Genomic DNA, 72,089 nt, shown 5'->3' with positions numbered 1-72,089 from the left:
ACTAATAAAATTAGTAAGATTGTAATATACACATTCAATTGACTAGGTATCATTGTTCTTAAAATGTCTTGCTAAAATGTTTCCAATTAGAAGTATATAAGGAGGATTAACACATGACAAAACAGAATTATATTTGATTAATTTAACAAAGCTCTTTGCATTCCCAGAGAGAATGCCTATATATCCCCAATCAGCCCCCAATTTCCATATATAGGTTTGTCAGTTTTTATTTGAAGTCCTCCAAATGCCAGCACTAACAGATTTTTCTAAAACAAAGGATTTTGACTGCCTTTACCAAAAGCCAAGTTCTTAATACCCTTAACGATAGACCAGTTAAGTCCATAACTGTAAATGCAGTATCATTGTCCTAGGAGTAGATGGTGGGTGGTTCTCTGTTGCATCTTGTCCAAGGAACCATCAGTTGAGTACACGTGCATTGATCCCCTTTCTCACAGGGTGGCTAACTCATTGGACATGTAAGACTGTCATTCTTTTTTTTTTTTTTTAATGCAGTTTATTCAGGAACCTTGAACAATCCTCGGACCCTGGGGAAAGCCAGCCCACAGCTTAAATAGCCTCTGGGTAGCCAACCCAGGCGTGCTGCGTGGGCAATGCAGATAGGTCCACATACATGGAAGCAAGCCAGATCCTCAGCCAGCTCTAAAGAAAAGAGGTGTCTTCATTGACATCATTATTGTCAAGAGAAAACTCCTCATCCACTTGTTGCATCAGAAATTCCAGTAGCCACTGGGCTTCATCATTTTCCTGAAAAAAAAAAAAACAACAAAAAAATCCAAACAAACAAAACAAAACAAAACAAAACAAAACAAAAAACAGACAGATCCTCCTCTCCATATGAGTACAGGGTCAGGTCCATGCCATTGATTTCTTAAAGGATCCCTCCATTTTACTTTAGTAAAAGTTTTCTTGGTTTCGGTATGCCAAAATATATCTGCTGCAGATTTACCATGTTTATCCAAATTAGAATTTCAGAATGAAAAGAACATTAATAAGATGATTTTTAGATATCCATGAGCGTAGCTACCTTTTCTTTCCTTTCTTTCTTTCTTTCTTTTTTTTCTTTCTTTCTTTCTTTCTTTGCAAAGAAATCTTAATTGTTTGTGGGCATACTCTACCATGCCTTGTCCTTAAGGTATTTTACATTATATGAGAACCTTGAAACTGTTGACAAAATCTTATGAATGATTTCTTAGAATATCCTATTCCATTGTCAGTTTTAAATTCCTTAGGAACTCCTAGAACATTAAAAGCCTGTAGACAATGAGCAATGAAATCCTTTGCAGCTTTTCCTGGTTGAGGAGTGGCAAAAAGAAATCCAGAATAGGTATCTATGCAAACTTGTACATATTTTAATCATTTAAATTTAGAAATATGATTAATATTCTTTTACCAAATCTGATTTTGAACCAATTCTTTATGATTGACCCCCAATTGAGGAACAGGCTGAAATTGAGGACAAGTACTGCAAGCCTTGACTATACTATGGGCCTGTTCCTTAGTCAGTCCATATTTAAGCCTCAGGTTTGGCTTTTAATATGATGCATATTATGGGAATCCTGGGCTCCCTTTAATTGTGTACAATAAACTTTGGCGACTTTATCTGCCAATGCATTTCCTTTTGAGAGAGGTACTGGCAAATTGGAATGAGCCCTCAACTGTCCTATAAAAAAGGGAAAGATTTTTTTTGTATCAAATTTTGAATTTGTAAATATAAATTTCCAGCTGGAGAAGATGTCTAAATTTGACCTGCAGTCTCTAACCTAGGCAAAGACAGAGCTACATATGCACTATATGTAAAGATGTTCAAAGACTGCTTATTAGAACTTTGAAACAGCCAATACTTCAAATAACTCTGCTATTTGCGTAATGTGTTAGACACTTGAAAAGACACTGCTTTTCTTTGATAAGCGTAGGCAGTAAGGCCAGATAATGAACCATCACTAAATACCGTTAAAATATCAACAATTGGGCTATCTTTTGTTTTAAATGGAAAACATATATGGTGTGCCTATAAAAACTGAGTTAATTTGTTGTTTTGTGCCTCAATAGGTTGGACTTTGTCATAATAAACTTAAAATGTTAAAATGCCATATTTATCAGATCACTGACAAGTCTGAGGGCCATCATCTTTGAATTATTCTTTGTCTATATTCATCATCTTCTCTAAACTTCATCCCATAAAACAGGATTTTATAATCTCAATTTTGGCATATTTTTTAAATGTATGTCTTAGAACCAATTTTTTGGTAGATCTATCTACCAAGGTAAAATTTATGGTTACTCATTTTAGATTTAATCTCGAAAAAAAAGTCAACCTAAACAAAGACACTAAGTAAAACTCAAATTTGTACTCAATTATAATCTTTAGCATTACATTAAATCTGATATTTTAAAACCAAAATCAAAGTAAAACTTCTAATTAAGCATAATTTATGAAAGCCCTACCAAATCTTATTAATCCTATCATGTTGTATTAAAACTCAACAGCAAAATATTAAAGGACAAAAGTTTTATTTAACATTAAACAGAGAACTAAACGTATCCTCTAGCCCTCAGCAAAAGTGGACTATTCTGGCTATACCAAATCTATAGGCCAGAAAGAAAGTGCATTAATTCATTTATATAGGTACTGGCAGCCAGGCATATAATTTATAGAATTGTTAACAATCATCTAAATATACTCTCCATAACCCTGGGCTAACATGGAACTGCAGTCCTTTTTTCCTGTAAAAAACCATAAGCAAACATTTTGGACTGAAGAATCTCCAGCCTTTTCAAATGAAGAAAAGCATATTTTATATTTTATATGATATATTGTAATAACTGCAGTTTTTGTTTAATTGGCTTAAACAGCATGACTTGGTTTTACTTAGTAAACTTAATAAAATAAATACCAAGGTTTTTAATTTCCTCCAAAGGGTTGAGAAAAAGTTTAAGTTCTTTGTTAGACTGCCCAAGGGTTATTATTTTAAAATACCTGATAACCTTTAAATGTTTTATAGATTTTTAACTCTTTTGGTCCAGGACCAACTTCAGAGGTGTTGATTCAAATTGTCTCATGTCTAAATCATCCACATCTACAGATAAACTTACACACAGAGACAGATACTTTGAAATAAATTGATGTTCAAATACCAGGTTTTTACTAGCCCCTACTGGACAGAATTCCCACAGATTCCAGAAGGAGTGAACCTGCTCATGGGTCCCTTCCATACACATAGATTCTAGAAGTGGCAGAGCCCCCACAGCCCTTTCCAAAGTTTCCAGATGGAGTGGGTGCTCCAGCAGCCCTATTATCACATACAATAGGGTCCCAGTGACCCTCTCTCCTCATTCCTAAAGAATAGAACTTTTAGTGGCCATTTTCCCTGGAATAGGAGCATCTTCCAGATTCCCTCCACCAGATTGGAAACTCTCCAAATTTTTCAGACCTTGCAATCAAATCAAAACTAGAAACCAAAACAGAGGCCAGCAGAGAAAAAGAAAAAAAAAAAACAACCACACTACCTGCTTTTTAAACATTTAAATATTTTTAAAACCTGTTTTTATAATATTAAAACAATATTTCATCCTCTGTATGTCATCCTCTTGAACACAGTTTTTTCTTATGTATTTATTTATTATGATTTATTTACTTTGTATCCCCCCTGCTGCCCCCTCTCTCTTCTCCTTCCAATTCCACACAGCCTATGTCCTATGTCCTTTCTCTAGTACCCTGATAGGGGAGGGCATATTCCCCCTTCTATCTGACCCTAGCTTATCATCAAGGCTGGCTGTATCATCTTCCTCTGGGCCTGATTCTCTGGGCATTTTTCTCTTTGTGGCCTCAATTACCTCTAATTATGACAGTCTTCATGCCTCCTCTTCTGCAGGCTTCCTTGAGCTCTGAGGAGAGGGAGAATTTCATAGTGAAATACCATTAGGGCTGGGAAATTTAAAGTGTCTTTTCTCTGCATAATATCATTCAGTGCTGGTTGTTTTATGGTTTCTCTGTGTATAATATCAGACTGTGTGTATATGTATTGAATCCCAGTTGATGCAAAAGGAAGCATGTCTGTGGATACAAGAACATGCCACTCATCTATCAGTTGAGGGCAGAGAGTAACATTTTAATAACAAGTGCCTGGGTTGCTTAAAAATTTCCATAGCATATCATGGCCCTAAAACTCAATTCACTGTCACCCAGTTCCCATACTGGTTTGGTTACAGCAGATGCCGAATGGAACTTTATCCACCACTACTAGGAGACCTCCTAATAAGTGACTACATAGCATATTTTTCTTTGTGCAGTTTAGTTACTTCACATAGGATGATTTTTCTTGGATCTATCCATTTGCCTTAAAACATCATGATATCATTGCCTTAGTTGAAGAATACTCCCTTATGGAAATATTCCATATTTTCTCTGATGAATGTTGTCAGTCCTGTACTTTAGAACTTGGAATTTTCTGGGACTTTAATCACTCTATTGAATTACAACCTATCAGGATAACTAAGTTCTTTTAGCCTAGAAACCCCTCCATCTTCTTCTACTTCCTGGTAATTTGAATTGCAATGTTTATCTGAAGGTCATCTATTTATATGTATAGTCCACATTGAGGAAATATCTAGTAAGGGTTAGGATATATGGACTTTGAGAATATAATTGCTATTGGAGTTATATTATAGAAGGGTATGCTTTGAGAATGATATGCCAACAAAAGTGACCAGATTGAATGGAGTCTGTCTCTCAGTCTCTGTCAATGTGTATCTTTGTTTCTGGCAGTCTTTTTCTCTCTATTTACTAATCTGTTTCTCTATCTCTTTCTCTCTCTGTCACCCTCTCTCTGCCTAACAATTGTTGTTAAGTATGAAAAGCTTTCAGTTCTGCTGAAGGACTACAACATGATGATTGCTTCCGGATGTGACATCATGGATACCCTCCATAAAAATCTGAAGAAGGTCCCAATTAAACGCTTTTTGTTTAAAGAGTTTCCTTGATCTGGTAGCATTTTCCCAGTAAATACTTCACTGAATAAGGACATGTCTGTGTATTTAACAAATAATATGGAATCTGTGATAATGTGAAACTCACATGTTATGGGCACATGGCTTTATTAATGACCACTTGAAAGATATATATGACACTTTATATATGACCTGAAATGAGTCTTGGACACAGAAACTGTCATCCCTGTGTCCTGTGCTTTCATCTGCCCAGATTGAGGAATGTACAGCTGCTCAGTCTTTCTCTCCAGCAGGCTGTCCACCTGGCCCTTTCAATGACTGACTCCTGAAACACTTATTGGCTTTCCATGAGAGTCCAAAAGATGAAAATCAAAAGTTATTATTAAAGTTTAAGGCCTGAACTAAGGCTAGCTGGGTGGAGAAATCCAATAATGCCCTGAGTAGAAGAACCTGCCTTATTTCATTCTTTCCCCATGCCCTAGAGCAACAGTTGCTAGGGAAAGCTATCTAGCATCTAGGCCCATCCCCCTAGGGAGGGACACCTGATCATTAATGGTTTGGGGACCTTCCTATAGCCAATCAACTCAAAATGCAGCATTTTGACCAATAGATGATTGCCAGGCAGGAATAGCCCCGGCCTTGGGCATGCTGGGAGGGACCAGAATGTTTAAATCACCCAACTAACCTGAGTATGGGTCTCTTGGCTCTCACTGCTTCCTTGGTGAGGGATGTAAGCCCAAGCTGCAGCTTGTAATGATTTATAATAGAAAGCACCTCAGGTATTTACATCAGAGTCTATTCATTCCTGGTCTTTTGGGGTTTTGCAAACTAGACAGAACATTTTGGGAGCTTGTCACAGGTCCCCAAGACTCCAGGAACCTGACATGAATGTTTTTATGCCAGCAGTGTCTAAATGTCTCTGTGCAATGTCTATGTATGATGTAATTTATGTTCTGTATTCTGAAAATTCCTCAGGGCTCAGATAGTCAGTATCTGGGTAGCAAGATGTTATCAAGGCAGATATACTGGTGGTCACAGCTGTCAAAGTTCAGGGGGAAGTCCCTATCTTCATCAGTATTTTGGTGGGCTATCTATCTAACTGTTTTGTTTTCTTTTGTGTTTGTTGGGAGCGAAATTGTTAGACCTTTGCTATGTACACTTCCAACATAGCAGAGCACGAGACCTTGTACTCCTGGCTCTGGAAACCCTGCCACAGGGAATAGTCACCCTGCCACATTGTAAGCTCCAGAAGGCATGCTCTCACAGACCCAGATTTCCAGGTCCCAGTGAGTACCCCTCAGTGTCTCCTGAGGTGACAGCCCGCTCATGGTGTGTCCTGGTGCAGCAGGGCCTGTGCCTACTGCACCCATTGGGATATAGCAGCAGGAGAAATCAGTTTTAGCCTCTTTGAGGTGGATATTGTGCCTGCCTCAGAGGACTCAGTTTTAGCCTTTTTAAGGTGGGTGTTTTGCCCACCTAAGAGGATTCAGTTTTGATCCCTAGAAATTAGCCCTGATACAAGCCAGGTTTTTGGTTCGATTTTGCCATAGCTTTATTTCTGTGAGATTGATTTATTGTCTCTGGTGACTGTTATCATTTCTGACATAATCTTATAGGCTTGTTCTTTGATCACCTCCTCCTGAGAGGAGAGCAGCCTTACCAGGCCACAGAAAATGACAATGCAGCCATTCCTGATGTGATCTGATAGACTAAGATCAGAAGGAAGGAGAGGAGGACCTCCCCTATCAGTGGACTTGGGGAGGGGCATGCTCAAAGAAGGAGGAGGGAGGGTGGATTCGGGAGGGGAGGAGGGTGGGGCTTATGTGGGGATACAAAGTGAATAAACTGTAGTTAAGAAAAATAAAAAAAATAATAATAATAAAAGAAAAAGAAGGGACTTGGAGGGACAACATTATTGAATGGACTTACTGTTACTTTCCCTGTTTCTCCCAACTCCACATGCATGCCCCTCTTCTGCCAGCAGTGGACCAGTGACCACTATGTGCTCTGGGTTTAAAGAAAAAAAATGGAGACATGAATGAAATTGTCAAACTGCTTTTGTCCAGCTGGTGAATGTTTTTTGTTTTAGTGTCTCTGTGAAGTATTTGTGTCTAACTTCTGTTTTCTGTTCTGAAAGGCCTTGTGGTGTCTGGAGGAGCAGTGGGACTTGACTGAGTAGACACATTTGAGAGTCACAGCTGTGGGGCTCAAGAGGAAAAGTCCCTGGGCTTGGGGTGCATGAGGAATTCTACCTCTTAGTTTTGGTGGATGTGGAATCCCACCATTGGTTTTAGATGGAGTAAGAACAGTTTTGTCTGTTTACATATATGTATAGCCATCATATTTTTGTCTTTGACTGATTTGAAATGGTTATGGTTACTACACTCTGTAATCTTGGTTATAGATTAAGAGTTATTGGGTATGTGTAAAGGTTAAATTCAGACTCTTGTTCAAAAAGTATATGTGTGCACATGTGTTTTTAAGGTCTATAAACACATGCTTAAATATAAACAATGTGGTAGTCACATGGTTTGTTATGTGCCTCCCTACCATCTTAGATTATCATGGGGGTGTGATGTAACCGCCATCTTGAGAATGCCATGTGGGCTGTGATGTAACCGCCATCTTGAGACTGTCATGTGATGTTGGTCAGAAGAAAAAAAAAAGATTACAGAACCTCCTAGTCAAATAATTTTTTTTCCTTTCAGACTAAAAAAATAAATTTTATTTTAATTTGGTATTGGTTTTAGACATTAGATTGTTTTCACTGGTCAATTCTGGTTTTAAAATCTGGTTTTGATCTTTAAAATATGGTTATGCTTTGTGACTTCTCTCCTACAAAAGGGGTACTTTATTTTGATATTTCAAAAACAGGTTTTAAAAAATGTTTAAATAGTTAAGGCTATAAAACATTTAAAGTTTATCAGGCATTTTAAATAATGATCTTGGGTAATCTAACAAAAATTTTGAAATTTCTTGATCCTTTGGGGGAGAAAAAGAAAACTTTGGCATTTGTTTTATTGATTTTACTAAATGAAACCAAGCCATATGGTTTCAGCTAATTGAGAAAATTGCAGTTTTCACAGTGTTTCATGCAGAGAGCTGCTTGCTTGTTTAGCTGCATTGTTTATTGGAAAACATGTTTTCAACCCTGTTCTTTACCTTGAGACAAAAAAGAGGAAGTTTCACCAAGTTCCTTAAAACTTGATCTAAGTTCCTTATTGTTTGTTTATGTGACCATGGACCAACATATCTGCTAGAGGGAAGTAATTTTAGAAAAAAGAATTTGGCAATTTCAGAACTTCTTTTGTATTAATGTAACATTTTTGCTTTGCCTGTAAAAAACAAATCGTGGATTCTAGGCTCCAGCAGGATCATGTCAGGTTAAAAAGAATTTTGATGAGAGATTTTACTTTTCTAAAATTCAAGAAAGAAAGAGATATTAAAGAAAAGAATAGCTTGTCTAGGGTAAAAATGTCTGGTTAAGTCAGAAGAATGAAGCTAGGAACCTGAAGGTATATAGAATGCTGCAATAGGTAAGTGTATGGATGTATAAAAAGCCAGAGAGTTAATATGATTTGAGAAAGAACTGTATTTAAAATATCTTGTACTTCATTTAAAAGGCTGGTGATTCCTCATTGCAAAATGTTTTCTTATGCTATTTTAAGGGTGAAGAATGGCTGATAGGTTTGGTGTGGCCAGAGTAGTTTGTATAGTTTAAAATTGTTCTGTTCTGTTCTGTTATGCAATTGGTTCTAAAATTTATTTAATCATAATGTTAGAAATTTTAGTTATGGAAAAATTGTAAATGTTTCACAGAACTTGCTGTATCTTAGGAGGTAACATATGGTTAGCTGCCATAATAGTTCAGGGATAGAGAGGGTGGAGCTGTAGTTTTGTTGCCATCTTTGTTTAGGGCTTCCATCTGAGCTCAGTTACACATGGCCAGCCTCCATGCTGGTCCAGAAATAAAGAGGGTGGAGCCATAAGTTTTCAACCATCTTTGTTTAGGTTTCTCAGTCATGTTCAGTCCTCTGATTAGTGCTAAGTGCAAAGCTTTTTACTGTTCAATTTTAATTCAAGTGTTAGGATCAGCAAGATTTGCTATCTCCTCTATAAACTACCTGATTAAAAGGTTTCCTTTAATTTTATTTTAGAAAAAGCAGATTTACAGTATGCTAACAACTGCAGTTGGTTAAGATATTAAGCTTTATCTAGTGTCTTTGTTTAGGTTTTTTAATATTAAGCCTAAGAAAGGTAACTATAAAGTTTGCCTATGTAGATCTACTTAAAATATATAGTTCTAAAACATGCATCTAAGAAATATGCCAGAATAAGAGAGTATAGCATTCTGTTTTATAGGACACAGTTTAGAGCAGATGATAAAGGTAAACAAAGACTAATTCAGATATGCTGGCCCTCAAGCTTGTCAGAGATCTGATGAATATGACATTTTAACATGTGTAAGCTTATTGTGACAGAGAGTCTCAAAATCCCGGCATGTTGGTATAATGTTCTTTTAAAATGTATATGCCTTACCCTTGTTAATTCAAATGCTGATTTCCCCACCCCCAACTCTCTGGCTTCAATCTGGATATTGCATTGTGATGCTCATTATAAGCATCCTGTCTCAACTCTTGTGTAAACAGGACAAAATAAAGCAACTAGATACAATGTTGTGCATTGAGAGGAGCCAGAGGACAGAAAAGAGAGGAGGAGCCAGAAGGAAGGTGATGAGTGAGAGGATAAGGGGCGAGAGAGAGCGAGGAGAGCAGAGCTGGAGGAAAGATCTTGGAGGACGTGGAACATAAACCAGACCTAAGATTTCACAAAAAGCAAGTATAATGTGGGAAATAAAAATGTTAGGAAACTGAGGGCTTGAAGGTTTAGGAGGGAGTAAATATTGCCCAGCATTGTGTTCTAGGTTAACTAAAAACCCAGTCTCTGTGTGATGATTTGGTTTTACAGCTGCTGAGGATTAACAGCAGCATTACTAGAAGATAAACCAATAGTAAATTTTAACTGCTTACAACACCGGCAGTAGCTCCCCCAAGTTCTCCAAGAAGATTTGGGCACTATAGATGATGGTGACTCAGGATTGTGGTATGCTAACCACTGGGCCTTACTGCCTCAACTGGCCCTCTGCTAGGGCCCAGCAGAATTTGTGGACAAAGCCTTGAACACATGGAGAGCTATTGTCTCACATTGTGAGAGGCAAGGTGTAGTCAATCTCTCATGTTCCTCTTTCCACAAAAGCAGTCCTCCATCTTCTGTGCCTGGCTGGACTGCCTCTGTTCAGGATGCCATGAGACCACAGGAGCCAGTGACACTGTCTAGGTAATGGAGTGATACTCATCCCTGTCATTTTGATTGGCACATGGATTTGTATATTTATTTAGCTTATAATTTATTCTTCTTAGGTCTCTGATCACCTTGATGGCTATGCTAAGCTAATGGTAGCTTTGCAGCCAAAGAAAGGGCAATTAGATCTACTGTTAGCTCATTGATAAGTTCATTAGCTAGTTAAATCTACTAAGTACCAGATCTCTTAATTAGAAAGAAAAATAGGTTTGCCTTGTTCACAGGATTCATGTTAGTTGCCTGTGTCTTAAGATAAATAAATGGATAAAAAAATATGGAGCTTATGTAGGGTCTGAGGATATAGGGGTTTAGGATATAAATATCTAGAGAATGTTATTTGGTCTGGAAAAACGTTTCAGTGTTAATAAATGTAGAAAGATTAGAAAGTCTTAAGTAAATGTTTTAAGGTATATAAATGAGTTATAATGATATGAAAATGTTTTAAAACATACTAAAAATGGGAGACACTTTAGATTCCTCCCCCCCTTTGCTACTGTTGTGCTTATGTTATAAGATTTCAGAAGTTCAGAGTTTTGGCATTGATCAATAGAGTTCTGGTAATTTGATGGAGCAATGACTGCTTATTATTTACTCACCAGCTTGAGATTTTAATTTCATTTGTTTGTCTCCTGGAGGTATACTTAAAGGTGCTTCCCATCATGTTAAAAACATCTGTTTAACGTGTATATCTGATCCAAAAGCCATAGCCCTTTTTACTATAGTATTCTTAATATCTGCCATTTCTGAGGTAGACAGGATTTAGGAATATCTTAAATATATTTCTTCTAGTATCTTTGTTAAGGAAAGTCCAAGCATCCAGGGTTTAACAATAAGTGAATGTATTTTCACCTAACTTTCCAATGTGAACATGGAGATGGGGCTAAAAGTAAATGTTGAGTGTATGACAAATGACCAAGCTCCATTGGTGGCTGATTACCAACAGCTGTGCCCACAGAAAAACTGTTAGAGTTCCAGACCATGGACACACTTAAGTTGTTTATAAAGGTTATAAAACAAACAACGAACTGATACTCATTCAATGGGATGCAGTTTTACCTGTTAATCTCAGAATGTTGTTATATTATACTTGCTAATATGTTACTTTTCTGAGTTTTTAAATATATATGTCCTTCTATATACCAAAAATTCATATGAGTTTCAGGAAAACAAAAAAAGTTATATGATCTGGATCTGACATAGCTCAAACAGATCCTGGATGAGCTTTTCCCTGATCTTGGGATTTCTCACTTTTCCCATTTAATAGACCAATCTTAACTTCTGTCTCTAGTTTGAATTTGTCTCAGCATATTTTCACCTTTTTTACTCTATTCTGGAATCAGCTATGGACTACAAGCTGAAATCTAGACTTCCTTGGAACTGACAAGATTTCTCCCTGAGTCTGGGTGGATCAACTAACCAGATACTTGGGACTGCACCATTATCCAGCCTTTGACTGGCATTTCAGCCTCCCTAGCCCCTGATGCCAATGGTCCAATTGTGAGCACTGAAGAAGCTACAGAAGATTAATCTTCACCCAAATCCCACCTCGCATGCTGAAATGCTAAGTCAAATGGGGCTCCCTGACATTTGGTATTATCTTGGGCACCTACATAACTGAAATTGGGAACTAGTATTGCAACAATTGGACTACAAGCCTAGAGAGACACTAGAGACACAGGTTAACAGTTCTCCTTGGTATCTACTCATTTTGATTTAAATTTTTGGACCTTGTATTTTAAATTGCTTGACAGCTCTCAAGAAAAAAAAAATTTTTGGGAGTAATACACTGATAGTACTAAGATTCCATTGTAAAAAGGCAAATCTATAGTCTACAATGGGACATATCTGGAAGATCCAAGATTGGGTCTTCAAATGATCATAGGAAGGTAGAAATGAGAGACCAAAAGATTAAAAATCAGCAGTTATTATTTAACATTAAAGCCTGAACTAATGCTAGCTGGATGGAGAAATCCAGTAATGCCCTGGGTGGAAGAACCTGCATTACTGCCTTTTTTCCCTATACATTAGATATACAGTTGCTAGGAAACTGGCCAATCCCCATAGGGAGAAACACCAGATCATTAATGGTTTGGGGATCTTCTTATAGCAAATCAATTCAAAATGTAGCATTTTGACCAACAGATGCTTGCCAGGTAGGAATCACCCCCGCCTTAGGCATGCCTGGAGGGACCAGAACCATTAAATCACCCAACTAATCTGAGCACAGGGCTCTCTGCTCTCACTGTCTTGGAGGTGAGGGGTGTGATCCCAAGCTGCAGCTTGTAATGATTTATAACAAAAACAACTTCATGTATTTACTGTGGAGGCTATTTATTCCTGATCTTTTGGGGTTTCGAAATATGCAAAACACACCAGTTTCATGACATCATTCTCAATCTCAGCCAATTAACACCTGAGAGATTACTGAAGAGTCAATGGAGATGAGTAAACAAACTTTCCTCAGTGTCCAATAACTCTCATACTGTGTACACATGACTTTTTCTTGTGAAACCCAACAAGCCTTTATCTAATCTCTTTATCCAGACCCCACACACTTACTCATGTTTACCTCTATGACAAAGTCAGGAAATGAAACTTTTGTGCTTAATTAATTGGACAGATTCCTAAGAAGGGAAGCTTCAAAGTGATGTGGAATTAAGAAGAATGTACCAAATGACAAAGTGATCTCCTACTGAGGACTTGGATCTGAAATTTCCTAGGGTGATACTTTGAACTGAGTGGTTATTCATATAGTCACTAGATATACCTTCAGATTCTCATTGATATAATAAGGTGGCATGGTTTAGGGGTCCCTGGGGTATTGAGTCATTAAGAACAGTTAAAAAGAAAAGGAAACTAGACAATTCCTGGGACTGGTTTGGCTGAAAAATAGAAAGATCGGTGTATGTAAAAGAACTAAGGGGCAATAAACTTTGATAGCTGATGCTATTCCACACTGCTGCTGTCAACCCTCTTTGTGCAGGATTGCCTAGGCTAACCTGGCTGGATTTGCAAATATGACCTCTTCAGTGGTGAGTCTGGAACTCTCCTGGTCTTGGGGATTACACTTAACATTGAGCCTTCAGGACAGAGAAATGGGTTGGTGTTTATGCCTAGGACACAAGAGCAGCTGTGTTTTCTATTGTGGTCCTCCAGACAAAACATTTAAATATTGTGTTAGTGCCAGGACTGCTTGTTCAGAGGTGACACCTGAGCTCATTGGGTCTCAGGCAGCTGGGAAAACATTAGTTCATGGCTAGGATTCTCTGCTACAAAAGGAGATCCTGGAAAGCATGCCTTATAAAGTCAAACTCTGACCTCCTTTAGCAGAACCTATCTTCATATTAAAAGTCATTGTAAAAGTTGTCAACACATTATTTTTCTTATCTGGATACTTCATATAATATACATTACACCACTTTTTCATTTCTCCAGGTTCAAATTCCTACCAATGTGTCACACTAAATCTTTTTTTTTTCTTAGAATACATTAATTGAAGTATGTGTAGTTCACACACTCATTAAATCATGATCAGAGTCTCAGTGCAAAATTACTTAAAGAAAACTGAGTTCATCCTTGCCACATCCCAGCACCACCCCACAAGAAGAACATCAGTCCGGAAGAGCTTGATTCATCATAACCTTGATCAGTTTTTATTATGTATTAATTTATTAAAATTTGTTCACTTTGAATCCCCTATTTGACACCTCCATCTTCTTCCAGTCCCTCCCAGCCTCCTCTTCCTTCCCCTATGCCCTTTTTCTGTTTCCCTGACAGGGAGTTCCTTTCTCCAGCTTCTATATGACCCTAGCTTATCAGGTCTCATCAAGGCTGGCTGTATAATCTTCTGTGGCCTGATTCTCAGGGCATTTTTCTCCTTGTGTCCTCAATTCCTTCTAGTTATGACACTCTTCCTATCTCCTCTCCCGCAGGCTTCCCAGAGCTCTGAGTGGAGGAAGAATTTCATAGGGAATCCCTTTTAGAACTGTGCTTTTTAAGGTCTCTCTGTGCATAATATCGGACTGTGGGTTTCTGTATGCAATCACATTTGATACATAAAGAAGCATTTTTTTGGATCCAAGAACATCGCCCTAATTAATCATTTGAGGGCAGAGAACAACATATTTTAATAAAAATAGCCCGTGTTGCTTGAAAATTTCTGTAGGGTGACCTGGCCCAACAACTCAATTCACTGCCACCCTATTCCTTTAGGGGAAGTTTGGTTCCTTCACAATATATAGCCTATTGGAATTTTATCCCCCACTATTAGGAAGCATCCTAATTAGAGAATGCATACCATATTTGTCTTTCTGCATTTTAGTTACTCAATGCAGGATGACTTTTCCTGGTTTCATCCATTTGCCTGAAATAACTTGAAATAATACTTTAAGGAAATAATCTTTATTTTTCCTAAAGGAGATTGTCAGCTCTGTTCTTTAGAACTTGGAGGTTGCTGGGACTTTAATCATTATATTTAATAACAATCTCTGAAGATAACTATGTTCTTTTAGCCTAAAATTCCCTCCATCTTCTTGTACTTCCTGGTGATTTGAACTGCAATGTCTCCTTGAAGCTCATCTATTTACATGTGGAGTACCTTGTGAGGAAATTTTTGGGAAGGATTTGGAGGTATGGCCTTGTTAGGTAATATAATTTCTTTTGTATTCCTAATTTCTTTCTTAGCCTTTTTGTCTTTTGTATACAGGAGGGCTACTGATTTTTGTGAGTTAATTTTGTACCCAACCTCTTTTCTGAAGGTGTTTATCAGCTGTAGGATTTCCCATGTAAAATTTTTGGGTTCCTTCAGATATATTTTTATAAAATCTTCAAATAGTGATACATTGACTTCTTGCTTTCCAAATTGCATCCCCTTGATATCCTTCAATTTTCTTATTGTTCTTTTAAGGACTTTCAGAACTATGTTGAAGAGATATGGAAAGAGTTGCATTGTCTTGTCTTGTCTTGCCTTGCATTGTCTCTGATTTCAGTGGGATTACTTTAAGTTTCTCCCAATTGAGTTTGATGTTGGCTATAGGTTTGCTATATATTGCTACTACTATATTAAAGTATGTGCCTTGTATTCCTGATCTCTCCAATATTTTAAACATGAATGGTGTTTGGCTTTGTCAAATTCTTTTTTTTTTCCATCTAAGGAGCTTATTCTGTGGTATTTTTCTTTCAGTTTGCTAATATAGTGAATCATATTGATGGATTAACATATATTGATCTGACCCTGCATACCTGGGATGGAGCCTATTGGTAATAGTGGATGATATCTTTGAAGTGTTCTTGTATTAGGTCCAAGACAGAAAGTTACTCGTTGTCAACCTAACCAATTAAGTCAAAGACTTGTGTGTAAAAAATATCAAGAATCTAAAGAAAAAATTAGAAGAATATATCAGGTGTTTTAAAGATCTTCCGTCCACATGTCTTGGCAGGATTAACATAGTAAAAATAGACATCTTACCAAAAGCAATTTACACGTAAATTTCAATTCCCATAAAATTTCCACCAAGAGAACTCTTTACAGACTATGAAAGAAAAATTCTCTTTTTTTTGTTTTTTATTTTTAATTTTTTATTAATTAGACTTCATAAATTTTGTATCCACCCATAAGCCCCTCCCTCCTCCCCTCCTGATCCCATTCTTCCTCCCCTTTCTGCATCTATGCCACTCCCCAAGTCCACTGATAGGGGAGGTTCTCCTCTCCTTCCTGATCTTAGTCTATCAGTTCACACCAAAAGTGGCTGCATTGTCCTCTACTGTGGCCTGGTAAGGCTGCACCCCCCTCAGGGGGAGCAGGGGCAGGTGATTAAAGAGCAGGCCAATCAGATTATGTCAGAGGCAGTCCCTCTTCCCATTACTATGTAACCTACTTGGACACTGAACTGCCATGGGCTACATCTCTGCAGGGGTTCTAGGGTATCTCCATGGATAGTCCTTGGTTGGAGTATGAGTCTCTGGGAAGTTCCCTGTGTTCAAATTTTCTTGTTCTGTTGCTCTCCTTGTGGAGTTCCTGTCCTCTCCAGCTCTTACTATTTCCCAGTTCCTACATAAAATTCCATTCACTCTGCCCTACAGTTGGCCATCAGGCTCAGCATCTGCTTTGATAGTCTGTAGGGCAGAGGTTTTCAGAGGCCCTCTGTGGTAGGTTCCTAGTTTGTTTCTTGTTTTCTTCTTCTGGCTTTCAGAAGCCCTCTGTAGAAGGTTCCTAGGATGTTTCCTGTTTTCTTCTTCTTCTGATGTCCATCCTCTTTGCCTTTCAGGATGGGGATTGACAGTTTTAGTTAGGGTCCTCTCTCTTGCTTAGTTTCTTTAGATGCGCAGAAAAATTCTCAACTTCATATGGAAAAACAAGAAATCCTGAATTGCTAAAACAATCCTCTGCATTACAAAATCATTTGGAGCTATCTCCATCCCTGATCTCATGCTATACTATAGAGCAACAGCAATAAAAACTGCATTGTACTGGCAATGAAACTGAATGGTGGATCAATGGAACCAAATAGAAGCCCCAGAAATAAACCCACACACTACAGACATTTGATTTTTGAGAAAGATTCCAAAACCATACAATGGAAATACATAAATAAATAAAAGCATCTTCAACAAACTCTGCTGGTCTAACTGGATCTGAACATGTGGAATATGCAAATGAATCCATACTCTTTACCCTGCACAAAAGTAAAATCCAGGTGGATTAAAGACCTCAACATAAAACCAGAAACATTAAATCTGTTAGAAATAAAAATGGAGAAGAGCCTTAAACTCATTGGCATAGAAGACAACTTCCTGAAGAGAACAGGAAGAGCACAAGTTCTAAGAGCAACAATCAATACATGGGACCTCTTGAAATTGAAAATATTTTGTAAAGGAAAGGACACTGTCATGAAACAAAATGAATGCCTAAAGATGGAGCAAGACTCTTGACCAACCCCCTCTGTGACATAGAGCTATTATCCAGTTTATATAAATAACTAAAGAAGTTGAAAATCTTCAATTCAAGTAATCAAATTAAAAAATTGGAAACAGAGCTAAACAGAGAATTCTCAATAGAGGAATATCTAATGGCAGAGAAACAGTTATAGAAATGCTCAACATCATTAGCCATCAGGGAAATGCAAATCAAAACAAACCTGAGCTTTCACCTTACACCAGTCAGAATAGCCAAGATCAAAAACTCAACTGACAACACATGATGGAGACCTTGTGGAGAAAGGGAAACCGTTTGCCAATGCTAGTGTGAATGTACAACCACCATGGAAAGCAATCTGACACTTTCGAGGAAAACGAGGAATAGCGCTTCCTCAAGATCCAGCCATACAACTCCTAGGTATATATCCAAAAGAGTCTCAAGTGCACAATAAGGACATTTGCTCAACCATGTTTGTAGCAGCTTTATTTGTATCAGCCAGAACATGGAAACAACCCAGATGCCTCTCAAATGAAGAATGGATACAGAAATTGTGGTACATTTATACAATGGAATATTACTCAGCAATGAAAAGCAAGGAAATAATGAAATTTGCTGGTAATTGGTGGGAATTGAAAAGGATTATCCTGAGTGAGCTATCCCAGAATCTGAAAGACACACACTGTATCTACTCATTCATATGTACATATAATATAGGATAAACCTACTAAAATCTGTACACCTAAAGAAACTAATGTGGAGGGAGGACACTGGCTAAAATACTCAATCCCAATCCAGAAAGGCAAAGAGGATGGACACCAGAAGAAGAAGAATATCGGAAACAAGTTAGGAGCCTGCTTCTGAAAGGCACTGCCCTGCAGGCTATCAAAGCAGATGTTGAGACTTATGGCCAAACTTTGGACAGAATGCAAGGAATATTGCAAAATATGTGGAAAGTAGTAAGATAGTAAGATCTGGAGAAGACAGGAGCTCCATAAGGAGAGCAACAGAACCAAAAAATTTGAGTACAGGGGTCTTTCCTGACATTCATACTCCAACCAAGTACCATGCTTGGAGATAACCTAGAACCCTTGCCCAGATGTAGCACATGGAAGTTCAGTGTCCAAGTGGGTTCCAGAGTAATGTGAAGAGGCACTGCCTCTGACATGAACTGATTGGCCTGCTCTTTGATCACCTCACCCTGATGGGGGAGTAGCCTTACCAGGCCACAGAGGAAGACAATGTAGCCACTCCTGATGAGACCTAACAAACTAGTATCAGAAGAAAGTAAAAGAATCCCTCCCCTATCTTTGGACTTGGGGTGGGGCATGTGTGGAGAAGGGGAAGGAGGGAGGGGTTGGGAAGGGAAGAGGGAGGGAACTAGAGGGGAAACATAAAGTAAATAATTTGTAATTAAAAATAAAATTAAATTAAAATTAAAAAAGAATAAAAATAAACAGAAAATAATAAAAAGTAAAATGAAAAAATATTAAAAATATAATTTATTTTAGAGTCATATTATAGGAGGTTGAACTTGGAGGTTGATATGCCAATAAAAGTGACCAGAGAGAATGGAGACCTTGTCTCTGTCTCTGTCAATTTATATCTTTGTTTCTGTCAGTCTCTTAATGTTTCTGAATCTGTTTCTCTGGTTCTTTCTCTGTCTTAATCTCTCTGTCACCCTCTATCTGCCTGCCACTTGTGGTTAAGTAATAAAAGCTGTCAGTTCTGCTGAGGGGCTTCAACAAGTTGTATGCTTGCTTATGTGATATTGTGTATTGTCTCTATAAATAAATATAAGCATGGTCCCAATTAAAAATGACAGGTAGGAACTGAAACTTTAATGTTTATTGAATTGGACAGCTTCCTATGTAGGGAGCATTTGGGGTTATGGGAATGTACTGAATGATCAGGTAGTCTCCTACTGTGTTCTTGGATCTGAAATTTCCTAGGAAGTGTGTTTGAACTGAGCAGTTACTTGCATCCTAAAGAAATATAACTTCACATTCTTACTGATATAATAGGCTCCATTCCCAAGAACAAGCCATCAGTCCTGAAGAGCTCTATACTTCATCACATTATCACAATTTTCCTTATGTATATATTTATTACTATTTGTTCACTTTGTATCCCCTCTTCTGCCCCCCTCATTCTTCTTCTGGTCCCACCTACCCTCTTTCTTATACCACTATGCCATTTCTTTAGTTCCCTGATAGGGGAGGTCCTCCTCTCCCTTCTATCTGACTCTAGCTTATCAGATCTCATCATGGCTGGCTGTATCATCTTCCCCTGGGGCCTGATTCTCAAAGCATTGTTCTCCTTGTGTCCTCAATTCCCTGTAGTTATTTTCTCTCTTCCTGCCTCATCTCTTGCAGGCTTCCCAGAGCTCTGAGGGGAGGCAGAATTTCATAGGGCAATCCTATATAGAGCTTGGGTTTTTAAGTCTCTCTCTTCATAATATCAGACTGAGGTTTTCTGTATGCAATAACACTTGATGCATATATGTGGATGCAAGAACATGGCACTGATCTATTAGTTGAGGGTAGAGAGCAACATATTTTAATAACAACAGCTAGGGGTGCTTGAAAATTTCCATAGGATGTCCTGGACCCACATCTAAATTAAATGCCACCTGATTCCCCTAGTGGAACACTGGTTTGGTCACAACAGATGTCCTGTTGGTACTTCATGCCCCAATATTAGGAGACCCTCTAATAATTGATTGCATACTATATTTGTCTGTCTGCATTTCAGTTACATCACCCAGGATAATTTTTTCTGGTTCCATCCATTTGCCTAAAAATACCAGGATGTCATTTTCTACCTCAATTATACTTTGTTATGGAAATATTTCACATTTTCCCGAAAGGAGATTGCCAGTACTATTGTTTAGGCTTTGGAAGTTTCTGGAATTTATTCATTGTATTGAATGAGAAACTTTCAGAATAACTATGTTCTTTCAGGCTAGAAGACCCCCTGTCTTCTTCTACTTCCTGGTGATTTGAATTGCAATTTCCCCTTGAAGCTCGTATATATATATATGATCAGTCCACAGTGAGGAAATATCTAGGAAAGGTTAGATGGAATGGTCTTGTTAGATAATGTAATTCCTATTGGAGTTATATTATAGGATGGTTTGCTTTGAGGTTTATATGCCAATGAAAGGGACCAGACAGAATGGAGTCTCTGTCTCTCTATCTTTGTCACATTATATCTTTGTTTCTGTCTGTTCAGTCTCTCTATTTCTGAATATGTCTGTCTAGCTCTTACTCTCTCTGTCTCCCTCTCTCTGCCAGACAGTTATGGTTCAGTTCTCCATTCTGCTGAAGTACTACACAAGATGACTGCTTGCTGATGTGACATCCTGGAATGTCTCTGCAACAATGTGAACAAGGTCCCTATTTAATACATTTTGATCAAAGAGTTGCCTTGGTCAGAAAGCATTTTCACAATAAGTAATTCACTGACTGAGGACTTATCTGTGCATTTAACAAATAATAATGGAATCTGTGATAATGTGAAAGTCACATGTCAGGAAACCTGACCACTTGAAAGCAATATTTGACCTTTTTCCTGAAATAAGAGTCTTGGACACAGGAACTGTCATCTCCATGTTGTGTGCTCTCAGCTGCCCTGATTGAAGCATGTAGGGCTGCTCTGCCTTTCTCTAAAGCATGCTGTCCTCTTGGCTCCTTTTAATTACTGACTCCTGAAACTCTCACTGGCTTTCACCTGTTGCATGACATCATTCTGCCTCTCATCCAACCATACCTAGAAAATCTTGAGGTTTCCATGGAGATGAGTAAAATAAATAAATAAATAAAACCTTCCTCAGTGTCCAGTATCTCTGATCCTATGCACAGGTGACTTTTCTTGTGAAACCCAAAAAGCTTTTATCTCATCCCTTTATCTAGATCCTCCACTTTTACACCTGTTTACCTCTGTGACAATGTCAGGAAGGATATGAAACTGTAATGTTTATTTAATTGGACAGCTTCCTAAGTAGGGAAGCTTCCAAATAATGGTCGATTATGGGAATGTACCAAATGACAAGATGATCTCCTTTAGTGGTCTTGGATCTGAAATTTCCTAGGTAGTAACTTTGACCTGAGCAATTACAGATGTCCTCACTAAGTGTACCTTTACATTCTTATTGATATAGGCTGGCAGGGTCAAGGGTTCACTAGGGCATTGAGTCTTTAAGAGCAGGGAAAAGAAAAGGAAACTGGATAATTCCTTGGATTGATTTGGGTGAAACAGAAAAAGAATCATGAGTGTAACAGGAGAACTGACAGGCAATAAAATATTTTCCTGCTTGTGCTGTTCCACACTAATGTTACCAACCCTCTATGAGAATGGTTGCCTTGGCTGACCTGGCTGGATTTGCTGCTGTGTCCTCCTCAGTGGTTAGTAACCATCATGGTCCTGGGATTTACTTTTAAAATTGGCTCTTCAGGCCAAAGCAATGGGTCCGTGTTATGTGACTAGGACACAAGAGCAACTGTGTTTCCTGCTGTGGTCCTCCAGAAAAACCCTCTAAAAGTTGTTTAGTGGCAGGACTGTTTGTTCAAAGGTGCAACATGCATTCAAGGTGTCTGAGGTAGGGTGGGTAACTACTAGTTCATGGCTAGTATTCTCTGATACATAATGAGTTCCTAGAAAGCATGCCTTACAAAGTCAAAATCTGCCCTCCTTTTTGTGGAATCTTTTCTCCATGTTAAAAGTCATTGTAAAAGTGGTCATCTTATTATTTTTACTGATTATGTGTAAATTTTATATAATATACATTATATATTTTTTACAAAGGCTCAAGGTTAAAATTCCTACCCATAAAAATGTTTTTTCTTTACAATACCTCAATTGAAATATGTGTTGTTCATATACTCATTGGAACATGATCAGTGCCAAGTCCCTTAAAGACACTGAGTTCATCCTTGCCACACCCTGGCACCACCCTCAAGAAGAAGCCATCAGTCCTGATGAGCTACTTATTTCATCACCTTGATCACATTTATTTATGTAATTATTCATCACAATTTGTTCACTTTGTATTCCCTATGCTGCCTCCCTCCCTCTTCTCCTTCAAATCACACCCACCCCCTTTTAAACTCTCCTCCATCAAAACCTACGCCCTTCCTCTACTTCCCTCATAGGGGAGGTCCTTCGCTGTATATAATCCCATTTGATGCGGAAGGATGCATCTCTCTGGATACAAGAACATGGCACTAATCAATCATTTGTGGATAGAGAACAACATATTTTAATAACAAGGTCTTGGGTTGCTTGAAAATTTCTATAGGATGCCCTTGCTCAGCAACTAAATTAACTGCCACCCAATCCCTCATTTGGAATTCTGGATTAGTTACAGTAGATAGCCTATTAGAACTTTATACCCCACTAAAAGAAGTCCTCCTAATAAGTGAATACATGCCATATTTTCTTTCTGCATTTCAGTTTATTCACACAGGATTATTTTTCCTGGGTCCATCCATGTGCCTGAAAATATCATGATGTCATTTCCTTAGCTGATGAATAATCCGTTAAGAAAATATTCCCTCCACTCAGATGTAACCTGTGGTAGCTTAGTAACCAATTGGTTTCCCAAAGTGAGGGGAACAAGGACGATTTCTAACAGGAACTCATTGACTGGCTCTTTGGTCTCCTCACCCCCGAAGGGAGGAGCAGTCCTGTTAGGCCACAGGAGGGCTTTGCAGCCAGTCCTGAAGATACCTGATAAAACAGGATCAGATGAATGGGGAGGAGGCCCCCCCTATCACTGGACTTGGAAACGGGCACGGTGGAGATGAGGGAGGGAAGGAGAGACTGGGAGGGAATGAGGGATCGGGACACGGCTGGGATACAGAGCTAATAAAATGTAACTGATAAGAAATAATAATAAAATAAAAAAAGAAAATATTCCACAATTTCCCCACAGGGAATTGCCAGTCCTGTTCTTTAGAACTTGAAAGTTGCTGTGACTTTAATCATTATATTGAGTAACAAACTATCAGGATAACTATTTTCTTTTAGCCTAGAAGTCCCTTCATCTTCTTCTACTTCCTGATTATTTGAATTGCAATGTCTCCTAGAAGCCCATCTATTTATATGTGGAGTCCCCAGTGAAGAAATATCTGGTTTGGTTAGGAGGTATGGCCTTGATAGATAATATATTTCCTATTGGAGTAATATTATAGGAGAGTGTTCTTTCAGGTTGATATGCCAATGAAAATGACCAGACACAATGGAGGCTCTGTCTCTTAGTCTATGTCACTTTATGAATTTGCTTCTATTGTTCTCTGTCTCTCTATTTCTGAATCTGTCTCTCTAGCTTTTATCTCTCTGTGTCTCTCTCAGTCTCCCTCTTTTGTCCTGCTATTTGTGGGTTAGTATGAAAATCTCTCAGTTCTGCTGGAAGACTACAACAAGGTGACTGATTGTAGATATGACATCATGGATGGTCTATATTAAAAATATGAGCAAGGTCCCTGTTGCGAGCCGCGTGGTCGTCTCACCAGCAAGAATGCACACGAACAACAGGATCCTTCTGCAGCAAGCTTTATTGCAGTCAAACGATGAAAGGAGGAAGACCCCGAGTCCCCGAAGTGGTGCTGTTTATATAAGCCCTGCTCACACCAAAGTGGTGTGAGATGACGTATCATCCCCTGATTGGCTGCTCACCCATCACCCCATATGACGCCCCGGGCTGGGCTCATGACGACGGTTGCCCAATGATCATAATGGTCATAACAGTCATGCGCTCTAGGACTTGTTTACCAGTTTAGAAGGGCGGAAGCCAGCACCATGGCAACCAAACCCCGGCTCTCCACATCTCCCCCTTTTTTTATTTTGTTTGAACAGTAAGCTTCCTACTGTCAATACAGCATTATGCCAGAAAGCCAACGTCTGAGCCTGGTGGAAGGCAATGCTTCAGCCTTTGCCCATCATTGGAGCAACCTCCTCACTGTGAGGCTGCCCTGTCTTAGGTCGGTGAAGACTTATTTGCACTCTTCCATCACTGACTTTCCAGATCGTTTGGCAAGAGAAAAATTGTGATTTACACCCATCCCCGTGCAATGGGAAACAGATCCCCAGGGAGTGCAAGGGCTGTAAATCCAGATTGTGGCATGTGCTTGCAAAGACAGAGGCAACCTTGTCAAACATTAATTTTTCAGCATGGATAACCAAATATCAGGGGAGGTGCCTTGCTCCAGAGCGGCTAGCGCCTGTACGATCACCACCCTGTCACATTTTTGTTGGGTTTTGAGTTTGCAGAACAACCAGAGGACAAATATTAAACCACAGCACAGGGCAGTGCCAAACATCCCAACACCCACCCATTCCTTAAAATAAGAAAAGGCGGAAGAAGCCCAAGATAAAAAGCCATCTGTGAGCGATAAATCCACTCGAGTAGAATGGTTGCCACCACCGCCCTTAGCTCTTCGTTTCTTCAAATCCTTCTGACCAATTTCCTGCAAGATATAGGGACAATTTCCTGGACAAATTAGCAGCTCGGGTAAGATTTTCATATTGTACACTAGTAATACAGAGTGCTCCTATTTTTCTTTCACACCCTAATTGAGCCAATTGAGATAAAATATCTATTCTTTCTTCCACAAGATCCAGACGCTGGTTAAGAACCATCAATCCGCCTTTTAATTGTGCACTAGCAGATGCATGAAGGTTTATGGCTTCAGCCACACCTGCTGACAATTGATTTATTGTTGTGCTTGTTTGGACTGAATTTGCCATTGCCAAGCCGACTACAGTCAGCGATGGCAGTAACAATGGCTGTGGTGATGCCAAAATCTTTCTTCTGTCTAAATAGGGAGAGGGTGGATGGAGTCTCCACAGGGATTGGTATCCACTGCGGGACTCTAACAACCAGGGCACGAGCGTAACGCCTGGCATTCCAACATTGCAACATCCAGCATGTCTCATTGGTACAATTTCTAAAAGAATTATTGGACAAAACAAGTAAAAAAGGGGAATAACCACAGACAGGACTAGGCGGAAAAACCTTCTGATTTGTATTGGAAGAGAAAAATTTAGGAAAAACCAATGAATTATGTCTGACCAGCATAGGCTTTGGGAATGCAGACAAAATGGCCCAACATTGTACCCTCACAATACTAGGAACCCGATTTAGAAGGATCCAAGCAAGAACTGGAATTAGTTGCAGGTATATTCGTTGAAAGATCATCTTCAGCTGACGCGAGCTTTCGCGTGAGGTGCTCCGGTACCCAGAATGGATTGTTTTCTTCCTGTGGGAAAACACAGACTGCTCCCCTGGATCTTATTAAAATAGGATCCGGGCCTTTCCATTGACTAGTCAAGACATCCTTCCATTTGACCATTTCCTTAGGCCTATCAGGCTCTAAGCAGTGGCGATCAGCCGCCAAGTGGCCCTGACTGTCCAAATTTAAAGAATTGAGAGTAAAGAGTGCCAAGGAAAAAGTCACTCATGGCACTGAGGGCAGAGCCTCCTCGACTCCCCCTTTTTGTTTTATTAAGTAGGATTTTAGAGTGCGATGAGCACGTTCAATAATACCCTGTCCCTGAGGGTTATATGGGAGACACGTTAGGTGGGTCACTCCCATTTGATGACAAAACTGTCCAAATTTCTGAGAAGTATAGGCTGGCCCAATGTCAGTTTTTAGAATTTTGGGCTTTCCCCAGGCACTCCATGCCTCCAAGCAATGTCGAATAACATGGGCTGCCTTTTCTCCAGTCAGGGGAGAAGCAAACATAACTCCAGAGCAAGTATCAATGGAAACATGTAAACATTGAAGTTTACCAAAAAATGAAATGTGAGTAACATCCATCTGCCACACTTGTAGCAGACAGATTCCTCTGGGATTAATCCCAACATGAGACATAGGTAAGAACTGACAACAATTTTGACATTGGGTTACAATATCTCTAGCTTCCTTTCTAGTTATGTCAAATCGATGACGCAGTGTTTCAGCTGTCACATGAAATTTCTTATGAAACTCTTTAGCCAATTCCAAATTTGAGAAGAGGGCAAATGCAATCATCTTTGTGGCTCAATCATCTTTCTGCCAGGTCATTTCCATGGGACATGGGTCCCGGTAGACCTGAGTGAGTCCTAATATGTGTAATAAAAACAGGGGATTTTCTGATAATTAAGACAAACTGAATTTTTTTGAAAAATTTTTGCAAGCTTGCTAGATGCCTTGATCAATCCAGCAGCCTCTAAAATTTTGGTTGCATTTACCACATAACTAGAATCAGAAACAATATTTAAAGGACCTGGAAATTTTGTCAAAACTTCTAACACTACTAAACATTCCACAATTTGAAGCGAAGTCTCATGATATTGCTTAGAAACAACTTTATTATTAACCACATAAGCTCCTACTCCTGTTTTTGACACATCTGTATAAAGTACCAGTCCATCCCGAAGTGGTTTCTGGGACGTTACATGCGGGAAGACTACCTCTTGAGTTAAAGCAAATTGCAAAACAGGGTGTCGAGGGTAATGATTATCAATCAAGCCACTAAAGAAGGTAACTAGCACCGCCCAAGTATCAGAGGTAGCAGTCAATACCTGAACCTCATGAGCTGTATAAGGCACTATAAAAGAACTTTGGCTCCTTCCCAAAGTGTATAATGGCGGCTTTTAACCCTTGTAGTGCAAGTTGAGAAACTGCATCTGGATACCATTTAATAATTTTTGCAGGAGAAGCATTAGGATGAACCCACAATAAGGGTCCATCTTGCCATAATACAGCAGTTGGTAAATGTTTAGTTTTAATAACACACAGGTCAAAGGTCTTAGTTTTATCTACACGTTTTAATTGGGCATCTTGTAAAGCGTTTTCTACCACTTGCAGGGCGCGGCTTGCAGCCGGTGTTAAGGCTCTGGGTGAAGAAATATGAACATCCCCTTCCAAAATATCAAATAGGGGTTTTAATTCAGCAGAAGGAATCTTTAAAAATGGCCTAAGCCAATTTATATCACCTAATAATTTTTGAAAATCATTTAAGGTATGCAAATGGTCCCTGCGAATTTCTATTTTTTGAGGAACTATTTTGTCCGGGTAAATGACCGTTCCCAAAAAGGAACCTACCTCAGAAATCTGGACCTTTTCAGTGGCAATATGCAATCCCCATTGCTGCAGGATTTTTTGCAACAAAGTATATGCATCTTGCAAAATGGCTAACTCCTCATGGCACAAGAGAATATCATCCATATAATGAATCTGCAACAAGGAAGGAAATTGCTGTCTAACTGGTTCAAGAGCCATCTGCACATACAATTGACACATGGTGGGGCTATTAGCCATGCCTTGAGGTAAAACTCTCCATTGATATCTTTTGTCTGGCTCATGGTGATTAACAGCAGGTAGGGTAAAGGCAAATCTCTGTCTGTCTCGTGGACACAGAGGAATGGAGAAGAAGCAATCCTTGATATCTATAATTATGACTCTCCATTGTTTAGGCAAAGCAGAAAGTAAAGGTAGGCCTCGCTGAACAGAGCCAAAGAGCCGCATCTGTGCATTAATGGCCCTTAAAACATGAAGAAGTCTCCATTTTCCAGACTTCTTTTTAATAACAAAAATAGGTGTGTTCCAGGGGGGAAGTAGATGGTTCCAAATAACCAAGCTGTACCTGTTCTTTAACCAGCCTTGTAGTGGCTTCCAGCTTTTCAGAGGAAAGGGGCCATTGAGGAACCCATACGGCCTCCTCTGTGAGCCAAGATATGGGCATGGAACCCTCAATGGCAGCTAATGAAAACTCAAGCCTTGTTTCCCTGTATTACTTTCCTGTGAAATCGGGTGTAATCTCCCTTGTTCCTGTTTACCAAGGCCTTTTCCTTCCTTATAACCCATCCTTTTCATTATATCAACCGCTTGTTGCGAATACTCATTGGTCAATGCTAATCTTAAATCCTGCAAAATATCTCTTCCCCAGAGATTGACAGGGAGAGGAAGAACATATGGTATGAAGCTTCCTGTTTGACCTTCTGGTGCCTGCCACATCAAAGAATGTGAACTAATCGCAGGGCTGGCCTCATATCCCAACCCTTGTAAGGAGTGGGATGATTGTGTAACAGGCCACGCCTTAGGCCACCAGGTGGAAGAAATAATGCTTTTATCAGCCCCTGTGTCCAAAATACCAGTAAAATTTTTCCCTTCTATCTGTAATTGTAGAGTAGGTCTAGTTTTAAGATCAACTACCAAATGAGCAAAATCTGTTCCTGTGGAACCAAGCCCTCTTGCACCCCTTGATGTTTCGGTAAATGGAAAGCAATCATGAAGGCTTGGGAGGAGGACCAACTGAGCAATCCTATCTCCAGGAGAAATAGAAAATACACCTTGAGGGCAGGAACAAAGCACCTGGAGCTGTCCTGTAAAATCTTGATCTAATACTCCAGGATGGACCATAAGTCCTTTTAGAGTGAGAGAGGAGCGACCCAAAATAAGACCTACACTTCTTTCAGGCAGGGGGCCTTCAAACTTCACTGGGACAGGTTGCTCCCCCATGTGTGGCATTAATAAGAATTGGGAGGTGGATCGGAGGTCCAACCCTGCTGATCCTCTTGTTTCTCTACAGCTAGATAAACCCTCCCGTTGTCTGCCTGTGTCCCATATCTTTTGGGGCCCTGACGTCCGTTTTTTGGAACATTTTTATCTCTCTCCTCAGAGGGGGTGTCATGCTGTATAAGTTCTCCCTGAATATCTCTGACTGAGCGGCATTCATTAGCCCAGTGATTGCCTTTTCTACACTTAGGGCAAAGTCCAGGAACTTTCTTTTGCGCAGACAAATGACAGTCTCTTTTTAAATGACCCATTTTGCCACAATTAAAAAAAAACTTTATTGTTTCCAGAACTTGGGTGGTTATTGTTTTGTAATATGGCTGCCGCCAGGCTGGCATTGGTAAGCGGGCCTCTGAGTCCTCAGCAAACTTTTATCCAATCTGTCAGTCCTTTGCTCTTTCTGGGGGTAATGACTGCCTTGCATTCTGGTGAAGCATTCTCATACAACAGTTGCTCTATCATTGGTCGGACCCTTTCCGGGTCTCCAAATATTCTGCCTGCTGTGTCTGTCATTCTGGCCACAAATTCTGGGAATGATTCCTGAGGACCCTGAATAATTTTTGTTAAATGGTTCTCGGTCCCACCCTTCTTTGAAAGGGCCTTCCATGCTTTAATTGCAGCAGCAGATATTTGGCTATACGCTCCCCAATAATAATCTGTCTGTTGCTGAACATGTGGACCTTGTCCTGTTAGTAGCTCAAATGTCCAGCGTCTTTGGTTGTCTTCTGCATTGGCATTAGCCCTAGCTTGGGATTGACAGGCATCATGCCATAAGGCTTTCCATTCTAAATACACTCCCATATTAGGGAGGGCAGCTTTCACTACAGTCTGCCAATCATTTGGGTTCATTGCTGTAGAGCCTAGCCTTTCAAGCTGCATAATTGTAAAATTAGCACCCGTACTTATTAACTGACTCTGCCAGTTCCTTGACTAGAGGGTAATCTACAGGTACATGGACACGGCCTCCCTCCACATCTTCAAATACTGGAAAACTCTGAAAAATTTTATATCTATCTTTTGTTGAAAAGAAGGAATCAGGACAGTGCCTCCCGGTGTAGGGTGGAGGAGCACTAGAGACAACGGGAGTCGCCGACTGAGAAAGTGCGCCCTTCCTGTTCCTCATACTACTTTGCTTCCGATACAACAGTAATGTCTGCTCATCTGGGTGGTATGGTTCTTCCTCATAGTGAGCTGCTTCTTCCTCTGACCCCTCGGAGGGACTTAACTCCTCCAACTCAGAATTGCCAATTTCTAAAGCCTCTAGTTTTTTTGTCGGATAGAGAGGCTCCTTTTTAGATTTTTTCTTCTCCTTATCATGTTTCTCTCCCAGGGCGTTCTTTCCCTTATCTCTCGCTCCTGCGGCTTTAACATCTGCAGAAGGGCCTTTTTTCTTAGAGATGTCTTTATTTCTATCCATTGGGGCCCCTAATCTTTTGTTACGTTCTGTTTCTTACATGCTGTCTTGTATCTCCTCTAACACTCCCTTAGTGCCTACTCTTAGCTTTTCGTTAATCTCTTTCCTTTCAAGGTCACCCTTAAGCTTGTACAAAACCAAAAGAAAGAGGACGAGGGCAACGGTCACATCAGAGAAAGCAATAAAGTCTTCTGCTAGCTGAAGTGAAAGATGAGATAAATCAAGACCAAACATGCCTCTCAGAACTTATCTCGCTGCTGCAGTTCTGAATCCTCCCCGCGAACGAGGGGTCTCCTTGGCACCATCGATGGCAGGTTCCCGGGTTTTGGCACCAAATGTTGCGAGCCGCGTGGTCGTCTCGCCAGCAAGAACGCACGTGAACAACAGGATCCTTCTGCAGCAAGCTTTATTGCAGTCAAACGATGAAAGGAGGAAGACCCCAAGTCCCTGAAGTAGCGCTGTTTATATAAGCCCTGCTCACACCAAAGTGGTGTGAGATGACGTATCATCCCCTGATTGGTTGCTCACCCATCACCCCATATGACGCCCGGGGCTGGGCTCGTGATGACGGTTGCCCAATGATCATAATGGTCATAACGGTCATGCGCTCTAGGACTTGTTTACCAGTTTAGAAGGGCGGAAGCCAGCGCCATGGCAACCAAACCCCGCTCTCCACAGGTCCCAATTAAACACTTTCTGTTCAAAGAGTTGCCTTGGTCGGGTAACATATTTCCAGAAAGTAATTCACTTACTGAGGACATATCTGTGCATTTAACAAATAATAATGTAATCTCTGATAATGTGAAACTCACGTTTTAAAGACACGTGATGTTTTTTCTCCTTTTTTATTTTTTATTAATTACAGTTTATTCACTTTGTATCCTGCCCATAAGCCCCTCCCTCCTCCCTCCCAGCCCTACCCTCCGTCCCCCTTCTTCTTGCTTGCCCCTCCCAAGTCCACTGATAAGTGATGTCCTCCTCTCCTTCCTTCTGATCTTAGTATATTAGATCCCAGCAGGAATGGCTATATTGTCATCTTCTGTGGCCTGGTAGGGCTGAAGTCCCCTCAGGGGGATGTGTTCAGAGAACAGGACTATCAGCCTATGTCAGAGTCAGTCCCTCTTCCCATTACTATGGAACCCACTTGGATACTACGCTGTCATGGACTACATCTGTGCAGAGGTTCTAGGTTATCTCCATGCATGTTACTTGGTTATAATATGAGTTCCTGGGGAGAACCCTGTGTTCAAATTTTCTGGTTCTGTTGCTCTCCTTGTGGGGTTCCTGTCCTCTCCAGATATTACTATTTCACACTTCTTACTTAAGATTCCATGCACTTTGCCCACCAGTAGGCCTTAAGTCTCAATGTCTGCTTTGATAGTCTGTAGGGCAGAGCCTTTCAGAGGCCCTCTGTGGCAGGTTCCTAGGTTGTTTCCTGTTTTCTTCTTCTTCTGATGTCTATCCTCTTTGCCTTTCAGGATGGGAATTGGGGTTTTAGTCCCTGTCCACTCTCTTGATTAGTTTCTTTAGATGTAGGTTTATCCTATGTTATATGTCTATATGAGTGAGTATATACCTTGTGTGTCTTAGGACACCATCATCAAAACAAAACGACTGCCTACAGACTGTGAATGAATCTTCACCAACCGTTTATCTGACAGAGGGCTAATATCCAGTATATATATAAAGAACTAAAGAAACTGAAAAACAGCAAAAAAATCAAGTAATCCACTTAAAAAATGGGGAACAGACCTAAACAGAATTCTCTGTAGAGGAATATCGAATGGTAGATAAACACTTACAGAAATGCTCAACATCATTAGCCATTCGGAAAATGCAAATCAAAACCACCGTGAGATTTCACTTTACACCCATCAGAATGGCTAAGATGAAAAACTCAAGTGACAACATATGCTGGAGAGGCTGTGGAAAAAGGGGTACCCTCCTCCACTGCTGGTGGGAATGTACACTCATACCACCACTCTGGAAATCAATCTGGCACTTTCTCAGACAACTAAGAAAAGCACTTCCTCAAGATCCGTCCATACCACTCCTAGGTATATATCCAAAAGTGGTTCAAGTACACAATAAAGACATTTGCTCAACCATATTTGTAGCAGCCTTATTTGTAATAGCCAGAAGTTGTAAACAGCCATGATGCCCCTCAACTGAAGACTGGATGCAGAAATTTTGGTACATCTACACAATGGAGTATTACTCAGCAATGAAAAATAAGGAAATCATGAAATTTGCAGGTAAATGGTGGGACCTGGAAAGAATCATCCTGAGTGAGGTGTCCCAGAACCAGAAAGACACATGACTTTTAATGACCACTTGAAATAAATATTTGGCACTTTTCCTAAACTAAGATTCTTGGACAAACAAACTGCCATTTCTGGTTTGTGTGCTTTCAACTGCTCAGATTGAGGCATGTAGGGCTGCTCAGCCTTCCTCTAATGCAGGCTGTCCAGTTGGCCCTTTTAATAACTGGCTTGGAAACTCTTACTGGCTTTCACCTTCTGCATGTCATCATTCCCCATTTCAGCCATTCAGCCCCTGTGAGAATCTTGAGGTTACCATTGAGATGAGTAAAGAAATGTTCCTCAGTGTATAGAATCTCTGATCCTGTGCACACATGACTCTTTCTTGTGAAACCCAACAAGATTTTATCTCACCCCTTTATCCAGATCCCACACCTTTACTCCTGTTTACCTCTGTGACAATGTAAGGTAGGAAATGAAACTTTAATGTTTATTTAATTTGACAGCTTCCTAGGTAAAGAAGTTTCAAAGTGATGTAGGACTAAGGGTAATATACTGAATGACAAGGAGGTCTCCTACTATGATCTTGAAACTGAAATTCCCTAGGTTGTGACTTTGAACTGAGCATACTAATTAAATGTACCTTCACATTCTTTTTTTTCATTTTCATTTAACTTTTATTAATTACACTTTATTCATTTTGTATCCCCCTCATAAGCCCCAACCTTCTCCCCTTCCGATCCCACCCTCCCTCCCCTTTCTGCCTGCATGCCCCTTCCTTAGTCCACTAATAGGGAAGGAAGGTCCTCCTCTCCTTCTTTCTGATCTTAGTCTATAAGTTGTCATCAGAAGTGGCTACATTGTCATCTTCTGTGGCCTGGTAAGGCAGCTCCCCCCTCAGGGAGAGGTGATCAAAGAGCAGGCCAATCAGATTATGTCAGAGGCAGTCCCTCTTCCCATTACTATGTAACCCACTTGGACACTGTGGGCTACCCACTTGAACTGCCATGGGCTACGTCTGTGCACGGGTTCTAGGTTACCTCCACATTCTTATTGATATAATAGGTAGCAGAATCTAGGGTTCCCTGGGGTATTGAGTCTTTAAGAGCAGGGAAAAGATTGGTATCCTGACAGCCCTGCAGGCTAGTCTAACAGTGTCCACCTGAAAGAGGGAGTGTAAATGGGGAGACAGAGACTCTAAGAATGGAGATAAAACAGGTTTTGTTCAAGACTCAGTTTACTGAATGCTCAAACAACATGTAGAAAGCAAAGGGTATAAGCAAATATTTTTTTTTTCAGAGTAGCAACACATCTCTGACACCTGGCAAGTAATCCAGGAATTCAATCAAGGTTACACAAAGTTCGCTGAGTGGTTCCCAAGTTTATAGGGAGATTGCTATCTACTTCTCAGGCTCAGAACACCCCACTTGCAGAAACCACCAAGGACAGTATCTGAGACATGGAACTTAGATAAGACCAGCATCTGTCATGGCCAGGAAGCAGAATTCTAATTACCAGACCCTTCAGTTTCCCCTTCTTTCTTTTATGGAGATCCTGTCTTAGATTGGAGAAATGTGCATTTTCCTTAATCATCATCAAGGTCTAAGATGCAATTTTTATGATCCTTTGTCTTATGTTGAAAAAACCACAATTTTACTCTTACATGTCACTGATTTACCTCCATATCAAATGGGGTTGTTAGAGATCTTTAATTGCAATTCATGCAACTGCACTTGCATGTGTTGAAGTTGTTGAAGGAACTGTAACACACAAGGCAGGCAAGGCACAGGCCAACACACCCATATTCACCAGACCCACAACTTTCAGTACCCACTTAAGCAGAGAATCAAAGAAAGAAAAGCACCTCCTGAGGCTAGTCAATATATCCCAGGCTGTATTGGCCAATTCTAACTTAGATTTCTTAGCAGATTCCATGTCATGGATCTTATTTCTCATTGTTAAAATGTCCAATAAGAAGCTTTTGCTAGACCAAATACCAGAAAGGTGATTCTGAACCTGAGTGCAATTAAATTTTGTTTCATCATATCAAGAATCAGAAACCCTAATAGGAATCATAACAGAAGCTGGTTGCTTAACAACTAATACTGACAGAGCATTATTATTAGCACTAACACAATTAGTAAGACTGTAATATACACATTCAATTGAATAAGTATCATTATTCTTAAAATGTCTTGCTACAATGTTTCCAATTACCAGGTCATAAGTAGGATTAATATATGCCAAAACAGAAGTATATTTGATTAATTTAGCAAAGCTACTGGTATTTCCAGAGCGAATGTATAACAATACCAACACAGTCCCCAATTTCCATATATGGGTTTGCCAGATTTTACTTGAAGTCCTCCAAATTCCAACACTAACAACTTTTTCTAAAACAAAGGATTTTGAATGCCTTTACCAGAATCCAAGTTCTTAATACCCTTAATGATAGACCAGTCCAATCCATGACTGTAAATGCAGTGTCATTGTCCCAGGAGTAGATGGTGTGCATTTCTCAGATGCTTCTTGTCCAAGGAACCATCAGTTGAGGGCAAGTGCAGTGATCCCCTTTCTCACAGAGTGGGTAACTCATTGGAGATGTAAAACTGTCATTCTTAACTCCTGTAGGAAGGGGCAATAATATCCCTCCAATGTTTCACTTTGCCTGCTTGCAAAGAGAGTCTTGAGCTACCACCCAAACTTTATAGTAGTAGGCTCTGAACTATGACCTGGACAGGTGAGACTGGTAAGCAGTTCTTATGAATACTCTTTCTGGAAATGCAAAGAGGATGACCTCTTCCTAGTCCTGAAAGGTTAAGAGTCTGTTTAGCTTGTGTTCCTTAAAAAGCAGGAAAACCCAGAAACCAAGTGTTGTTGACATAACAAGGACTTCTGGATCATTCCAGAAAATTGGATGTAGCAGAGGTAGATTAGGAACGTATGCCAAATAAACTGTTATCTTGACTGAGGGGTCTTCATTGACATCATTATCTTTGTCCGGACAAAACTCCTTATCTACTTGTCACACCACACATTTTAGTAGCCATTGAAGTGCATCATTTTTCTGTGAAAAAAACACAGACATGTCCTAGTCCGCATATGAGTACAGGGTCACGTCCATGACATTGATTTCTTAAAGGATCCCTGCATTTTACTTTAGCAAAAGTTTTCTTGGTTTCTATATGCAAAATATATCTGCTGCAGATTTACTATGCTTATCCAAATTTTGAAAATTCGGAATGAAAAGAATATGATTAAGATGATTCTTGGTGTCCAGGGGGATAGCTCCCTCTTTTTTGTTTCCTTTTTTTTTGTTTGTTTTTTTGTAAATAAATCTTAATTGTTTAGTGGGTATGCTCTACCATGCCTCGTCATTTAGGATAGTAAGGTATTTTAGTTATATAAGAAACTTGAAACTGTTGTCGAAATACAATTTGCTGGAATATCCTGTTCCATTGTCATTATTAAATTGCTTAGGAACTCCTTGAACATTAAAAACCTGTAGACAAAGAGTAATAACATTCTTTACAGCTTTTCCTCGTTGAAGAGTGGCAAAGAGAAATCCAGAATAGGTATCAATGCAAACATGTACATATTTTAATTGTTTAAATTCAGGAATATGTGTAATATCCATTTTCCAAATCTGATTTGGGGCCACTCCTTTAGTATTGCCTTCCAATTGAAGAACAGGCTGAAATTGAGGACAAGTACTGCAAGCCTTGATTATACTATGGGCTTCTTCCTTAGCCAATCCATATTTAAGTCTCAAGATTTGACTATTAAGATGATGCATATTTTGGGCATCCTGGGCTCTTTTTAACTGTGGACCATAAACTTCAGTGACTTTATCTTCCCATGCCCTTCCCTTAGGCAGGGTTGACCTGATAAATTAGAATGAGCTCTCAAATGTCTTATAAAAATGGGAAAGGTTTTTTTTTTGTATCAAATTGTGAATTTGTCAAATTAAAATTCCAGGAGAAGATGTCTGAATTTGACCTACAGTCTCTAACCTAGGCAAAGCCTGAGCTATATATGCACTATCTGTAAAAATGTTTAAAGACTGCTTATTATAACTTTGAAACACACCCGATACTTCAGATAACTCTGCTTTTTGTACAGATGTGTTAGACACTTGAAAATATATTGTTTTCTTTATAAGCATAGGTAGCAACACCATATAATGAAACATCAATAAATACTGTTAAATTATCAACAGTTGGGCTAACTTTTCTTTTAAATGGAAAAACTATATGGTACACCTATAAAAACTGAAATAATTTGTTGTTTTGTACCTCAACAGGTTGGACTCTGTTATAATAAGCTTATATATGTTAAAATGTCATATTTATTAGATCTCTCACAAGTCTGAGGGCCAGCACATTTGAATGACTCTTTGTCTACCTTTATCTTCTGCTCTAAACTTCTTCCTATAAAACAGGATATTATAATCTCAATTTTGGCATATTTTTAAAGGTATGTTTTAGAACCAAATTTTAGGTAGATCTATATAGGGAAACTTTTTGGTTACCCATTTTAGATTTAACCTTACAAAAAAAAAAACCCTAAACAAAGAGATGAGGTAAAACTCCATCTTTTACTTAACTTTAATCTTTAGCATAACTTTAAACCTGCACATTTTAAACTAAGCAAAATATTTAATTAAACATAATTTATAGAGGGGCTAGCAAATCTTATTACTGCTATGATATTGTTTTAAAACTTAAGACCAAAAATTTAAAGGAGAAAAGTTTCAATTAACATTAAACAGAAAACTAAACTTACCCTGTAGACTTCAGCAAAAATTGACTATTCTGGCCATACCAAACTTATAGGCCAGAAAGAAACAGCATTAAATCATTTATATAGGATATGGCAAACAGGCATGTATTTTATATAATGGTTACAAATGATCTGATTTAACCCTGCATAACCCTGTGCTAACATGGAACTGTAGTCCTTTTTTTTTTCCTATAAAACACTATAAGGAAACATTTTGCATTGAAGCATCTCTAGCCTTTTTAAATTTAGAACAACATATTTTATAGTTTTTTTGACATGATATATTGTAATATCTGTAGTTTTTGTTTTATTGGCTTAAACAGCATGTTTTGGTTTTAGTTTGTAAATTAATAAATTAAATATTGTTGGGATCTGAAAGCAAGCATTTCTAAGGCCAGCTCCAACGGACTTGACAAACCGGTAATCATGCATCTATGAAGCAACCAAGAAGACCACCCACTGATCACCTGGAACCACCTGCATATGCTCTAGGTCACCTTATAATAGAACTTACAGAGCCCCTCCTCTCTCTTTTTCTCTTTCACCTCACTCTCTGCAACCCCCTTTCCCTTCCCCTAATAAACCTCCCACAGGAAACAGTCTCATGGTGTGACTTGTGAACATGCTGAGTAACTCTCACTGCCATAAGATTTCTAACACTGGTGCCTCTTGGAAGGGACAGGTTCACTCCAGTGGGCATACCAAGTAGTGGTGAGTGCCAGCACCCCACTGGGGCTACTGGGGACCTATTTTGCTACAAATCCACCTGCAAACCCCACTTTTTGGCTATCAGATCGCTACTGAGGCATCCAACACTGGCTGAAATGGCGAGTTTCCCTGTTGGTCAGCATAAACTTTTCTCTGGGCAAGGGAAGAGTGACTGTTGAGAGTCTGGTGCCTTCTCACTGCTCTTTGAAGCAGAGGACCCCCCAACCAAGGCCTTTACTGACAACGGTTGCTCAGTTTTGCTGGACCTCCATCTCTATTAGGGCTTCAGTTTCCTTGGGCAAGCTTCCCTGCCTTGCACACAGTCTCTTCTACCTCCCTCTAGCTTGCTCACAGGAAGACCTAGTGCTAGGCAACTGTCATACCGTCGGCTGTGCCTACTGGCATCTGTGCCCTAGTCCCTGGCCAAAAGTTGACGAGGTGATCAGGTAGCACCTCTTTTTAGAGTCACACCTTCTTTTGGGACCCCTTTGGAAGTTCACTGACTTCCTCTCCTCCTGATGCGAAACACCTGGATAGTGTCTGTTCCTCCAGTGTCCCCTCTGGGATGTCTACTGGAGAATTTTAAAACCTTACCCATGGAGCCTGAGTTAAAGGCTTATAAACTCATATGCCTCTGTAATAAGACTTGCCTAACTCTATAGGTTAGGGTTCAAATTGGCCTATTAACAGCACATTAAATCTCAATATTTTATGGGATCTTGTTAATTTCTGCCAGCAATGTGTTAAATGAGAGGAAGTACCCTACATTCAAGTTTTCTCTTTCTGTTCTAAACCTCCTCTCTGCTCTGCCTGTCCTCCTACCCAACTTCTTCTAACTATGAAGTCTCAGCCCCAAAATTCTCTACCTTTGACCATGCAGATGAAGCTCCACCCCACTGCTCTCAACCTCCAGTTTCTCTGGAATCCTCACAACCTCTGGTGCCTTCTCCTTCCTCTTCTGCCCCAGCCCCCCAAATTCCAGCTTCTCCAAAATCCCCACAACATCCGGTACCTTCTCCATTCTCCCCTACCCCAGCCTCTCTCCCTCCTGCTCCTCCAGAATCCTCACAACCTCTGGCGCCTTCTCCGCCCCCCTTCTACTATCTCCTCTTCCCCTTTGGTTTCTCCAAAACCCTCATTCCCTTCTTTGGCAACAGACTGTCATAGTGGCCTCAATCTAGCTTCCACTTCACCCCACCAACAACTATCAGCTCACCTACTATCTTCTATCTTTCTATAGTAAAGTCTGCTCCCTCTACTCAGCATAAGCCAGCCTCAGTCCTTCCCTTTCAGGGAGTAGCAGGTATAGACAGATTAATTAGGGTGAAAGTTCCTTTCTCATTAACTGAACATTCTCAAATACAAATGAGATTAGGATCCTATACCTCTAATCCTTCTACTTTCATTAGAGAATTTCAATATCTCACTCAATCTTATAGTCTCACCTTCTATGATATATATATATGATCCTTACCAATAACTTATAACCGAGGAACACAGGTGAGTTTGGGAACAGGCTAGAATGCATGCACCAAACAAATGTTTCATACCTGATCAGGGCTGAGGCTGTATCCTACCAGGATACACAGTGGAATTACAGTAACCTGGAAGGCATTTTAGCCAGAGATCAATTTACGACCTGCCTCCTGGCTGGTCTGTACAAGGCAGGCCTTAAGCCAGTTATTTCTGAAAGGCACCAGGGTGTCATTAAGGACAGAAAAGGAAAATCCATCTCAATTCCTAGAGTGCCTTACAAAGGCCCTCTTACAACACAGTAATCTAGACCCCAAAACTACAGAGGGCAGACAACTCCTATTGATCTATTTTTCTTTTTTCCGCAAAGTTTCTCTGACATTAGGGCTAAGATTAAATCCTTGTGGAAGGGACCTTGGACTCCACAGGCAGAATTCTTAGTGCTGGCCTTTAAGGGGTTCCACAGGAAAGATGAAACCCCCCCCTACACACAAAAATAAATCAAGTGCTGGCTAAGAACATCTCACCCACCTTAGCCACTACCCAGGCTTCTTTGCCTTCTAAGACAGGAGGACCACCAGGACCCTGTTTCATATGTGGTCAAATGAGTCAATGGGTCTGGGGTTGTCCCATGTGGAGACCACCACACCCCTGCCCCAAATATGGTCAGAAGGATCACAGGGCAAGGGCATGCCCTAACCACCAAAAGCAACGAAGGCTATGTCCAAAATGCCACCAAGAGAGACATTGGGATGTTGATTGACAACGTTTCTTCCATGATATGGGGGCATCACTCCCAGATCTCCCTCTGGCCAATATAATAGGCCTGGCTATGGACTACTGGAGGTGCTCAGGTTCCCTTGACCAGACAAGTGCCATCACTAACAGGGAGTCATGGCTCATTATCATAGTATCAGGACAGGCCATCTCCTTCCTTGTGGACACTGGAGCCACTTACCAAGTCGTAATGGAGTACTGGGGACCAACCTCTCCTTGTAGTTCCTCTATTGTTGGGATAGGGGGACAACCATGCCAGCCTTGCTTGATTCCACTGCTTAATTAAAATTTTAGGGGCGTTCCATTGACTCATTCCTTTTCAGTAATGCCAGCCTGTCCAGTTGGCCTAATGGGAAGGGACTTTTTAGCCAAAGTAGAAGTCTGTATTTCCTTTACTTCACCCATTCGCTTGACCCAAGCTCTCCAGTGTCCTCTCTCCTCCAACACCTAGCCACTCTACCTACCAGTTCTAACATGTCATTTCCTTTCCCAGCCTCTCAAGTGGACCCCCAAGTCTGGGATGTCCAAAACCTCTCTGTGGCTAGGCACCATTCCCCTTTAGTGATTAAGCTACAGGACCCCACCTGTTATATTTTTCAGGCTTAATACCCACTTCCTCTCAAGAGTCTTAGGGGATTTAAGCCTATTATCACTGACCTTCTAAGAAAAAAAAAACTCCTCTGCCCCACTTACTCTCCTTTTAACACCCTAACACCATGGTTAAAAAGCCCAATGGAACCTATCGCATAGTTCAAGATCTCAGGCTACTCAACTCTGCAGTCTTTCCTCTCCACCCTGTTGTAGCTAACCCCTATACTCTCCTCTCCACTATCCCCTTGGGTAACTCCAATTTCTTAGTTCTGGATCTCAAGGATGCATTTTTTCTCTATTCCTTTAGATACCCAGTCACAAAATATCTTTGCCTTCACCTAGACTGACCCTGACACCCTGGTCTCTACTCAGCTTAAATGTATTGTTTTACCTCAGGGATTTTGGGAAAGCCCACATCTTTTTGGCCAAGGTCTAACTTCTGATCTACTCTTCTTATTTCTCCCTAAATACAAATGTATATAGTATGTAATGACCTTCTCCTCTGCAGACCATCTCTACAAATTAGAAAAACTAACACTTCTGCTCTTCTAAATTTCCTATCCAGCAGGGGCTCACCCACCAAGATTCAATTATCTATCTCTGAGGTCACTTACCTGGGACTAACATTAACTCCAACCTATAAGGGCATCACCCTAGATAGGAAAGACCTAATGCAGTTTCTGGCAGTTCTGTCTAATAAAGAAGAAATCTTATTGTTTCTGGGAATGGCCAGTTTCTAATGGTCCTGTGTCCCCTCCTTTTCCCTTCTTGCCTGACCCTCATATGAGGCAGCTTTAGGCCCTTTGCATGAAACCCTTCTTAAAGCTGTTACTAAGTCCTTTCAGAGGCTCTAACAGGTTCTTCTTGAGGCCCTGACCTTATATCTTCCAGACTGTATGTGTCCCTTCTTCCCTCTAGGTAACAGAAAAGGAGGTATATGCACTTGGAGCCCTGGGTTACCAATTGGGACCCTCATTTGCACATGTAGCATACCTATCAAAAAATTAGACCTGACAATGCAGGGATGGGCACCCTGTTTTTGTGCCCTAGCAGCTGCAAAGCTCCTTAATCAAGAGTCTAAAAACCTAAATTTCGGTCACCCATTACTGTGTTCTCTTCTCATAATCTGTCTCACCTTTTAACATACAAAGGCTTATAAAATTTACCTCCTTCCAGGGTCCTTTCCCTCCAAGTGGCACTAATAGAAAACTCTACCCTCACTTTCTAACCATGCTCACCTCTTAATATTTCAAGCATTCAGGGTGGGACAAGATGGCTGCACCAGGAGAATAGGGCATCTGAGGAGCCAGACAACATTTCCTGCACAGTGACCAAGAGACTGAACCCTGGGCCCTAAAACAACAGAGATCCTGTTTTTCAAGTGAGAGGAAATCCCCATGGCATGGGAATCAGTCTTGACCACTCTCAGGCCACCCAGCCAGAACTTGGAAGAGATCCTGTGTCCTGAAGACACTAGGTCCCCAGAGCAGAGCCACACGCCTGCATGTCCTGATCACCTTCCCAGGCTGATTGGTGGGCACAAAAACACCAGAGACTGGGAGTCCCTGTCATGAGAGAATCCACAGGGAAGGAAGGAAGCTGTACTGACTTAAATCACCCAGTCTTCCCCTGGAAAAAGTCTCCAAGACAGGCAGGGCCGAGCCACCATCACTGAGCTGTGCTCCAGACACAGGCAGTTTCTGTGTGCCAGTTAGCTGGCAGAGACTGAGTGGTGCGCCCTGGGGCAAAAAAGAGACTGAGAGTCCCTGACTCCAGAGAATCCACAAGGAAGGAAGGAAACTGTATTGACTTAAAGCACCCAATCCTTCCCTGGAAAAAGTCTTGCAGACTGGTGGGGCAGAGCCGCCAACACTGTGCTCCAGACACAGGCACAAACACGCCAGCTGTCCAACTGGGTCACTGCAGCTGATCATTAAATTTACAGCAAGAAACCCAGAAACAGAGCAGCTGTCTTCAGGACTTCCCTGGGTGACAGGAGAACCCTCTCGACTAACAAAGACTACAGTTATAACTCAGGTCTATATTCCTGAGGTGAGCAACAGCAACTCCTAAAAAATCACCCAGCCATCCAGGGACTATACCCAAAAAGCTGAGAAGACTTCTTTCAAGAAAAACCAGCTTTCTGCCAGGGGGAATCTCTCCACCACAGGATCCCCAGGAACTACCAGAAACTAACACCAAAGACCTAAGATAGCCCAATGGGTAGAGGCCAGCATAAAAGCTCAAGCAACAAAAGACAGAGCAATATGCCATCTCCAGAACCCAGTTACCCAGGGGCAAGTTGCCCTGGACAATCCAGCATAACTGAAATCCAAGAAGATGACCTAACAACTATGCTCATGAAAATGATAAAAGAGGAAACAAATAAGATATGTAAAGACATGAAGGAAGATAAACTCAAATAGAATATTGTCATCTGTAAAAAAATAGAGGAAGTTGCAGCCAAAAGTTTGTGGCCTTTAGAAAAGAAATGCTTAAAGCACTGAATGAAATAAAAGAAACAGCGGTTGGTTCAAACAAACAGCTGAAAGAACTGATGGAAAAACACGAAAATAGATTCAGACAGGTGAAGGAAATCAATGAAATGGCTCAAGATCTGAAGAGAGAATTGGAAAAATTAAGAAAACATAAATGGAGGAAATTGTAGAGAGAAAGAACTTAGAGAAGAAAACAGGAACTACAGAGGTTAGCATAACCAATAGTCTACAAGAGGTGGAAGAATCTCAGGTATAGAAGATACAATGGAAGAAATAGATGTATCTGCCAAAGAAAATGTTAAATCTAAAACATTCCTGACACAGACCGTCAAGAAATTCAAGACAACATAAAATGACAAAAATCTAAGAATAATAGCAATAGAGCAAAAGGAAGATTTCCTGCTCCAAGGCCCAGATAATATTTTCTACAAAATCATAGAAGAAAATTTTCCCAACTTAAAGGAGAGGCCAATAAGAATACAAGATGCTACAGAACACCCAATAAATTAGACCAGAAAAGAACAAAACAGTAAGTATACAGAACAAAGAAAAAATACTAAGAGCTGCAAGGGAAAAAGGCCAAGAAACATATAATGGCAAACCCATTAGAATCACACCTGACTTTTCAACAGAGACTATGAAAGCCATGAGGGCCTGGACGGATATCATGCAGACCCTAAGAGAACACAGATATCAGCCCAGGCTACTATAACCAGCAAAACTCTCAGTCCTCATAGATGGAAAAAACAAGATATTCAATGACAAAAACAAATTTCAACAATACCTACACACAATTCCAGCACTGCAATAGATAATAGAAGGGAAAATACAACCCAAGAAAACTAGCTACTTTAAAGAAAACACAGGAAACAATTAACCTTACTACAGTAAAACAAGAAGCAACCTAGCACACAACCTTATGTCCACAGCCAACATCAAAACCAAAGGCTTTAACAGCCACTGGTCATTAATCTCTCTCAACATCAATGGACTCAACACTAAAATAAAAAGACACAGACTAACAGAATGGATACGTAAACAAAACCCAGCAATCTATTGCATACAAGAAACACACCGAAGACATAAAGATACACATTACCTGAGGATAAAATGTTGGATGAAAGCTTTCCAAGCAAATGGACCTAAGAAGTAAGCAGGAGTAGCCATTCTAATATCTGATAAAATAGACTTTCAACCAAACTTAATAAAAAGAGATGGGGAAGGCTACTTGATACTCATTAAGAGAAAATTCCACCAGGAAGACATCACAACCCTGAACATTTATGCCCCAAATACAAGGGCACCCACATTTGTAAAGAAAACATTGATAAAATTAAAACCACATATATATCCCCACACATTAATAGTGAGAGACTTCAATACCCCACTCTCAACAAAGGACAGGTCAACAAAACAGAAATTAAAGAAACAAACAATGTCTCTGACAGAGGTCATGAATCAAATGGACCTAACAGACATTTATAGAACCTTACACCCAAACACAAAATAATTTACTTTCTTGTCAGCACCTCATGGAAACTTCTCCAAAATAGAGCACATAGGTGGTCACAAAGTAAGCCTCAACAGATGCAAGAAGACTGAAATAATCCCTTGTATCCTGTCTGATCACCATGGAATAAAGCTGGACCCCAATAACAACAGAAATAGCAAGTAGCCTACACACACATGGATAGTGAACAACTTGCTACTAAATGACAGCTGGGTCAGCGAAGAAATAAAGAAATAAATTAAAGTCATCCTAGAAATCAATGAAAACGAAGACATAACATATGCAAACTTGTGGGACACAATGAAGGCAGTGCTAAGAGGAAAGTTCATAGCAATAAGTGCCTTCAAGAAGAAATTTGAGACAGCACATTCAAACAACTTATTGGCTCACTTAAAAACCCTAGAAAAAGAAGAAGCAGACACACCAAAAAAGAGTAGATGGCTGGAAATTATCAAATTCATGAAATCAATCCATTAGAAACAAATAAAACAGTTCAAAAAATCAATGAAACCAAGAGCTGGTTTTTTGAGAAAATCAACAAGATAGATAAACCCTTAGCAAGCTAACTAAAAGGCAGAGAGACAACATCCAAATCAAGAAAATCAGAAATAACCACATAACCACAGACACTGCGGAAATCCAAACCATCATTAGGACTTACATCAAAAGTCCATATGCCGTAAAATTTGAAAATCTAAATGAAATGGACAATTTTCTTGACCGATTCGACTTACCAAAACTGAATGAGGACCAGGTAAAGCAATTAAATAGCACTATATCCTCCAAGGAAATAGAAGTGGTCATCGAAAGTCTCCCATCCAAAAACAGCCTAGGACCAGATGGTTTCAGCACAGAATTCTACCAGACCTTCAAAGAAGAGCTAACTCCTATTCTCTCCAAACTATTCCACAAAATAGAAACAGAAGGAACACTACCAAACTCATTCTATGAAGCCACAGTCACCTTGGTACATAAACCTTGCAAAGACCCAACAAAGAAAGAGAATTTTAGGCCAGTCTCCCTTATGAATATTGATGCAAAAATATTCAACAAAATACTTGCAAACCAAATACAAGAACACATCAAAGATATCATCCACTATGACTAAGTAGGCTTCATCCTAGGTATGCAGGGGAGGTTTAATATATGGAAATCCATCAATGTGATCCACCATATTAACAAACTGAAAGAAAAAAACCGCATAATAATCTCCCTAGATGCTGAAAAAGCATTTGACAAAATCCAGCATCCATTCATGTTTAAGGAATCGGAGAGATCAGGGATACAAGGCACATATCTAAACATAGTAAAAGTGATATACAGCAAACCTACAGCCAACATCAAACTCAATGGAGAAAAACTTAAAGCAATCCCACTGAAATCAGGGACAAGACAAGGCTGCCCATTCTCTACATATCTCTTCATTGTACTTGGAGTTCTTGCTAGAGCAGTAAGACAATTGGAGGAGATCAAATGGATACAAATTGGAAAGGAAGAAGTCAAATTATCACTATTTGCAGATGATATGATAGTATACATGAGTGTCCCCAAAAACTCTACCAGGGAACTCCTATAGCTGATAAACACCTTCAGCTAAGTGGCTGGATACAAAATTAACTCCAAAAAATCAGTAGCCCTCCTGTATTATACAAAAGACAAAAGGGCTGAGAAAGAAATTACGGAAACAACACCATTCACAATAGCCACAAATGACATAAGGTACCTTGGAGTAACCCTAACCAAGGAAGTCAAAGACTTGTATGAAAAAAATTCAAGTCTTTGAAGAAAGAAATAGAAGAAAATGTCAGAAGATGGAAATATCTCCCATGCTCATGGCTGAGCAGGATTAACATAGTAAAAATGACCATCTTACTAAAAGCAATCTACAGATTCAATGCAATTCCCATCAAATTACCAATAAAATTCCTTACAGACCTGGAAAGAAAAATTCTCATCTTCATATGGAATAACAAGTAACCCAGAATTGCTAAAACAATTCTCAACAATAAAAGATCTTCTGGAGTTATCTCCATCCCTGATCGTAAGCTGTACTATACAGCAATAGTTATAAAAACTACATGGTACTGGCATAGAAACAGAATGGTGGATCAATGAAACCAAACCGAGGACACAGAAATAAACCCACACATCTATGGACCCCTCATCTTGACAAAGATGCCAAAAACATATAATGTAAAAAAGATAGCATCTTCAACAACTGGTGCTGGTCTAATTGGATGTCTACATGTAGAAAAATGAAAATAGATTCATACTTATCACCATGCACAAAGCTGAAGTCCAAGTGGATTAAAGACCTCAACATAAAACCAGACACACTAAATTGGTTAGAAGAAAAAGTGGGCAATACCCTTGAACTCATTGGCACAGGAGACAACTTCCTGAACAGAACACCAACAGCACAGGCTCTAAGAGCAAAAAGCAATAAATGGGACCTCATGAAACTGAAAAGCTTCTGTAATGCAAAGGAAACCATCAACAAAGCAAAACAACTGCCTACAGACTGGGTAGGAATCTTCACCAACCTTTTATCTGAAAGAGGGCTAATAGCCAGTATATATAAAGAACTAAAGAAGCTAAAAAACAGCAAACCAAGTAATCCACTTAAAAAATGGGGAACAGAGCTTAACAGAGAATTCTCTGCAGAGGAATATTGAATGGAAGATAGAGACCTAAAGAAATGTTCAATGTAATTAGCCATTCGGGAAATGCAAATAAAAACCACCCTGAGATTTCACCTTATACCCATCAGAATGGCCAACATGAAAAACTCAAGTGACAACAAATGCTTGAGAGGCTGTGGAGAAAGGGGAACCCTCCTCCACTGCTGGTGGGAATGTAAACTTTTACAACCACTCTGGAAATCAATCTGGTGCTTTCTCAGACAACTAGGAATAGCGCTTCCTCAAGATACGTCCATACCACTCCTAGGCATATATCCAAAAGGGGCTCAAGTACACAATAAAGACATTTGTTCAACCATGTTTGTAGCAGCTTCATTTGTAATAGCCAGAAGTTGGAAACAGCCCAGATGCCCCCCAACTGAAGAATAGATGCAGATATTATGGTATATCTACACAATGGAGTATTACTCTGCAATGAAAAATAAGGAAATAATGAAATTTGCAGGTAAATGGTGGAACTTGGAAAAAATCATCCTGAGTGAGCTGTCCCAGAAGCATAAAGATACACACGGTATATACTCACTCATAAGACATATAACATAGGATAAAGCTACTAAAACCCTGAACATCTAAAGAAACTAATCAAGGGAGTGGACCCTGACTAAAATGCTTAATCCCCATCCCGAAAGGCAAAGAGGATGGACATCAGAAGAAGAAGAAGAAAACAGGAAACAACCTAGGAACCTGCCACAGAGGGCCTCTGAAAGGCTCTGCCCTACAGACTATCAAAGCAGATACTGAGACTTAAAGCCAACTGGTGGACAAAGTGCATGTAATCTTAAGAAGTGTGAAATAGTAATATCTGGAGAGGACAGGGACCCCACAAGGAGAGCAACAGAACCAGAAAATTTGAACACAGGGTTCTCCCCAGGGACTCATATTCCAACCAAGTAACATGCATGGAGATAACCTAGAACCGCTGCACAGATGTAGTCCATGACAGACTACAGTCCAAGTGGGTTCCATAGTAATGGGAAGAGGGACTGCCTCTGACATAATCTGATAGTCCTGTTCTTTGATCACCTCCCCCTGAGGGGAGAGCAGCCCTACCAGCCACAGAAGATGACAATATAGCCATTCCTGCTGGGATCTGATAGACTAAAATTGGAAGGAAGTAGAGGAGGACTTCCCCTATTAGTGGACTTGGGAGGGGCAATCGAGAAGAAGGGGAGGGAGGGTAGAGCTGGGAGGGGAGAAGGGAGAGGCTTATGGGGGGATACAAAGTGAATAAAGTGTAATTAATAAAAAAAAAATATTTCAAGCATCCTTCCTCAACCTAACTCTGACCATTCCCCTTCTCATTCTTTCACTGAAACTTTAGAGGAACTATTGCCCCACCCCTCACACAAACAGGGCACATTGCCTCAGGTTGCCTATTAGGTATACAGATGGCAGCTCCTTTGTACATGAGGGAGCTCAAAAGGTAGGTTATCCCATAGTGTCAAATACTGAGGTGGTTGAGGCACATGCCCTCCCTGCCCACACCACATATCAACAGGCCTAATTTATAGCTGTTACCTGAGCTTTCCAATTAGCCCAGGGATAATCCCTTAATATCTATGCAGTCTCTAAATATGCTTTCATATTCTTTTCTCCCTTTCTGCCATCTGGAGAGAATATGGAGTACTGTCAACAAAGAGAGGATCTGTAACCAATGCTGACCAAATTTTGGCCATGCTAAAAGGCTCCCATCTTCCCACAGACATTGGAATAGTCCACTGCAGGTCCCACCAGATGGACAATTCCATAGTTTCTAAAGTGAAGATCTGGGCTGATGAGGCAGTTAAGGCTGTGGCCCTAAAAGGCCTGGATTCATCCTTCTCAACACAGAACATCCTTACAATACAACCCTACCTCCCCTGCCCTCTCCTGACACTCCTCAGATTATGTCATATCTACACTAGTTCTTTCATGCTAACAGTCATGTCTTGTATAACTTCTTCAGTGCTCACCTGCAGCCTACCTCTAAGGACTTGTGCTTCCTAAAGACCATTATTGCTTCTTGTAAGATCTGCCAAACCTCAGCTCCTAACTCGGGCTATTGTAGCTCCTTTTCCCTACACACTGGGCTGGAGGCTCTCTCCCTGGCACTAACTTCAACTTGATTTTACCCACATGCTAACAGTCAAATGTGTCCTGTACCTCCTGGTGTTGCTGGACACATTCTCATGATTGGTGGAGGCTTTCCCCACTACTAATAAAAGAACTCAGAGAGTTTCTGATCTCCTCCCTATGATTATCTCACATTTTGGAATTCCTACCTCCCTTCAGTCAGATAATGGCCCTGATTTCACTTCTCAGGTTTCACAGACTTTATCTAAAGCCCTTAACATTCCTTGGTATTTTTATATCTCATACTGTCCCCAGTCTTCAGGAAAGAAAGAACAAACTAATCAATCCTCTAAAGAACACTCTTATTAAGCTATTCCAAAAGCTTCACTTTGATTGGGTAAAAGTCCTCTCCCTGGCTCTTTTCAGGCTGTGAGCTCTCCCCCAAAAACTTTGTCTATTTCACCTTTTGAGCTCATGTATGGGAGACTGGTCCTAACTCCTGGTCTTTCAGCTAAATCCTCTCCTCTCCCTGACCACCTGCTTACTCCCTTATGCTGTCATCTCCAGTCCCTTCTATGGGTCTTAACTCACCACTGTTTAGCATGGCCATACACTAATCCCTGTCCATCTCCTACTAATATTGGGGACCAGGTCCTTCTCTCCCCTTCACACTAAAGTTCCTAGACTCTTTCTCCTAAATGGCAGGGCACTTTCAAGATGATTCTTGTGACCCCCACAGCTGCTAAGCTTGAGGGCTTCCATCACTGGATTTATCTATCCCACCTTAAGCCTTTCACCCCATCTCTGAAAGATAATGATCCTTCCTATATATCAACTCCAACAGGGCCTTGCTCCCTCAAGCTCCAAAAGACACCAAGATCAACCACCCTGTGTCCAGTTCCAGAAAAATGAGGCCTCACCACAGAGCTGTGTTCGACCCTACTGGATTGGATATGTATTTTTCCTCATCTTCCTTTTGCCTATTGCTGTTCAAGGTAATCCCTACCTATGGAGATTTGAGGTTCAAGAAACCCTCATTGATAATAAACAGTCTCTCCTAATAGGGTCAGGAAATTGCTCTATTAGAGGCTGTCAGGAGCCGATGGAAATAGCTATCACCCAACATCTATCCTTCCCCTCTTATTTGATAGAATTTTTGTTTGCTCTCTCTTTGATCAAACAAAAAAAATTGCAAAAAAATGGCCGGACAGGTATGGAGGCTGTCCCTACTGGTCTTGCCTAATCCACACACCAGCACAGAAGAAGCTATTTCACCTGTACAAAAAGACCCTCTATTTATACATCCAAGACCCATGAGATGCCAGTTGGGTAGTAGGCATCCTTGGAAAACTCTACTGGTCCTACATACCCGATCTACCAATAAGTACTATTCATATCCAGAGAAAATATGTCCCAATTACCCAATCACTGGGGATGGGGAAGTAGAAAAGATAACTAAACACTCCTCTAAGGTCATTGATGCTGGGAGCCAAAGCTATCTACAGAAGCCAAAGCCAAAGCCATCTAGTGAAGATAAAGGTATCTATGGAAGCCAAAGTCAATTAGTGAGCCAAGGCTATCTATGGAAGCCAAAGTCAAAGCTATCTAGTGGAGACAAAGGTAGTTACTGAAGCCAAAGCCAAGTAGTGAGCAAAGGTCATTTAGTGTAGAACTAAAGCTATTTAGTTGAAGAGTTACCTAGGACTTGAAATTATGGGTGATAGATTGTGAGAACATCAGTCTGTTAGTTTTAGAGCATCTGTGAGATAGCTTAAGAAAATAACCTTAGCACATCTTGCAGGTGCAATATTTAACACATGAAAGCACTCTTCCTATTTCCTGCAGGAGTAGATTAACCTTCCCCCTTTCCTGCCTTCTCCCTATATAAGTTGGGTAAAAATTTCCAATAAACAGAAGCCTTGATCAGACAAACAGACCTGGCTTTCATTCCTGTGTCTCTTGTCCCTAACAGCCCCCCCCCCATTCTTTCCATCCTCCTACTTTAGGAACCCCTTTGAAGCCCCACGGGCTGGGGCAGTTACCTCTTTAACATCCCCTTTCCTAAAAAATACAAAACTGTCATTTCATCTCCTACTTCAGACTCTGACCTCAACCTACAAGCTCCTTAGTTTGACCCAACCAGGCCATTTTAAAGCTTGCTGTTTGTGTCTAACACACAGGACCAAGTCAGAGGTAGCGCTGACAACTTCTGCCGTGACTCTGTCAAAGACCCTCACTTCACCTTTACTAACTGCCCTGACTCTGATGTTGCCACAACCCCCTACCTTTCTCATATCACCCTCTTTGGTGTGAAAAGCTCTTTCAAGGCATCCAGGACACACTCTATAGGAATGCTAAGTTCCTTAGACTATAATGAAACTACTACCCTTGATACCTCATGTCAACCCCAATGCCATACTGTTAATAATATCTCGATTCTTTGTGGCACTGAGGTCTACTGTCATCTGCCTGCTCATTAGTCAGAAGTTTGCACTCTGGTACTCCTCTTTCCTGAGCTGGGCATGATAAACAAAAGCGAGCCCCTACCAATCACTGTCTTGGACTCAAAAAGCTGCCCAGCAGGATAAGAGGGCAATTCAAATGCTTCCCCTGCTGGCTGTTGCAGGAATCACCGGCAGCTCTAGGGACTGGAATAGCAGGACTAGCCATCTCACTAACTCTGTATAATCAGCTTTCTTCCCAGTTTATCCAGAACCTCCAGCAAGTGGCTCAGACAATACTAATCCTCCAAGGACAGATTGACTCACTGGCAGCAGTAGTACTTCAAAACTGACATGGATTGGATTTCCTCACAGCTGGAGAAGGTGGCTTTTGCATCTTCCTCTAGGAGTAATCTGTTTTTATACAGTAAATGACAAAATCCAACAACTCCAGACAGATTTACAAAAAAGAAGAGAACAGCTTGAGGCCTCTAGATCTTGGGCATTTGAGAGTCCAATATGGAAATGGTTTCTGCCCTTGTCTCAGCTCTCCTGCTCATCTTTCTAGTTTTGCTTTTTGCACCCTGTTTATTAACTTCCTCTCTACATTCTTCCAACAACAAATGCAAAAAATCTCTAAATAAACCAATAATCAGTTACTTATACAGGATTATCAACCTCTGCCCACAGAACCATATGACAATGACCCTGATGGTGGGGACCAGCTGTACTCTGAGAAGGACAATGCCCCTAATCAGCAGGAAGTATCTTGAAGAGAGAAAGTCATCCTTGTGTCCTTTCCCCACCATCACCCCTTCCTGACTTCTCACTTTTTAATAAAACAAAAAGGGAGAAATATGCTGTCACTTGAGTTTTTCATCTTGGCCATTTTGATGGGTGTAAGGTGAAATCTCAGGATCGTTTTGATTTGCATTTCCCTAATGGCTAATGATATTGAGCATTTCTTTAAGTGCTTCTCTGCCATTTGATATTCCTCTACAGAGAGTTCTCTGTTTAGCTCTGTTCCCCATTTTTTAACTGGATTACTTGGTTTGCTCCTTTTCACCTTCTTTAGTTCTTTATATATACTGGATATGAGTCCTCTGTCAGATGAAGGGTTGGTGAAGATTCTTTCCCAATCTGTAGGCAGTCGTGTTGTTTTGGTGATGGTCTCCTTTGCTTTACAGAAGCTTTTCAGTTTCATGAGGTCCCATTTATTGATTGTTGCTCTTAGAGCCTGTGCTGTTGGTGGTCTGTTCAGGAAGTTTTCCCCTGTACTAATGAGTTCAAGGTATTCACCACTTTGTTTTTCCTAGTCGATTTAATGTGTCTGGTTTTATGTTGAGGTCTTTGATCCACTTATACTTCAGTTTTATGCAGGGTGATAAGTATGGATCTATTTTCATTTTTCTATATGTAGACATCCAGTTGGACCAGCACCATTTGTTGAAGATGCTATCTTTTTTCAATTGTATGGTTTTGCTATCTTTGTCAAAAAATCAGGTGTCTATATGTGTGTGTGTGGGTTGATTTCTGGGTCTTCTGTTCAGTTCCATTGATCCACCATTCTTTTTCTATGCCAGTACCATGCAGTTTTTATAACTGTTGCTCTATAGTACAGCTTGAGATCAGGGATGGAGATACCTCCAGAAGATCTCTTATTGTAGAGGATTGTTTTAGCAATTCTGGGTTCCTTATTTTTCCATATGAAGTTGAGAATTTTTCTTTCCAGGTCTTTAAAGAATTGTGTTGGCAGTTTGATGGGAATTGCATTAAATCTGTAGATTGCTTTTGGTAAGATGGCCATTTTTATTATGTTAATCCTGCCAAGCCATGAACATGGGAGATCTTTCCATCTTCTCATATCTTCTTCTCATTCTATCTTCAGAGACTTGAAATTTTTTTCATACAAGTCTTTGACTTGCTTGGTTAGGGTTACACCAAGGTACTTTATGTCATTTTTTGGCTATTTTGAAGGGTATTCTTTCTCCAATTTCTTTCTCAGCCCTTTTGTCTTTTGTATATGGGAGTGCTACTGATTTTTTTAAGTTAATTTTGTATCTGGCCAACTTTGCTGAAGGTGTTTACCAGCTGTAAGAGTTCCTTGCTAGAGTTTTGGGGGTCACTCATGTATACTATCATATCATCTGCAAATAGTGAAAATTTGACTTCTTCCCTTCCAATCTGTATCCCCTTGATCTTCGTTAACTGCCTTACTGCTCTAACAAGGACATTCAGCACTATTTTGAAGAGATATGGAGAGAGTGGGCAGTCTTGTCTTGTATCTGATTTCAGTGGGATTGCTTTAATTTTCTCTCCATTCAGTTTGATGTTGGCTATAGGCTTCCTGTATATCACCTTTACTATGTTTAGATATGTGCCTTGTATCCCTGATCTCTCCAATACTTTAAACATGAATGGATGTTCGATTTTATCAAATGCTTTTTCAACATTTAGGGAGATTATCGTGTTTTTTTTTTCTTTCAGTTTGTTAATATGGTGGATCACATTGATGGATTTCCATATATTGAACCACCCCTGCATACCTGGGATGAAGCATAATTGGGCATAGTGGATGATTCTTTGATGTGTTCTTGTATTCCGTTTCCAAGTATTTTGTTAAGTATTTTTGCATCAATGTTCATAAGGAAGATTGGCCTGAAATTCTCTTTCTTTGTTGAGTCTTGGTGAGGTTTAGGTACCAAGGTGACTGTGGCTTCATAGAATTAGTTTGATAATGTTCCTTCTGTTTCTATTTTGTGGAATAGTTTGAAGAGAATTGGAGTTAGCTCTTCTTTCAAGGTCTGGTAGAATTCTGCACTGAAGCCTTCTGGTCCTGGACTTTTTTTGGATGGGAGACTTATGATGACCACTTCTATTTCTTTAGGGGTTATAGAACTATTTAATTGATTTACCTGGTCCTGATTCAGCTTTGGTAAGTGAAATCGATCAAGAAAATTGTCCATTTCATTTAGATTTTCAAATTTGGTGACATATACACTTTTGAAGTAAGCCCTAATAATTGTTTGGATTTCCTCATTGTATGTAGTTATGTCTCCCTTTTCATTTCTGATTTTGTTTATTTGGATGGTGTCTCCCTGCCTTTCAGTTAGCTTGGCTAAGGGTTTGTCGATCTTGTTGATTTTCTCAAAGAACCAGCTCTTGGTTTCATTGATTCTTTGAATTGTTTTATTTTATTATTTCCAGCTGTCTACTCCTCTTTGGTGTGTCTGCTTCTTCTTTTTTTAGGGTTTCTATGTGGGCCATTAAGTGACTTGAATGAGCTGTCTCAAATTTCTTCTTGAAGGCTAAGTGCTAAGAACTTTCCTCTTAGCACTGCCTTCGTTGTGTCCCACAAGTTTGGGTATGTTGTGTTTTCATTTTCATTGGGTTCTAAGAAGACTTTAATTTCTTTCTTTATTTCTTCCCTGACCCAGCTGTCATTTAGTAACAAGTTGTTCAGTTTCCATGTGTGTTCAGGCTTTTTGCTATTTCTGTTGTTGTTGAGGTCCAGCTTTATTCCTTGGTGATCAGACAGGATACAAGGGATTATTTCAATCTTCTTGTATCTGTTGAAGCTTCCTTTGTGACCAAGTATATGGTCTATTTTGGAGAAGGTTCCATGAGGTGCTGAGAAGAAGGTAAACTCTTTTCTGTTTTGGTGTAAAGGTCTGTGAATGTCTGTGAGGTCCATTTGATTTATGACTTCTGTCAGAGTTATCATTTCTTTGTTTAATTTGTTTTGTTGAACTATCCTTTGTTGAGAGTGGGTTGTTGAAGTCTCCCACTATTAATGTGTGGGGATCTATATGTGGTTTAAATTTTATGAATGTTTCTTTTACAAATGTGGGTGCTCTTGTATTTGGGGCATAGATATTCAGTATTGTGATGTCTTCCTGTTGGAATTTTCCCTTGATTAGTATGAAGTGTCCTTCCTCTTCTCTTTTTATTAATTTTGGTTGAAATTTTATTTTATTAGATATTTGAATGGCTACTCCTGATTGCTTCTTGGGTCCATGTGCTTGGAATGTTGTCTTCCAACTCTTTACCCTCAGGTAATGTCTATCTCTGTGCCTTAGGTGTGTTTCTTGTATGTAACAGATTGCTGGGTTTTGTTTACATATCCATTCTATTAATCTGTGTCTTTTTACTGGAGAGTTGAGTCCATTGATGTTGAAAGAAATTAATGACTAGTGGCTGTTAGATCATTTGATTTTGATGCTGGGTGAGGTCATCAGGTTGTGTGCTTGGTTGCTTTTTGTTTTACTTTAGTAAGGTTAATTATTTCTTGTGTTTTCTTGAAAGAAGCTAATTTTCTTGGGTTGTATTTTTCTTTCCAGTGTCTTCTATAATGCTAGATTTGTGTGTAGGTATTGTTGAAATTTGTTTTTGTCATTAAATATCTTGTTTTCTCCATCTATGAGGACTGAGAGTTTTGCAGGGTATAGTAGCCTGAGCTGACATCTGTCTTCTCTTAGGGTCTGCATGATATCCTTCCAGGCCCTTCTGGCTTTCATAGTCTCCTTTGAAAAGTCAGGTGTGATTCTAATGGGTTTGCCATTATATGTTACTTGGCCTTTTTCCCTTGCAGCTTTTAGTATTTTTTCTTTGTTCTGTATACTTACTGTTTTGATTATTATGTGGCGGGAGGATTTTGTTTTCTGGTCATATTTGTTAGGTTTTCAGTGGGCCTCATATATTCTTATTGGCCTCTCCTTTAACTTGGGGAAATGTTCTTCAATGATTTTGTTGAAAATATTTTCTGGGCCTTGGAGAAGGAAGTCTTCTTTTTCCTCTATACTTATTATTCTTAGGTTTTGTCTTTTCATATTGGCTTAGATTTCTTGGACGGTCTGTGTCAGGAATTTTTTGGATTTAACATTTTCTTTGAGAGATACATCGATTTCTTCCATTGTATCTTCTACACTTGAGATTTTTTCTTCCATCTCCTGTAGTCTGTTGGTTATGCTTACCTCTGTAGTTCCTGTTTTCTTCCCTAGATTCTTCCTTTCCTTTATTTCCTCCATTTGTGTGTGTTTTTTTTTTTTTTGTTTTTTTGTTTTTAATTTTTCCCTTTTTATCTTCAGGTCTTGAGGTTTTTGTTTTTTTCCTTCACATGTCTGATTGTATTTTCCTATTTTTCTTTTAGTTCCTTCAACTCTGTTTTTTTTTTTTAATTTCTTTCAGTGATTTAATTATTTCTTCTCTGAAGGCCACAAACTACTTGGCTGCATCTTCCTGTATTTCTTCATGGATGCTCATAATCTACTTGTCTTTAACTTCCTCCATTTCTTTATGGATAGGCAATGATCTGTTTGGTTTTATCTTCCTCTAATTCTTTACAATTTTTTTCCTCTATTATCCTCTTCATCAGTATAGCTATAAGGTCATCTTCTTGATTTTCTATTATGCTGCATTGTCCAGGGCTGTTCTCCCCTGGATGGCTGGGTTCTGGAGATGCGATATTGCTTTGTCTTTTGATGGTTGAGCTTTTATGCTGACCTCTACCCATTGGGCTGTTTTAGGTGTTGTCTGTTAGTTTCTGTGCTTCCTGGAGTCCTGAGGTAGGGAGAATCCCCTTGGCAGGAAGATGATTTTTCCTGAAGGAGACCTCCTGTGCTTTTTGGGTATGGTCACTGTATGGCCAATGTTTCTCAGGAATTGCCACTGCTCACTTCAGGTGTATAGATTTGAGTAGTAGCTTTGGTGTTTGTTAGGCAAGGGGGGCGCTCTCCTCTCACCCATAGAAGTTCTCAAGACAGCTGCCCAACTGTTGGGTTTCTCCTTATAGATTTAGTGAGCTGATGCTGTTGTTACATTTTTCCAGGTACAGTCCTCTTAAAGAACCCGCGGATTCCCTAGCTGTGGGGTTTTCTACCAACAGGGAAACTCAGTCTGTTATCCTGGGACACACAGTTTTGTCTGGGAAAGTGAGAGGAGTGGAGTGGCCATCAAGTCTCTGGGCCAGAGGCTAAGTGCTCTTTTCTGGGCCTGGAGAATGTGCACCTCAGTTGAGTTGGAGCCTGGGGGCACTGTTCTGATCTGGAGGCTGACAATTGAGGGCTCCACTCTGGTCTGGAGGCTGGGTGCCTCACTCTCGACGAGAAACTGTGTGTCCCTATCTGGGATTGTGGCTGCAGGCACCGCTCTGGTCTGGACACTCTGGGTGCAGCCCTTTTGAAGGACCAGTGATTCCCACAGTTTTGTCAGTCTAGCTAGGGATAACTGGTTGATCCTTGGCACAGTATCTGAGGGCTGCTGTAATGGCTCTCTGGCTTTTGTAGGTCTGAGGATGCAGCTGTGTGCCCCAGTGCCATAGGGGTACTCAATAATGGTGGCTGAGCACAGAGCTCCTGCCTGCAGTATAAAGCTAGAGCCTAGAGTCTGGGTGAATCCAGAAAGTCTTTTGGTGCTGGGTGTCCTGATGATCCTGGGTAGACCTGATGATTCCTCTCCTGCTGTGGGGTTTCCTCCTGACAGGGACACGCAGTCTTTGCTTTGGGGACTGCCATTCTGTCTGGGGTGGCGAGTAGAACCCACAAGTACAGACGCCTGCCTGTGGCTCAGCCTTTCTGGCTTTATGGATCGTGGGCATCTGCCTAAACTGGGTAATTTTCCCAAGACCTTTTCAGGTTGGTGGTATCAGCTGAGCACTCTGAGATCAGACCAGCCATTTTCCTCCCTGTGGTTTTGCACCTGAAAGAGAAACTCAGTCTCTAGTGCCCTGGGGCCCACAGTTCTATCTGAGGCAGCGAATCAGGTGCAAAGGCAGGGATCTGTGCAGGAGCCTGGGTCCCTGGCTCTGGCTCCAGGCTGGCTCCTGGGGTAGCCCACAGAACCCCAGTCTTTTCCAGGGGATGTCTGGGTGAACTAAGGTCAGTCCCAATCATTTCCTGCTTCATAGGGTTATCTCTTGACTAGAAAATCCAGTCTGTGATGTTGTGGGCCCACAGTTCAGTCTGGAACAGTGACCAGATCTTGCTGGTGTGTGGCTCTGGGCTAGCGACCAAGTGCTTGGCAGAACTGGGATCTCTTCCTCGGTTTAGTTGGGTGAATTAAGGCTGATTGAATTCCCCACTCTGCGATATACTCTCACCTGGAAAACACAAGCTCTTGTGTTTTATGGCCCAGAGTTCTGATTGCTGGTCACTGTGCAGATCCTGTTTTGCTGCTGGTCAAAATGAGAGTTGTCCAGGTGCTGCCATCTTGCCCCACCCTCCTAAATATGCTCTTTTTAAATTAAATCAAAGCAAAACTTTTAATTAAAACAATTTATAAGTGGGCTAGCAAATCTTATTAATCCTGTCATATTGTACTAAAACTTAACAGTAAAAAAAAAATAAAGTACAAAATTTTTATTGAATATTAAACAGAGAAATAAATAAACCTAGCCTGTCGCCCTCAGCAAAACTGGACTATTCTCACTGTATAAAATCTATAGGACAGAAAGGAAACAGCATTAAATCATTTATTTAGGTACTGGCAGCCAGGCATATATTTTATATAATGGGTAACAGTGATCTGAATATAAACCTGCACAACCCTGGGCTAACAAGGAACTGTCCCTTTTTTTTTTTTTCCTGTAAAAGAGCATAAGCGAACATTTTGCCCTGAAGAATCTTTAAAATAAAGAACAACATATTTTGTAGGGATTTTTTTAATATGAATATATTGTATGAACTGCAGTTTTTGTTTAAATGGCTTAAGCAGCATGGATTGGTTTTACTTTGTAAACTTAATAAAAGAAATACCAAGTTTTTTATAAAGAGTTGAGAAACTGTTTTAAGTTCTTTGTTAGACAAAGGTTTACTATTTTAAAATTCCTGCTAATTTTAAAAATGTTTTATAGAATTTAACTCCAATGGCCCAGGCCCAAACTGAGAGGTGTTGATTCAAATTTTCTCATGTCTAAATATATCCAAGTCTACAGATAAATATCTACACAGAGAGAGATATATATAAGGATTGTAGACACTGTCACATTGGAGTAACCAGAATACCCAAATACAACAACTTGACCAGCCCCTATAGGACATAAATCCCACAGATTCCAGAACTATTGCACCCCCTCATGAAGCCCCTTCTCACACATAGATTCCAGAAGGAGCAGAGCCCCCATGGCCCTTTCCAAAACTTCCAGATGGAGAGTGGGCTCTAGAAGGCCTCTTATCACACAAAATAGAGTCCCGGCGATCTTTTCTCCTAGTCCCAAAAGGAGTAGAACCTTTATGGGCCTCTTCTCTGGGAACTGGAGCATCTTCCAGATTCCCTCAATCAGACTGGAAACTCTTAAGTTTCCCAGACCTCGAGAGCAAACCAAAACAAGAAAACAAAAAAGAAGCCAGCAAACAAAAACAAAACAAAAACAAAAACAAAAAACAGAGACAAAGACAAAAATCAACTGCAGTACCTGCTTTTTAAACATTTAAATGTTTTTTAAAACCTGTTTTTGTAATATTAAAACAAACATCTTCTTTTGTAGTGAAATCATAAAGCACATTTATAATTTTTAAAGTTTAAACCAGACTTTAAAATTTACCATTGCAAACAATCCAATTTTATTATTATTTATTATTACTACTATTATTACTAGTATTATAATTATTGTTATTTTGTAATTTTTATTTCTTTAATTCCCTTACGAACTGAACTTGTTCCCTTTCTAATTGGACTTTCTCTCAGAAAACAGTAATATCCTCCTGCAGTGGTACAATATCTCCTGCAAATGTGGCAGGGAAAGCCACAGGGGCAGAGTGCACAGGAGGCCAGTCTCTATTATTAGACTTGGTAGTTTCTTCCTCTGACTTCATTTCATCTTCACTATCTAGCTCTTTAATTATTTTCTGCTCTCAAATTACACAAATATATTTGATCTCCTTTACGAACATTTGAAATAACTTTAGAAGCACTTTTTTTTTCAGGACTTGGAAAGCAGAATTTTATTTCACATAATTCAATCTGCACAGCCTTAAAAGATTGAATGTATTTATATGCTGCATAAATATAAGGAAAATGAGTACCAATGAGAATTATACAGATCCCTCATCAAGCCCAAGTTTGTCTTATCATATCCATTTTCCAGCCTGAATACTTTATCAGGCAGCAGAAGTAAGAAATAAGAATACCTGGGTCTCTTCCCATTTGTCACACAAATGACCAGGAAAACAAAAACAATAGCAACATCAAAAACAAATGTCACTGATGCATTAATAGCAAAGAAGCACTTTTTTTCTCTACCTGTTTGGCTGCTTTAATTTCCCCAAGTAACTCTTTAGCTTGTGAGATTCCTTTTCCCAAGTTTCTAGATTCATGATACCTTCAACTGAAAACCAGGGACAAACGTCATTTACAAACTAAAGGAGATAAGGGTGTTTTTCCCAATTCTCTGCTTTTATTAGCATTGATGTTAAAGTTCTCATGAACATCTCCCTGCTATTTCTCTGCTCAGGATTTCACTGCCTATCTACCTTGTCTTCCTTCTTGAGATGGGCAGTCATCTTGAATCACTTTGTTTCTTACACATCCAGAGCTCCAAAAACAAGCCTTTCTCATATTTCCCCTCATTTTCAAGGTCCCTTGTTCAGGTGCCACCTGATCTGTCCTGTGGGCTAATCAAACAGGGTCTACCTGAAAGAGGATGGGTAAATAGGTGGACAGAGGTTCCAAGAATGGTGACAAGATAGATTCTGATCAAGTCTCAATTTACTGAACATGCAGACAACACTTAATAAAGCAAAGGGTAGAAGCAAAAGTTTTTTTTCACAGTAGCAACATATCTGTTCCACCCGGCAAGACATCCAGGAATTCAGTCAAGGTTACATGAAGTTTGCTACTGCTTCTCCCAAGGTTGCAGGGAGCTTGCTATCTTCTTCTCAGGCTCAGAACACACAGCATGCAGAGACCATCAAGGACAGTCTCTGAGACATGGAACTTAGATAAGACCCGCATCTGCCATGGCCAGGAGGATGAATTCCTATTACCTGACTCCTTCAAAACTCAGACAATTTCTGGGACTAGTTTGGCTGAAACAGAAAATCTGTGAATGTAACAGGAGAAATGAGAGGAAATAAACTATTTGACAGCTGGTTCTGTTCCACACTTGCATTGCCAAACCTTTATGAACAGGGTTGCCTTGGCTGACCTGGCTGGCTGGTCCTACTCAGTTGTCAGTAAGAAACTCATCTAGTCCTGTTGTTTACATTTAAAATTGGGCCTTCAAGACAGTGAAATATGTACCAGTTATACACCTAGGACACAAGAACAGTGTTTTTTTTTCTGCTTTGGTCCTCCAGACAACCCCTTTAAAAGTAGTATTATTGCCAGGACCACTTGCTCAGAGGTGCTGAAAGAATCAGACTAGCCTTATAACTTGTATTTTTGAATACTCTCAGTATTTTTCCAGAGAACTGGAGAATGTAATAGCCACTCCTGACCCTAGCCATCTGCATGGATGGAGATAAGCAGAAGACCTCCACCCCGTTGCAGAAGCAAATACCAGTGGATCCAGATGGTCCTAATCCTCCTCCCAAATAGACCCTTACCTTTTGACTAAAGGCATGTAGCCCCATTTATTAGAGATACCACAGAATGAGCAAATTGTTTTTCCCACCTTTATAAATGGCCTAGTCTGACCTCAAAATGTACTAATACTTTTCCCAGTTCTAACAATAGCTGAATCTGCACATATCAGAAACCCCAGATGTCTAGGTGACCAGACCTGGTGCCCACAATAGACACTATATCTGCTCCCATGATGTCAGACCTGTAACCTCTCATCTACCCCTTTAAATACTGGAGGCTACAAAGTGTCAGTGCTGACTCTAGCCTGAATGTAGAGTTAGCCCCAGCATGCTGGTGTAAATAAAAACCTCTTGCTAATTGCATTGATTGTGCCCTCTGAGTTTCTTTCACAGCAAGCCCCTTTGGTATTTAGGCACCCTGCTGGGCCTAATGGAGCCACTTGAGCTCATAGGGTATGAGGAAGTTGGGTAACTACTATTTCATGGCTATGATTCTCTGCTACAAATTGAGTTCCTGGAAAGCATGCCTCATAGAGAAAAACTGCCCTCCTTTAGCAGAATCTTTTCTCCATGGTATAAGTCATTGTAAAAGTTGTCAAAATATTATTTTTATTGATTATGTGGGAATTTCATATAATATACATTACACTCCTTTTCCATGTCTACCAGGTTCAAATTACTACCCATATGCCACTTGATTTTTTTTTTTATTTAAAATACGTCATTTTAAGTATGTTTTGTTCATATACTCTTTGGAACATGATCAGTCTCATTGAAAAGTCCCTTAAAGAAAACAGAATTCATCCTTGCCACACCCAGGCACCACACCCAAGAAGAAGCCATCAGTCCTAAAGAGTTCTGTACTTTATCACCTTGATCAAAGTTTTTCTTATATATTTTACTTATTACATACTGTTTAATTTGTATCCCCTCTGTTACCCCCTATTTCTTCCCCTTCCAGTCCCATCCATCCTCCTTCTCCTGTTCCTATGACATTTCTCTATTGATCTGATAGGGGAGGTCCTCCTCCCTGTATATCTGACCTTAGCTTATCAGATCTCATCAAGGCTTCCTGAATTATCTTTCACCATGCTATGGTTTTCAGGGCATTGTTTTCCTTTTGTCCTCAATTCCCTCTACTTATGACACTCTTCCTGCCTCCTCTTCTACAGGTGGCCAAAGCTCTGAGGGAAGGGAGAATTTCATACAGCAATCCCACTTAGAGCTGTGTGCTTTAAGTTCTGTCTTTGCATATCAGAGTGTGGTTCTCTGAATGCAATCCCACTTGATGCTGAAGGATGCATCACTGTGGATCTAAGAACAAGGCACTGATCTATCAGTTGAGGGCAGAGAACAGCATATTTTAATAACAACAGCCTGGTTTGCTTGAAAATTGGCTAAAATGCTCAATCCCCATCACAAAAGGCAAAGAGGTTGGACCTCAGAAGAAGGAGAAAACAGGGAATAATCTAGGAGCCTGCAACAGAGACACTCTGAAAGTCTCTGCCCTGCAGATTTTCAAAGCAGTTGCTAGGATTTATGGCCAACTGTTGGGCAGAGAGCCTGGAATCTAATGAAAGAATTGGGAAATAGTAAGATGTGGAGAGGACAGGAGCTCCACATGGAGAACAACAGAACTAAAGAACCAAAAAATCTGAGCACAGAGGGCTTTCCTGTGACTCATACTCCAACCAAGTATCATGTATAGAAATAACATAGAGCCCCTGCTCAGATGTAGCCCATGGCAGTTCAGTGTCCAAGTTGATTCCATAGTAATGGAAAGAGGGACTGCCTCTGACATGAAGTGATTGGCCTGCTCATTGATCACCTCACCCTGATATGGGAGCATCCTTACAAGGACACAGAGGAAGACAGTGCAGCCACTCCTGATGAGATCTCATAGACTAGGAACAGAAGGAAGAAGAGGGAGTCCTCACCAATCAGTGGACTTGGGGAGGGGCATGCATTGACAAGAAAGAGGAAAGGTAGAATTGGGAAGGGAGAGATGTTACAGGGTATACAAAGTGAATAAAGTAAAATTGACAAAATTAAATTAAAAATATTAAAATATATAATTCCCTTTGGAGTTATATTATTGAAGGGCATACTTTGAGATTGATATGGCAATGAAAGTGACCAAAGAGATGGAACCTCCTTCTCTGTGTCTCTTTCACTTTGTCTCTTTCTGTCAACCTTGGTCTCTGTATTACTGAATCTGTCTCTCTAGTTTTCTTTCTCTATCTCTTTCAGTCTCCCTTTCTCTGCCTGCCACTTGTGGTACAATATGAAAAGCTGTCAGTTCTGCTGAAGGACTACAACAAGATGACCCGCTTGCTGATGTGACATCCTGCATAGTCTTTGTAAAAATATAAGCAAGGTCCCAATTGAAAAATTTATGTGCAAAGAGTTGCCTTGGTCAGGGAGCATTTTCCCAGTAAATATTTCCATGACAGAGGACATATCTGTGCAATTAACAAATGATAATAGAATCTATGATAATATGAAACTCACTTGTCAAGGACACTTGACTTTATTAACAAACACTTGAAAGAAATATGCGACACTTTCCCTGAACTAAGCGTCTTGGACTCAGGAACTCTCATCTCTGGGTTGTGTGTGTTCAGCTGCCTCAGTTGAAGTGTGTGGGGCTGTTCATTCTTTCTCTCAAGCACGTTGTTCGCTTGGCCCTTTTAATAATGAGCTCTTGAAACACTTATTGGATATAATCTGTTTTGTGACATGATTCTCCCTCTCAGCTAATAAGCACCTGACAGAATCTGGAAATCCATAAATATGAATAAACAAACTTTCCTAGGTGTCCTGTATCTCTGATCCTGTGCAAAGGTGACTTTTTCTTGTGAATCCCAACAAGCCTTTATCTCATCCCTTTATCCAGATGCCAGAACTTTAGTACTGATTAACTCTGTGAAAATATCAGGTCAGAAATGAAACTTTAATGTTTATTTAACTGGATAGTTTCCTTATTAGGGAAGCCTCAAAGTGATGTGGGATTGTGGGGAGTGAACAAAAATTACAATTTGCTTTCCTACTGTAGTGTTAGATCTAAAATTTCCTAGGTTGTGACTTTGAACTGAGAAGTTACTTGTGTACTCACTAAATGTGAGTACTTGTGTACTTGTGTACTTCACATTCTTATTGATATAATAGGCTGGCAGGGTCTAAGGTTCTCTGGGATATTGAGTCTTTAAGTTCAGGGGAAAAAAAGAAGAAGGAAATCATAGTTCCTGAGACTGTTTTGTCTGAAAGAAAGAAATATTGGTGTATGTAAAAGGAGAATTGGAGGTATGTCCAACCCGGATCTCAAGGTGTACCATAAATCAAAAGTAATAAAACGTGTGTAGTACTGGCATAGAAGCAGAATGGTGGATTAATGGAAGAAAAATAGAAGAATCAGAAATAATCTCACACACTTATGGACACCTGAGTTTTGAAAAAGATACCAAAACCATACAATGGAAAAAAGAAAGCATCTTCAACAAATGGTGCTGGTCTAGCTAGATGTAGAAAAATGCAAATAGATCCATACTTATCAACCTGCACAAAATTGAAGTCCATGTGGATCAAAGACCTCAACATAAAACCAGACACATTAAATTGGTTAGAAGAATAAGTGGAGAAGAGCCTTGAACTCATTGACAGAGGAGACAACTTCCTGAACACAACACCAACAGCACCGACTAAGAGCAACAATCACTAAATTGTACCTCATGAAACAGAAAAGCTTCTGCAAATCTAAGAACACTGTCATCAAAACAAAACGAATGCCTACAGATAGGAAAAAAACAATCTTCACCAAGCCTCAATGTGACAGAGGTCTAATATTCAGTATTTGTAAAGAACTAAATAAGTTGAAAAGCAACAAATCAAGTAATCCAATTAAAAAATGGTGAACATAGATAAACACAGAATTCCTCATAGAGGAATCAGATTGGCTGAGAAACACTAAAGAAATATTGAATGTCATTAGCCATCAGGGAAATGCAAATCAAAAAGATCCTGAGATTTCACCTTACAGATCAGAATAGACAAGATAAAAAATTCAAGTGACAAAACATGCTGGAGAGATTGTGGACAAAGGGGAAACCTCCTCCAATGCTGGTGGAAAGATAAACTTGCACAACAACTCTGTTAATCAATCTGGAAATTTCTTAGACAATTTGGAATATCACTTATTCAAGATCTGCCTTTACCACTCCTAGACATATATCCAGAAGAGGCTCATGTATACAATAAGGACATTTGCTCAACCACGATTGTAGCAGCTTTACTTTTAATAGCCAGAAGCTGGAAACTATGCAGATGCCCCCTAACTGAAGAATGGATACAGAATTTGTGTGTACATCTACACAATGGAATATTACTTAGCAATAAAAAAAAGAAAATCATGAAATTTACAGGTAAATGGTGGGAACTGGAAAGGATCATCCTGAGTGAGCTATCCCAGAAGCAGAGAGACACATATGGTATATACTCACTCATGTAGCCATATAATATATGATAAACCTACTAAAATCTCTACACCTAAAGAAACGAATCAAGGAGGAGGACACTGGCTAAAATGCTCAATCCCCATCCTAAAAAACAAAGAGGATGGACATCAGAAGAAGAAGAAAACAGGGAACAAATTAGGAGCCTGCCACAGAGGGCCTCTGAAAGGCTCTGCCCTGCAGAATATAAAAGCAGATACTGAGACTTTTGGCCAATATTGGACAGAGTGCATGGATTCTAATGGAAGAATTGTTCTGGAGAGAACAGGGGCTCCACAAGGAGAGAAAACAACCAAAAAATCTGAGCACAGGGTTCTTTCCTGAGACTCATACTCCAACTAAGTACCATGCATGGAGCTAACCTATAAATCCTGCACATGACAGTTCAATGTCCAAAGGGGTTCCATAGTAATGGTAATAGGGACTGCCTCTGACATGAACTGACTGACCTGCTATTTAATCATCTCTCCCTGATTGGGGAGCAGCCTTACTAGGCCAGAGAGGAACACAATGCATCCACTCCTGATGAGATGTGATAGACTAGGATCAGGAGAAAGATAGGAAGTTCTCCCCTAACAGTGGACTTGTGGAGGGCCATGCATGCAGAAGGGGAGGAAATGTGGGATTCTGAGGGGTGGAGGGAGGGTTTATGGGAAATTCAAAGTGAATAAAATGTAATTAATAAAAATATTGAAAAAATATAATTCTTAATGGAGTTTTATTATAAGAGGGTGTGCTTTGAGTTCGATATGCCAATAAAAGTGAACAGTGGTCTCTGTCCCTCAGTCTCTGTCACTTTATATCTTTGTTTCTGTTGGTCTCGGTCTCTCTTCTGAATCTATTTCTCTAGCTCTTTCTCTCTCTGTCTCCCTCTCGCTGCCTGCTGCTTATGACTCAGTATGTAAAGCTCCCAGTTCTCCTGAAGGACTGCAACAAGTTGACTACTTGATGACATGACATCCTTGATGATCTCTGTAAAAATGTAAGCAAGTTTCCAATTAACACTTTTTGTTCAAAGAGTAGATTTCGTTAGGGAGCTTTTTTTTTTTCTTTCAAATTATTTTATTTTTATTTATACATTATTTGCTTTGTATCCCCTCTCTATTTCTCTCTTTTATCCCATTCCAATTCCTCTCTTCCTCCCCCTTCTCCAAAAAACTCCCCTCCCCAAGGCCACAGGCAGGGAAGGGTATCATTTTCTTCCTTCTGATCCTAGTCCGTTAGGTCTCAACAGGAGTCTTTCTCTGTGGCCTGGTAAGGGTGCTCCCCCATCAGGGCCAGGCCCAACAACTCGATAAACTGCCAGTGGAAGACTGGTTTGGTCATAATAGATGTCCTAGTGGACTTTTATCTCCCAATATTAGTAGACCTCCTAATAAGTGAATGCATACCATATTTGTCTGCATTTTAGTTGTTTAACCAAGGATTAATTATCTGGTTCCATCCATTTGCCTGAAAATATCTTGATGTCATTTTCTTAGCTGAATAATTCTCCATTAAGAAAATATTCCACATTTTCCCCAAAGGAGATTGCCAGTCCTGTTATTTAGTCCTTATAAATTGCTGGGATTTTAATCATTGTATTGAATTACAAACTATCAGGATAACTATGTTCTTTTATTATAGATGTCACTCCATCTTCTTCCAATTCCTGGTGATTTGAATTGCAATGTCCATTTGAAGCTCATCTATTTATATGTGGAGTACCCAGAGAGGAAATATTTGGGAATGATTAGGTGATATGGTCTTGTTAGATAATATAATTCCTAATAGAGTTATATTATGGATGGGCTTTGAGTTTGATATGCCAATGAAAGTGACCATACACAGTGGAGTCTCTGTCTCTCACTCTCTGTCACTTTACATCTTTGTTTCTGTCAGTCTTGGTCTCTGTCTCTCTGAATCTGTCTCTCTAGCTCTTTCTCTCTCAGTATTTCTCTGTCTCCCTGTCTCTGCTTGCTGCTTGTGGTTCAGTATGAAAAGCTCTCAGTTCTGCTGAAGGACTACAACAAGATGATTGCTTGCTCAGTCATCAATATTACTCAGCATTAAAATTACCATGAAATTAGCAGGTAAATAGTGGGAACTGGAAAAGATCATCCTGATCGAGCTATCTTAGAAGCAGAAAGACACACATGGTATATACTCACTCATATAGACATATAATATAGGATAAACCTACTGAAATCTGTACACCCAAAGAAATTAATCAAGATGGAGAACTCTGGATAAAATACTCAATCCCCATCCTAAAAGGCAAAGAGGATGGACTTCAGAAGAAGGAGAAAATAGGGAATAAGTAAGGAGCCTGCCACCAAGGCTCTGAGAGGCCTGCTTTTCACAGTATCAAAGCAGATGCTAAGACTAATGGCCAACTGTTGGGCAGAGTTCATGGAGTCTAATGAAAGAAGTGGTGAATTGTAAGATCTGGAGAGGACAGGATCTCCACAAGGAGAATAACAGAATCAAAAAATTTGAGCACATAAGTCTTTCCTGAGATTGATACTCCAACCAAGCACCATACATGGAGATAACCCCCTGCGCTGATGTAGCCCAGGGCAATTTAATGTCCAATTTGGTTCCACAGTATTGGGAACAGTGATGGCCTCTGACATGAACTGATTGACCTGAGCTTTGATCACCTCTCCCTGATGGGGGAGCAGACTTACCAAGCCACAGACGAAGACAATGCTGTAATTCCTGATGATATCTGATAGACTAATATTAGAAGTAAGGGGAGGAAGTCCTCCCTTAGAAGTGGACATGGGGAAGGCCATTCATGGAAAAGGGAGAAGGAAAGGGGGATGGGGAGGGAAGAAATGAGGGATTTATGGGGAGATACAAAGTGAATAAATTATAATTAATAAAAATATAATAAATATATTAAAGAAATATAATGCCCTTTGGAGTTATATTATAGGACTGTGTGCTTGGAGATTGATATGCTAATAAAAGTGACCAGGTAGAAGTGAGTCTCTCTTTCTTTGTATTTATCAATTTATATCTCTTTTTCTGGTGGTCTCAGTGCCAATATTTCTGAATGGGTCTTTCTAGCTCTTTCTCTTTCTTGCTCTCTCTCTCTCTGCCTGCCACTTGTGTTTCAGTATGAAAAGCTCTCAGTTCAGCTGAAAGACTACAGCAAGTTGACTGCTTGCTGACTTGACATCAGGGATGGTTTCAGTAATAATATAAGCAAGCAAGTACTTTTGTTCAAAGATTTGTCTTTGTCAGGGAGCTTTTGTCACTAATTGACTGACTGTAATTTTCCAGTAATTGACTGACTGAACACATATCTGTGTTTATAACAAATTATCACAAATGTGTGATAATGTGAAACTTACGTGTCAAGGATAGGTGACTTCATTAATGACTGCTTGAAAAAAAATATGTGACAGCTTTCCTGAACTAAGAGTCTTGGACACAGGAACTGTCATCTCTGAGGTGTGTATTTAAAGCTGTCCAGATTAAGGCATGTGGGGCTGCTCAGCATTTTGCTCAAACATGCTGTCCATGAACCCCTTTTAATAACTGGCTCCTGAACCACTTCCTGGCTTTATCTTGTTTCATGTCATCATTCTGCCTATCAGCCAATAAGTGCCTGAGAGATTCTTGAGGTTTCCATGGAGGTGAGTAAACAAACTTTCTTCAGTATCCAGTACCTCTGATCCTGTGCACATGTGAATTTTTTTTTTATGAAAGCCAACAAGCCTTTATCTCTTCCAGATACCACACCTTTAATCCTGTTTATCTCTGTAAAAATGTCAGGTAGGAAATACAATTTTAATGTTTTATGAAGGCATGACAAATGGTCTCACATATTAATACTATTATGAGATCACAATGATAGGACATCACAATGGTGTTATAACATCCCAACGATATTATGCCATCAAAATGCTATTATAACATTAAACTTTATTATGACATCTCAATGGTATTATGTCATAACAATGGTGTCATGACATCTCATTGCTTTTATTGCATCAAAATGGTATTACAAAATAACAATGGCATCATGATATTTCAATGGAATTATGAGATCACCACTCTATTTTAAAATGATTGTGGTATGAAATCACAAGGAAATTTAGAAATCAGAACGACATTATGACATCAAAATGCTATTATGACCTCAAAATAGAATGAAAGTCCAATTATGACATCACAATGGCATTTTGATATCACAATGATATTATGAGATCACAGTGTTCTTATGACAGGAAAATTGTATGACCTTTCAATGCTATTATGACATCACAATGGTGTTATGACATCACAATGGTATTATGATGTCACAATGGCTTTATGACATCAAAATGCTATTTTTATATCAAAATAGTCTTGTGACATTACAATTGTATTTTGACATCAAAATCGAATTATGACATAACAAAATTTTTATGGCACCTCAATGGAATTATGTCATTACAAGGGTGGCATCACATATAAGTGCTTTTATGACATCAAAATGGTGTTATGAAAATAAAAATGCAGTCATGAAATCCCAATGATATTATGACATCACGATGCTATTATGACATCAAAATAGTATGACATTCCAATGCTAATATAATATCAAAATGGAATTATGATATCACAGTGCTATTATGACATCTAATTGAATTATTACATGACAATGGTAAAACATCAATCCAATCATGACATTACCATAATATAACACCTACATGCTATTATGATATCAATGCTATAATGTCTTCAAAATGATATGACATCACAATGCGAAGTTGACATCAAAATGCTATTATGACTTCAAAAGATGACTTCACAATGCTATGATGACATCACAATGCTATTACAATAATATGAAATCACATCACAGAGGGTTTTTTGTTATCACAATGCTATTATGACATCACAGTATCATGATAGCCCAATGGTATCCTTTCACAATGTTTTTATGTCATCCCAATGCTTTTATGATAGCATGTTTCCATTGTGACATCACAATGCTTGATGACATATAATGCTTTTACAACATGATTGTGTTATGATATCACAATGGAATTATGATATTACAATGACTTTACA

Source organism: Meriones unguiculatus (assembly GCF_030254825.1).
Source record: "Meriones unguiculatus strain TT.TT164.6M chromosome Y unlocalized genomic scaffold, Bangor_MerUng_6.1 ChrY_unordered_Scaffold_23, whole genome shotgun sequence".
NCBI lineage: Eukaryota > Metazoa > Chordata > Mammalia > Rodentia > Muridae > Meriones > Meriones unguiculatus.
The sequence above is the reverse complement of the archived record's forward strand: the minus strand, read 5'-3'. Positions refer to the sequence as shown.